This window comes from Loxodonta africana, chromosome 21, assembly GCF_030014295.1.
Source record: "Loxodonta africana isolate mLoxAfr1 chromosome 21, mLoxAfr1.hap2, whole genome shotgun sequence".
In the NCBI taxonomy this organism is placed as follows: Eukaryota; Metazoa; Chordata; class Mammalia; order Proboscidea; family Elephantidae; genus Loxodonta; species Loxodonta africana.
In genome coordinates, this window is record NC_087362.1 from 41133567 (window position 1) to 41205655 (window position 72089).

The 72089-nt window shown below is 39.1% G+C and overlaps 1 long non-coding RNA gene across 1 annotated transcript; it reads left to right on the top strand.

The window, feature by feature from the left end:
* The first annotated feature begins 20726 nt into the window (after window positions 1–20726).
* On the top strand, window positions 20727–38987 carry LOC111752565 (uncharacterized). The gene is made up of 4 exons (XR_002787449.2): window positions 20727–20848; window positions 22015–22149; window positions 22696–22767; window positions 38923–38987. It is a non-coding gene; the product is annotated as an uncharacterized LOC111752565 (long non-coding RNA).
* The last annotated feature ends 33102 nt before the right edge of the window (window positions 38988–72089 follow it).

The following is a 72089-nucleotide window of genomic DNA, read 5'->3' on the forward strand; positions in this document are numbered from 1 at the left end:
TGCATCCCCCTGTTTATTCCAGCATCATTCACAAGAGCAAAAAGATGGACACAACCTAAGTGCCCATCGACAAACGAATGGATAAACAAATTATGGTACATGCTTTAATGGAATACTATGCAACAGTAAAGAACAGCGATGAATCCGCAAAACATCTAGCAACAAGGATAAATCCGGAGGGCATAGTGCTAAATGAAATAAGCTAATCACAAAAGGACAAATATTGTATGGGACCACTATTATAGGGTAGCTGTGAGTCAGAATCAACTTGACGGCAGTGAGGTTTTTTATTATAAATACTCAAGAAAAGGTTTACACACAGAAAATAACCATCTTTGATGGTTACAAGTGAGGGGGGTGATGGGAAGGGACAATTGCTAACTAGATAGTAGACAAGTGTTAATGTTGGTGAAGGTAAAGACAACATACAATATAGGGTAAGTCAGCATAAGGCAGTTATAGAAGCTTCCTAGACACATCCATACACCTTGAGGGACCAAATTACTGGGGCTGAGTTCTGGGGACCATGGTCTCATGGGACACTTAGGTCAATTGACATAGCATAGTTCATAAAGAAAATATTCTACATATTATTTTGGTGAGTAGCATCTGGGGTCTACATTTAACTTACATCTATTGGTCCCATTTTGTCCAGAGCAAAGGCGAATGAAAAAAACCGAAGACACAGGGAAAATATTAGTCCAAAGGACTAATGGACCGCATGAACCACAGTCTCCACCAGCCTGAGCCCAGAAGAACTAGATGGTACTCAGTTACCACCACCAACCGCTGTGACAGGGATCACAATAGAGGGTCCTGGGCAGAGTGGGAGAAAAATGCAGAACGAAGCTCAGATTCACACAAAAAGACCAGACTTACTGGTCTGTCAGAAGCTGGAGGAACCCCTGAGACTATGGCCCCCGAACAGTCTGTTAAGTCAGAACTGAAGTCACTCCTGAAGTCGACCTTTCAGCCAAAGATTAGATTGGGCTGTAAAACAAACAATAACACGTGTGAGGAACATGCTTCTTAGTTCAGTCAAGTTTGTAAGACTGAATGTGCAACATCTGCCCAAAAGCAAAGATGAGAAGGCAGAAAGGGACAGAAAACCTGGACAAATGAACATGCGGAACCCAGGGTGTAAAGCCAAAGAGGAAGAGTACTGACACATTGCGGGGATCGCAACCAATGTCACAAAATAATTTGTGTATAAATTTTTGAACGTGAAACTAATTTGCACTGTAAACTTTAATCTTAAACAAAATAAAATAAAAAGGACAAAACTAATAAGTTGTTTAGTAATATGTATCTGATTTTACATGTGTATACTCTTTGACATGGCAATTCCACTTCTAGAAATTAATCTTTCAGAAATAATTACACAAGTGGACAAAGATATAGCATAGGGGTGGCAGATACAGCCTTAGCTAAAATCTTGAAGAATTGGAGACCACTAAATGTCTGGCAAAAGGCAATTGGTTAAATGAATTATGATACAGATGGGCTATGTACTCAAGAAGAGAGATTTGATATGTCAAATAACCACCCAGCTCAGGGAACATGTGTTGAAAGATTATAAACCCTAAAATCTAATGCTTTTAGCTCCAGCTGCCTATGGGCAGTACCATAAACACTTATCCTACACTGATATGAGGTTAGGATCTAATAAACATGGCAATGAAATATAGGATTTCATATTTATATTCTGAAAAAGTTTTTTTTGATAATTTTTGAAAAAAGACAAAAAAATATACAAACTATTTGACTGCAGAACTTGAAAAATGAATACCAAAATAAACCAATAGAGAGTAGGAGGAAAAATTAATTCAGATGAAAGCCGAGGCATATGAAAATTTAAAATAGAAACAGAAGCAGAAATATTTTCTAGGATGCTTGAAATCGTAGCATGTGCTTCCAGTTCCACTTAGCATCCCCTCTCCTTATCTCCCTTGGTAAGAGAACTTCCATTATTTTCAGGTTGGAAGTCTATTCGGGCTGCATTCCCAGCCGAGGCCTCTAGTTATGGCTGTATGACTTGACCAGTTGGCCATGGATTCTACTGAGACTCATGGCGACCCCATGTGTGTCAGAGTACAGCTGTTCTCCATAGGTTTTTCAATGGCTAATTTTTTGGAAGTAGATTTCCAGGCCTTTCTTCTGAGTTGCCTTCAAGTGGACTCAAACCACCAGCAGTCAGTCTCCTGGTTAGCAGCCAAGCAGTAACTTTTATTGCCACCCAGGGATTCCTGCTGTGTGACTAGATTCTGGCAAATAATAAATAAGCAGAAGTATGATATTGGACTTTTAAAGGGACTAACAAAGGGAGCCGAATTATTGGTGAAGTGATACCTCTTCTTTTTCCACCTGCTGCTGATCAGGGACATAGATGTCCTGGCTGGTACTCCAGCAGTCATCTGGACTATAAGAGGAACACAAGGATGGGAGCCAGGCACTGAGACTTAGGAACCAAGTCTGGGTCCCTGATAATGCCAGGTGGGACACAGCAGCCTTGGACTGCACACCTCTGGACCTATTTCACCTGAGAGAAAAATAAACATTTATCTTGTTTAAGACACTGCTACTTTTTTTTTGATAATATACTACATGGTCTGTGTTATATGATACAAGATACGAAATTAGTTGTTTGGAAAGAATAACAAGATAAAAAAGGAAATACCTTGCAATCTTATCTGAGAGAGAAAGCGTCCAAATCTACAAATTTAATGATAAGGTGATACAATTTTAAAATACAGAGATTAGAGATTTATATTACAGCATCTTATGCAAATCTATGAGAATAAATTTCAAAAATCTAGGAAAAATGGGCGACTTGTTACCAAAACATGAAATATCCCATTTGACCCAAAATGACATAGAAAATCTGAACAGACCAATATCCCTAGCAGAATTTGGTGGCAGGCTCAGATGGTTTTACTGCTGAGTTTAATCTAAATTCATAAATCATATAATTCCTATGTTATTTCAATAATTCCAGATCACAGAAAAAGATGAATGGCCTGTATAAAATATGATAAAGCTAGCACAAAGGAGGAAATTTGACCCATTCCACTTAGAAATACTGAAGCAAATACTTCAAATAACAGAAGCCTAAATGTAGCTATCCAGTTATAAAATAATATGGTATAAACATACAGGATTAATTCCAATCATGCAAGGACTTTACAACAGGAACTTTATCACCATATTTCATTATATCAAAATATTAAAGAATATCAAGAGATGCTGAAAAGCGGTTTAATAAAATGTAGAGCTGTTGTGAACAGCTACAAAAAGAAGAGGGTTCAAAGGAAGCTAAACCAAAACTAAACCAAACCCGTTGCTGTCAAGTCAATTCCTACTCATAATGACCCTAAAGGACAGAGTAGAACTGTCCCATAGGTTTTCCAAGGCTGTGATGTTTACTGCCACGTCTTTCACCTGCAGAGCAGCTGTTGAGTTCCAACTGCTCACCTTTCGGTTAGCAGCCAAGCACTTTAACCACTGGGACACTAGCGTTCCTCAAAGGAAGCTGCTTAAATAAATACATGCTATACGCCAAAGGAAGTCTTCATCAAAGGAAGCAAACAGTATTTTAAGTGGTAAAATATTAAGACCATTTCCATTAAAAATTGGAATCACTCTATCATTACTGAATTTTTTTTTTTTTTAGCATCAGCTAATGCAATATATGAATGCTCCTTAGAAGCAAGGATGGTGAGACTTTGTCTCACGCACTTTGGACATGTTCTCAGGAGGGATCAGTCCCTGGAGAAGGACATCATGCTTGATAAAGTAGAGGGTCAGCAAAAAAGGGGAAGACCTTTTTTCTTGACGAGATGGATTGACACAGTGTCTGCAACAATGGGCTCAAGCATAGCAACGGCTGTGAGGATGGCGCAGGACCAGGCAGTGTTTCCTTCTGTCGTACATGGGGTTGCTATGAGTCGGAACCGACCTAGCAGCACCTAACAACATCACTTGCAACATGAACAAAAAATGAAGTATTTTTAATAAATACTGAGGAAAAGAGACATGTTGATGACATGATTGTAAAAATAGAAAACCCACACAATTCTACCATAAAGTATGAAAATGAAGTACATAATTTGATAAGGTAGTGGACACAGGATACACAACTGCTCTTGTCAGTGTTTACAGTACTAAATTAAAAAATGTAAATGGGAAAATTAATACTATTCAGAATAACAACAGAGGCATGAAATTCCTGGGAACTGATATAACAAGAAAGGTCTAGGATATATACAAAGAAAACCACAAAGTGTTAACAGAAGGACATAAAAGAATGCTTGACCAAAAGGCAAGACCAATCAAGATTCTGGATGGAAAAACTTAATCAAGCAAAAAGAGCAATTCATGTCAAATTGTGAACATAAAATGCCATTCTCTGAATCCTAAGAGTGTTTTTTTTTTCTTTTTAAGCAGGGAATGCCCAAGGTAAATTAAAAAGCTAGGTGAGAAATGATAGTGTTATCTCCATTTTTATGATTATAATATGAATTTATTTTCTTAAAGTATAAAGGAGGGAGAAAAGGGACGATTTCAGTTCACAAAGGGGGATTGATACGTTTTTATAACAAATGAGTCTGTGACCGCCCCTCCTGACTAGATGGCTCTGTCAGATGAAAAAAACAGAATTAGACTAGTTGTCATTGAGTCAGTTCTGACTCATGGTGACCTCGTGTGTGTCAGAGTAGAAGTGTGCTCCGTGGGGTTTTCAATGGCTGATTTTGTGTGAAGGAGATCACCAGGCCTTTCTTCCAAGATGCCTCTGGATAGGCTTGAACTGCCAACCTTTTGGTTAGTAGCAGAGTGCATAACTATTTTTGCCAGTTAAGGGTATCTGAGTGAGTGATAATGCCTTTCTCTGGCAGTTTTAATTACAATTTACCCAGTACGCATTGCCCTCTAGTCGAATCCAACTTATAGCGACCCTATAAAAAAAAAACCCCAAAACCAAACCCACTGCCGTCGAGTCGATTCTGACTCATAGCGACCCTATAGGACAGAGTGTAACTGCTCCATAGGGTTTTCAAGGCTGTAATCTTTACGGAAGCAGACTACCACATCTTTTCTCCCAAAGTGTGACTGGTGGGTTCGAACTGTAGACCTTTCTGTTAGCAGCTGAACGCTTAACCACTGCACCACCAGGGCTTCTTAATTTACAACCTAGTCTGCATTAAATGCTCCCATAAACAGGCCCATTGTTAATTAAATGCCAGATTGAAAGTAGGGACTGGTTGTATGTTGTTATACTAAAACCGTATCTATGGTATTTGTAAATTTTTTAAAAAATGGTTTGATATACAGAACCCAACAACTCATTTTACCTCACATGTGGTTTTGTGTTTGCCAGGGAATGGGTTCTCCACTTTATTTGGAATCTCTTGGATTTATTTGATTTCCCGGTAGTCAATTTGTACGATTTTATTTATTTATTTATGTTGTTGAGATTATACACAGTAAAACATAAACCAATAAAACTGCTTCTACATGTACAATTCAGTAACATTGATGACATTCTTTGAGTTGTGCAACCATTTTCACCTTCCTTGTCTGAGTTATTCCTCCCTCAGTAACATAAACCCACTGACCCCTAAAGTTCCTATCTAATCTTTTGAGTTGCTGTTGTCACTTTTATTCCATATAGATGTTAAAAGAGCATAATGCTCAAGGCAGACATTTTTTACTAGGTGAGCTGTTGTTTGGCTTTAAGAAGACTTCAGGGCATGTTTTTGATTTAAGGTTTAAAGATAACTCAGGGCAATTGTTTCAGGGGTTCATCTAGCCCCCATGGCTCTAGAAAGCCTAGAGTCCATGAGAATTTGAAATCATGTTTTGTGTTTTTCCCCTTTTGATCAGTATTCTTCTATGGAAGCTTTGATCAAAATGTTCATTAATGTAGCTGGAGGCCATCCAGTTCTTCTGGTCTCATGGCCAAGGGGGCAGTTTGTTCATGAAGGCAATTAGCCACACATTACATATCCTCCTCCAATTCCTGACTTTACTTCCTCTCTTGCTCCAGGTGAATAGAGACAAATTGTCATGCCTTGGATGGCCACTCGCAAGCTGCCACTATGCTACCAACTAGGAGGTAGAAGAGAGGCACTAAACACTTTATTATGTCAGTTAACTAGGATGTCCCATGAAACCATGACCCAAAATCTCCAAAAGAAGGAACTAAATCCTGTGAGGTTTTTGATTGTACAGAAGCAGCCGAAGCAGCTACTTGTTTTTTTCTTTTTGTAAATATGTCTATCACACAACTTTTGATAATTCAACTTTTTGCAGATGTGTAACTTATTGACATCAATTACAATATTGGCTGTGCAGCCATACCCTCAATCAATGTGATTTTTCATCACTGTTGTCTTAGGCTGGGTTCTCTAGAGAAGCAAAACCAGTAAAATGTATATATAAATATGTATATATATAAAAAAGAGATTTATATCAAGGAAATGGTTCATGAGGCTGTAGAGGCTGGAATGTCCCAAGTCCATGGCTCAGGATAGAAGTTTCTCCTGATTCATGTAGCAGCAGGGGCTGGCAAACCCAAGATGGGTGGGTCAAAGGGTAGGGCTTTTGTTCACAGGCTGTGAAGATAGACAAATCCCAAGATTGGCAGCCAAGACCACAGGCAAGCTGCTACCTCAAGTCCCAAGAACCAGAGGTCAGACAAATAGGAGCCAGCTGCAGGATCCAGCTCAAGTAAAAAGCCCCTGAGCCCTGCCAGAATGTCTGCTTATGTTCAATACAGGCCACACACTCAAGGAAACTCCCTTTCAACTGATTGGCTACTCATAACAAATCCCATCATGGGGTTGATTACATATCAGATCTAAACAGGGAAGTGATCACAACATACAACCGCTGAAACACTTCGAACCATGGCCCAGCCAAGTTGACACACAATCTTAACCGTCATAACCATTAATTCCCCCCTTTTCTCCTCCTTCCTGCCTCTGGTAACCACTAGTAAACTTTGGTCTTTATGCATTTGCCATTTGATGTCTTTTTATATAAGTGATGTCATGCAATATTTGTCCATTTGTGATTGACTTATTTCGCTCAGCGTAATGTCAGCATGTATCAAGACTTCGTTTCTTCTGGCTGAGTAGTATTCCATTGTGTGAATGTACCACATTTTGTTTATCCATTCATCTGTTGCTGGGCATTTAAGTTGTTTGTACCTTTTGGCAATTGTGAATAGTGCTGCAATAAACATCGATGGATATGTCTGTGTTTGAGTCTCTGCTTTCCAGTCTTTTTGGGTATATGCCTAGGAGTGGAATTGCTGGGTCACATGGTAGTTCCAATTTTAGTTTTTTGAGGAACTGCAACAGTATTTTCCACAACGGCTATACTATTTTGCATTCCTACCAGCAATGGATAAGAGTTCAATTTCTCCACATCCTCGCCAGCATTTGTTATTTTCTGTTTTTTAAATCTTAGTTATTTTAGTGGCAGTGAAACAGTATCTCACTGTGTTTTTGGTTTGTATCTCTCTGATGGAAACCCTGGTGGCATAGTGGTTAAGTGCTACCGCTGCTAACCAAAAGGTCAGCAGTTCGAATTCACCAGGTGCTCCTTGGAAACTCTATGGGGCAGTTCTACTCTGTCCTATAAGGTCGCTATGAGTCGGAATTGACTTGACAGCGACGGGTTTGGTTTTGTTTTTTTTATCTCTCTGATGGCTAATGACACTGAGCATTTTTTCATGTGTTTGGTAGCCATTTGAATGTCCTCTCTGGTGAAATGTCTATTCAAGTCCTTTGCCCATTTTATGATTGGGTAATTTGTCTTTTTGTTGTTGTCAAAGTTTTATATGTATTTTGGTTATTAGATTCTTGTTGGGTATATGATTTCCAAAGATACTCTCCCAGTCAGTAGCTTGTCTTTTCACTTTTTTGGTAAAGTCTATTCATGAACACAAGTTTCTAATTTTTATGAGGTCCCATTTATTTATTTTGTCTTTTGCTGTTTGTGCTTTTGTTATTATATTAGATAACCCATTGGTGAAAGCTAGACCTGACAGCATTGCCTTGCCTTTTCTACTAAGAATTTTATGATTTTAGTTGTACTTTTTTTTTTTAGGTCCTTCATCCATTTGAATTTGTTTTTGTGCATGGTATGAAGCATGAATCCTGTTTCATTTTTCTGCATGTGGAAATCCAGTTCTCCCAGTACTACTTATTGAAGAGACTCTTCTTTTCCCTTTGAATGGACTTCACACCTTTGTCAAAAATCAGTTGACCATAGGTATGTGGGTTTATTTCTGGACTCTCAGTTCTGTTCCATTAGTCTCTGTGTCGGTTGTTATACCAGTACCAGGCTGTTTTGATTACTGTAGCTGTATAGTGTATTTTAAAATCAGGAAGTGTGAGTCCTCCTATTTTGTTCTTCTCTTTTGATATTGTTTTAGCTATTCAGGACCTCTTGTTATTCTATATACAGTTGTGTTTTGGTTTTTCTATTTCTGTAAAGATGGCTGTTGGCAGAGATTTTTTTTTTTTTTTTTTTCAGCTTGTGATTGTGCTGAATGGTTCTTAGGAAGGACTAGGGGAAGCAGGCGTCAGCTCTGAATTTTTTGCTGTCTGAAGGGTAACCTTTGTTCGTGAGGTGTAAGCTGCAGAGCAAGGCTGGATATCTTTTGAGAGAAATCTGTGGTCACTCAGTGAAGGGGGTCATTACGCTGTCCCACAGCTGCAGCATGAGCTTTGGAGGAATATGCCTTACTATTAGCTTTGCAGTTGGCATTATCTGTGTCTGTTATCACACTCTGTTTAATGACAGGACTGATATTTACTATCTCAGAGACAAAGTGTAAAACATCCCTGATTTTTTTTTAGAAAATCAGAGCTGTAATCAACAGTGTTTTTAGTCCCAATTTGTGCCTATAGTGCTGAATAAACCCAGTGAATACCCACAGACTAGCTTGAGTTTGACTACCTCGTATCCATGTCACAGCAGCCCTGATTGGGACTGCGCTCTGAATTGGGATGGCCTATTTTGCTGAACTGCAAACTGAATCTAACTACCTTTTTTTTTTTTTATTGAACCAAAAAGAATTTGCCAAAAATATTACCCAAGGAAAAACAACCTAATAGGCCAGTTAAAATGAAAATTTAATCAATCTGCTTTTTAAAACTAGAACATCGAAACACTCTCTACTTAAGTAAGTTATGTACATTTAAGTGCATTTAGCACAGACTTTGCAGAGAAGCTGTTTGGCTGGAAATGCCTGGAAGAGATTTACAGAAAAGTACGAACATATATTGGAAGTTTATTACACGGAGACAGAGTGCTTCTCTCCCTCCACTGTGCTCCTTTTCAAAAACATTATGGACAAATATTTTCAGATGTGCCAGGTACTGGGGAAACAAAGAATGGCACTGCCCATTCCCTCAGTTTACAGAAATATAAACCAAGGTTCAGAAAAGTTAAGGAACGTGACCAAGAAATACACCTGGTAATTGACTAAGATGGGATTTGAATTCATCCCTGCCTGATCCCGATCCCTCCAAGAAAAGCTTTGTTAGAAGCTGTAGGCAACTATTACAATCTTTTCCCTTCACACAATCCTCTTTAAAATCTTTTGTCTCCTCTGCTTCTCTCCCCAAATGCCCTTTTGTCTTGCCCACCTCCACCTGGAAGCCCAACATAGATTTGTATGAAGGGATATTCTGTTTGTTCTAAGAAAGAGGCTGTCCTGAGCTTCCTCCAGGTTCTAAGGGGGAAATTAGGCTTCAGTAGAGACCCAGAAGTTGACAGAGCTGATATATGATTTTCAATAGAGTAGCCTATATATTTTCTTGGCTCTGGGATTCTTTTCTTCTGTTTATAAAATAAGGTTTAGTGAAACTTGGCTCCCAGTGAGAGCTTCTGCCCTCGAGATTGATAAACTCAGTGGAGGCAGCATGAACATTTCAAAGAGCTGCACCTTTGAGCATCTCTGTAGTTTCCAATTATAAGGTTACTGGAGATGTGGCTGTCAATGTAGGAAAAAAAAGTCTTTGAATGTCCACTCAAGAATTTAGGTGGCTGGCCTGGGAGACCTGTGGGGATTAGGCAGCCATTATTAGAAGAAACACCACCTCTTATTTTACTCTAGTAAGAGGTTTAAGCAGACAGATGGAGAGAGAATGAGATTCAGAGTGCTGCTTTTGAAGGCCTCCAGCCAAGAGAGGATGATCTTGCGTTTACATCCTGGACGAAGCACTAACACAGTGATCAACAGGAAGGTACTTCAGCTGTTTGGTAATTAATTTTGGTTTTGGTTCTAAGGTAAAACTAATGAGGGAATGAAATGCAAGGGAGTGACAAAACATTTGATTGATAATTCTCTCTGGGGTTTTCCATCTTCCTTCCAGTGAGTGGCTGTTCATGGAGAGAGTACTTAATGAACTACAGCAACAGATACCTGCTCTGCTATATGGTTCTTCAGTTGATAGAGTTGCAACAAACCTGAAAAAGTAATTCGAGTCTATTTAGAACCAACCTAGAATTGAAGCCACTTGTTATTTCTTTGAAGGAGCCCTGATGGTGCAACGGTTAAGCATTTGACTGCTAACCTAAAGATTAGCAGTTCAAACCTACCCGGCAGCTCCTCAGGAGAAAAGATCTGGTGATCTGCCCCTGTAAAGATTACAGTCTATGAAACCCTACGGAGCAATTCTACTCTGTCATACAGGGTCACTATGAATTGGAATCAACTCGATGGCAAACAACAACAATGCAACTGCTTTGGGGGACAGGTGACTTTCTCTGGATGAGGAGGATGACGTTATATGGGTGGTTAAGGAAGATTATCTTTTATTTTTGTAAATAGAAAGAACCAGCTAATATATGGGGCACTTGATTCTTATGCAGAGAATCGCAACAGTGGGCATTCTTGTGTCTCCCAGGGCTTTTAGTATTCCTACTTTGAAACTAATATACACAACTAAAGCTGTTATGAGACATTATTTACTAGGAAAAAAAATACTCTTATCAAAATATCTTCAAGTTCTGTAAAACAAAGATGACTGATTACTTTTTGTAATGCCTGAGGGGAAAATTATATATATATACACATATATATTTTAAGTAAGGAGTTCCTGGGTGGTGCAAATGGTTAATTGTTGGACTACTAACTGAAAGGTGGGCAGTTCAAACCCACCCAGAGGCACCTCAGAAGACAGGCCTGCTTCTGAAAAGTCACAGCCTTGAAAGCCCTGTGGAGCACAGTTCTACTGTGCACACTTGGGGTTGCTATGAGTTGGAATTGACGCAGCAACTAAAAGCAAGAAAAAGGTTTTGTTTGTTTTAGTAAGGTTTGTTTACTGTACTGCTTATAATTGGAATATTACCATACAGTGAAACTTGTGAGAGCCATAACTCAATCGCACTACTGTATGTTGTTTTTCTGGGCCTCGAAAGTTTTTCATCTTTGACAGGTACAGTCTTTTCTATCGCTTGTTTTAGTGGAAAATGTTTTCATTTTCCTTCTCTGGCAGGTTTCTGCCTTATACAGGTTCCAGCTTTCGCAGGTTTTACTGTATTTGGGATATCTAGGATGTTAGATCTCAGTTCCTCAAAACAATCCCTTACTTAAAATGTGAGGCAACATGTATATGCCATATTTTCAAAATGAAAATGAATACTTCTTGGTTTGCTTTTAACAAAGATTAAAAAAAAAAGAGAGAAAAACTAAACCAGTTGCTGTGGACTCGGTTCTGACTCATGGTGACCCATGTGTTGTGGGGTAAAGCTGTGCTCCATAGGATTTTCACGTTTTGGAAGCAGATCGCCAGGCCTTTCTTCCGCACTCTGAGTGGGTTAAAACTGCCAACCTTTTGGTTAGTAGTTGTACTAGGCAGGGACCCCTACACATTAGCAGAATCTCAGTGAATGTATGAGGGATGAACAAGAGAACTTTGGGTGCTAACATACAATGAGGAAGTAGATAATTCACCTCCAAGATTTCAAGAGAAATTCTGTATACGCAAGCATTTAGCAAACTGAAATATGCAATATATTTATGATGATACCCATAGTACTCATTAGTCTAAACAGGCATTGTTTTTCCAGACTCGAGTGTGCTATAGAAGAATCCGATCTGACTGTGCACTTATCTGTGTGGAAACCTCATATTGTCAGAATGTCCGCAAGGGTTTGTAACTCTGGCCCTTGTTGACCCAGATGGGGAGACTTTGTGATCAAGAGTACATAAGGGGTTGGCCTCAGAGGCAGGTAAAAGCCAGGAATTTCATTTCACATTTTGGGTCAGTGAACAATAAGATGTCCTCAGAAATTAGGGACAAAAATCTGAACATGAAAACGGGGTGAAAATTAACAAATAAAGCTGAACAGCAATCTGCGGAATGGTTTACCCTCAACCAGGTTAGAAATGGGCTGTACCTGGGACTAGTTGGGATTTGTGCCAAGGCTTAGTGGAATGTGGTCCCCAGCTCAGCAACATCAGCATCACCTGAACCTTGTTACAAATGCAAATTCTCGGCCACACTCCAGACTTACTGTCTCAGAAATTCCATAGAGGGGTCCAGCAGTCTCTGGCTAAACATGCCCTTCAGGCACTTCTGATGCACTCTGAAGTCTGAGAGCCTTTAGCCTATCTCACTTAAAGCCTGCTTTCCCTCGTTCCCTTTCTCCTTCTACGCTGCTACCTTAGTCACAGGAGCTGGTCCCGCAGAGGAGCAGCCTCTAACTCCTAGGTCCCAGAGAGTCTTCCAAAGGGTGTCATGCTTGAGACAGGTTCTTAAAACACAAGTATTAGGAGCAGGAGTTATCCCTGTGAAAAGAAACTCACCAAGCCACCCTTCTGATGAAGTGTAAGTTCTGGGCCAACCTTCTTGTGGGAGGATGAAAATGCTGTCCAGGTTCCCTTGGTAGTCAATTTTCTTGTTGTAAATAAAACCTAGAGGAAACTATTTTTACTCAGTCTTTGGTGAATTTGGGTAAACTGAGTCAGTCATGTCAAGCAGTGGATGTTATGTCGCTTCAAAGTGGATGTTACGGGGTCGTGCATACCCTGGGAATGAACAAAAGGATCCTCTGGGTCTGGGAAGAAAATATTAGGATTTACATACTTTTTAAAATGTAAGAATGAAGAAAAGAAATTAAGCTTTAACTATTAGTCACTACAATTTTATCAAATCTAAAATGCCATTATGTTTAAGATGTACCATTTTTTGATACTCCACCAAAAAATAAAACAGTGTTGCTAATTAAACCATGACACAAAGCCTTCTTTTGTAGTCTGAAACTTAGTGAAAGAAGTCTTTTGGAGTTATTTAAACCGAGTATAGTAGGTAGTTTTATCATGTATAGCTCTTGTGCACACATTAAAAGGAGACGTAAAGTTTAGGCAATAATATGTCAGAGCACTGCCTGGCCAACAGGGATCAATCAAAAGACATAGCCTGATTTCAGAGTCGTTAAAATGTGAAAAATGTGTGAAATACAGAGTGACGCTCTATCTTTTGCTAAAAGGGCTGCACATGGTCCTAAGAAATTCTAAAGGATGAAGATGGTGCTATAACATATTGATTGTGCCCCAAAATGTCTGTGGGATTCCCATTCTTGTTTCACCTGTGGTGTTGACAATACAGTTGGATGAAGTGGGTGGGGTGACCTGGAGTTGGCCATGCCCTTGGCCCATCTGTCCTGACCACAGGGCAGTTTGATGATAATGGGGATGTGGGATCAAGGCGCCCCCAAGACATGGCTACTTCCTTTCCCAGCTCTGTCCTTGGATTTTACATGAGGGTCTAAATTTATTATCCTGAGGCTCAATACAATTATTGTTGTTGTCAGGTGCTGTAAAGTCAGTTCTGACTCATAGTGACCCCAGGTACAACAGACGAAAATATTGCCCGGTCCTCCACCACCCTCACAATTCCTACTGTGTTTGAGTCCATTGGTGCAGCCCGAGTCAATCCATCTCATCGAGCGTCTTCTTTTTCGCTGACCCTCTACCTTACCAAACATGCTGTCCTTCTCCAGGGATTGGTCCCTGCATGCCCAAAGTATGTGAAATGAAGTCTCTCCATCCTTGCTTCTAAGGAGCATTGTGGCTGTACTTCTTCCAAGACATATTTGTTCCTTCCTCTGCAGGCCAGGATATATTCAATATTCTTCAGCTAGTCTATAATTCAAAGGCATCAATTCTTCTTCGGTCCTATTCATTGCCCAGCTTTCACATGCATATGAGGCAATTGAAAATACCTTGGCTTGAGTCGGGCATGCCTCAGTCCTCAGGCTGACATCTTTGCTTTTCAACGCTGTAAAGAGATCTTTTACAGTGGATTAGCCCAATGGAATAAGTTGTTTGATTTCTTTTAAATCTTTTTTTTTTTTTAATTGTGCTTTAGGTGAAAATTTACAGCTCAGGTTAGTTTCTCATTCAAAAATTTGTACACCTATTGTTTTGTGACATTGGTTGCAATCTCCACAATGTGACAGCATGCTTCCTCTTTCTACCCCCAGTTCCCTGTGTCTATTCGTCCAGTTCCTGTCCCTTCCTGCCTTCTCATCTTGCTTTTGGGCAGTAATTGCCCATTTGGTCTTATGTATTTGGTTTAACTAAGAATTACATTCCTCACGTGTGCTATTGTTTGTTTTATAGGTCTGTCTAGTCTTTGTCTGAAAAGTGGGCTTCGGGAGTGGTTTCAGTTCTGAGTTAGCAGAGTGTCCAGGGGCTGTAGTCTCAGGGGTTCCTCCAGTCTCTGTCAGACCTGTAAGTCTGGTCTTTTTTTGTGAATTTGAATTTTGTTATACATTTTTTCCCACTTGGTCCAGGACTCTCAATTGTGATCCCGCTCAGAGTGGTCGTTGGTGGTAGCCAGGCACCATTTAGTTCTTCCGGGCTAAGGCTGGTGGAGGGTCTGGTTCATGTGGTCCTTTTGTCCTTTGGGCTAGTATTTTCCTTGTGTCTTTGGTTTTCTTCTTTCTCCTTTGCTCTGGATGAGATGGGACCAATAGATTTATCATAGATGGCCATTTGCAAGCTTTTAAGGCTTCAACATCATGATAAACAGAGAAAAGATTGAAGTTGTCAAGGATTTCATTTTACTTGGATCCACAATCAACAGCCATGGAAGCAGCAGTCAAGAAATCAAAAGACTCATTGCGTTGGGTAAATCTGCTGCAAAGGACCTCTTTAAAGTGTTGAAGAGCAAAGATGTCACCCTGAAGACTAAGGTGCTCCTGACCCAAGCCATGGTATTTTCAATCACATCATATGCTTGTGAAAGCTGGACAATGAATAAGGAAGACCAGAGAAGAATTGATGCCTTTGAATTGTGGTGTTGGCAAAGAATATTGAATATACCATGGACTGCCAAAAGAATGAACAAATCTATCATAGAAGTACAGCCAGAATGCTCCTTAGAGGCGAGGATGGCTAGAATGCGTCTTACATACTTTGGACATGTTGTGAGGAGGGATCAGTCCCTGGAGAAGGACATCATGCTTGGCGGAGTACAGGGTCAGCAGAAAAGAGGAAGACCCTCAATGAGATGGATTGACACAGTGGCTGCAACAATGAACTCAAGCATAACAATTGTAAGGATGGCTCAAGACAGGGCAGTGTTTCGTTCTGTTGTGCATAGGGTCGCTATGAGTCGGAAGCGACTCAATGGCACCTAACGACAACAACAAGGCTTTGGATGCTGCTCACCAAAGTAAAGTGTACAGCATTTTCTTTATGAATTATGTTATGCCAGTTGACCTATACGTTCCCCAAGACTATGGTCCTTAGCCCTCAGCCCCAGCAACTCAGTCCCTCAAGGAGTTTGGATGTTTCCTGGAAACTTCTATGACTTTGCCTTAGTCAAGTTGTACTGAATTCCCTATACTGTGTGCTGTCTTTCCCTTCACCAATGTTGACACTTGTCTACTGTCTAGTTAGTGATCTCCCCCTTCCCCCCTCCTCACCATAGTAACCATCAAAGAATATTTTTTTCTTTGTAAATCTTTTCTTGAATTCTTAGAACAGCAGTCTCATACAATATTTGTCCTTTTGTGACTGACTTATTTCACTCAGCATAATGCCATTCAAATTCATTCATGTTATGTTTCCAAATTCATCATTGTTCTTTAGCATTGCATAGTATTCTATTGTGTGTATGTATCATAATTATCTATTCATCTGTTGATGGGCACTTAGATTGTTTCCATCTTTCTGCTTTTGTGAATCGTGCTGCAATGAGTATGAGTGTGCATATGGCTATTCGTGTAACAGCTGTTATTTCTCTAGGATATAGTCCTAGGAATGGGATTGCTTCATATGCTATTTCTATTTCTAGCTTTTTAAGGAGGCACATATCGTTTTCCATAGTGGTGGTTATGGATTGAGTTATATTCCCCAAAAAATGATTCCGAGTATTGTGTACACTATTTTGTCATCTGATGTTATTATTGTGTTGTAAATTCTAACCTCTATGATGTTAATGAGGCAGGATTAGAGGCACTTATATTAATAAGGCAGGACTCAATCTACAGGATTAGGTTATATCCTGAGTCAATCTCTTTTGAGATAGAAAAGAGAGAATCAAGCAGAGAGAAGAGGGACCTCATACCACCAAGAAAGCAGTGCCAGGAGCAGAGTGTGTCCTTTGGACCGAAGGTCCCTATGCTGAGAAGTTCCTAGACCAGGGGAAGATTGATGACAAAGACCTTCCTCCAAAACCAGCAGAGATAGAAAGCCTTCCCCTGGAGCTGGTGCCCTTAATTTGGACTTCTAGCCTGCTAGACTGTAAGAGAATACATTTCTGTTTGTTAAAGCCGTCCACTTGTGATATTTCTGTCATAGCAGCACTAGATTGCTAAGACAGTGGTTGTACCATTTTACATTCCCACCAGCAGTGCTTAAGAGTTCCAGTGTCCCCTCAACTTCTCCAACATTTGTTAATTTTTGTTTTTTTGATTAGTGCCAATAATGTCGGAGTGATATGGTATCTTGTTGTAGTTTTGATTCGCATTTCTCTAATGGCTAATGATCGCAAGCATTTCCTCATATGTGTGTTAGCTGTCTGAATATCTTCTTTGGTGAAGTGTCTGTTCATATCCTTTGCCCATTTTTTAATTGGATTACTTGTCTTTTTGTTGTTGAGGTATTGAAATATTTTGTAGATTTTAGACATTAGACCTTTGTCAGATATGTCATAGCCAAAAAATTTTTTTCCAGTCTGTAGGTTCTCTTTTTACTCTTTTGAGAAGTCTTTTGATGAGCATAAGTGTTTAATTTTTAGGAGCTCCTAGTTATCTAGTTTCTCATCTGGTGTTTGTGCATTGTTAGTTATGGTTTGTATTGTATTTATGCCATGTACTAGGGCCCCTAGTGTTGTCCCTATTTTTTCTTCTGTGATCTTTATTGGTTTCATATTTAGATCTTTGATCCATTTAGAGTTGGTTTTCATATATGGTGTGAGGTATGGATCTTGTTTCTTTTTTTTTATGATGGACATCCAGGTATGCCAGCACCGTTTGTTAAAGAGACTGTCTTTTCTCCACTTAATGGTGTCATGGATTGAATTGTATCCCCCCAAAATATCTGCCAAGTCAACTAGGCCATGATTCCCAGTATCGTATAATTGTCTACCATTTTGTCATCTGCTGTGATTTTCGTAGGTGTTGTAAATCCTATCACTATGATGTTAATGAGGGATTAGTGGAATTATATTGATGAGATCTACAGAATTTAGATAGTGTCTTAAGCCAATCTCTTTTGAGATATAAAAGGGAGAAGTGAGCAGACAGACGGGAATCTCACACACCAAGAAAGCAGTACCGGGAGCAGAGCAAGCCCTCTGGACCTGGGGTTCCTCCGTGGAGATGCTCCTGTTCCAGGGGAAGGTTGATGAGAAGGACCTTCCTCTAGAGTTGACAGAGAGAGAAAGCCTTCCCCGGGAGCTGACGCCCTGAATTTGGACTTGTAGCCACTAGACTTTGAGAAAATAAATTTATCTTTGTTAAAGCCATCCACTTGTGGTATTTCTGTTATAGCAGCACTAGATGACTAAGATAAATGGACTTTGGTCCCTTGTCAATTAAAAGCTCCTCATGGATGGATGAATTTATGTCTGGGTTCTCAATTCTGTCCCACTGGTCTCTGCGTCTGTTGTACCAGACCAGGCTGTTTTGACTACCTTGTTTGTACAATAGGTTCTAAGATCAGGTAATATGAGGCCTCCCACTTTGTTTTTCTTCAATAATGCTTTACTTTTCTGAGGCCCCTTCCCTTTCTGTATAAAGTTTGATTCGTTTCTCCATCTTGTTAAAGAATGCTGTAGGGAATACGGATTGGGATTGCATTGTATCTATAGATTGCTTTGGATAGTATTCACATTTTTGCAGTGTTGAGTCATTCTATCCATGATCATGGTATTTTTTCCACTTAGGTAGGTCTTTTTTGGTGTCTTTTATTTATTTATTTTAAAACTTTTCATTGTAGTTTAGATGAAGGTTTACAGAACAAACTAGCTTCTCATTAAAAAGTTAGTACATTTATTGTTTTATGACATTGGTTAATGACCCCATGACATATCAACACTCCCTCCTTGACCTTGGGTTCCCTATTACCAGCTTTCCTGTCCCTCCTGCCTTCTAGTCCTTGCCCCTGGACTGGTGTGTCCCTTTAGTCTCGTTTTGCTTTATGGGGCTGTCTAATCTCTGGCTGCAGGGTGAACCTTTGGAATGACTTCATTACTGAGCTAAAAGGGTGTCGGGGGCCCTATTCTTGGGCTTTCTCCAATCTCTGTCAGGCCAGTAAGTCTAGGTTTTTTTTTTTTTTGTGAGTTAGAATTTTGTTCTACATTTTTTTCCAGCTCTGTCCAGAACCCTCTATTGTAATCCCTGTCAGAGTAGTCAGTGGTGGTAGCTGAGCACTATCTAGTTGTACTGGACTCAGTCTGGCGGAGGCCATGGTAGTTGTGGTCTGTTAGTCCTTTGGACTAATCTTTCCCTTGTATCTTTAGTTTTCTTCATTCTTCCTTGCCCCTGAAGTGGTGAGACCAGTGAAATATCTTAGATGGCCGCTCACAGGCTTTTAAGATCCCAGACGCTACTCACTAAAGTAGAATGTAGAACATTGCCTTTATAAACCGTGTTATGCCAATTGAGCTAGATGTTCCCTGAGACCATGGTCCCCACAGCCCTCAGCCCAGCAATTCGATACCTCAGGGAATTTGGATGTGTCTATGGAGCTTCCATGACCTTGCCTTGTACAAACTGTGCTGATGTCCCCAGTACTGTCTTACCCTTTACCATCTTTTGGTTTCTTGGAGTAGTGTTTTGTAGTTTTCTTTACATAGGTCTTTTACATCCCTGGTTAGATTTATTTCTAGGTATTTTATCTTCTTGAGACTATTGTAAATGGTATTGATTCACTAATTTCCCTTTTTGAAATTCTCTTTGTTGGTGTAGTGCAATCCAGCTGATGTTTATATGTTAATCTTGTATTCTACTTTTCTGAAATCCATGTAAAATGAAATCCTAGACAACTTCAGTATTTTCTCCATTCATCATGATGTGGTTTATTGGTCCAGTTGTGAGGATTTTTGTTTTCTTTATGGTGAAGTAATCCATATTGAAGGCTGTGGTCTTTGATCTTCACCAGTAAGTGCTTCAAGTCCTCTTCACTTTCAGCAAGTAATAGTGTGTCATCTGCATATCACAGGTTGTTAATGAGTCTTCCACCAATCCTATGCCATGTTCTTCTTCATATAGTCCAGCTTCTCAGATTATTTGCTCAGCATACAGATTAAGTATGGTGAAAGGATGCAACCCTGAAGTACACCTTTCCTGATTTTAAACCATGCATTATCCCCTTGCTTTGTTCAAATGGCTACCTCCTGGTTTATGTTTAGTAATGTAACTGAATTGTACACACGATGAACGTTGAAAAGGCAAACAAAGATAAATAAATAAATAAATATATATTTACAAAAAACATTTTCTGTTCTGGGAGTTTATAACTGATCACAGCAGAGCCTCACACTGGAGAATGTGTGACAAGCAGAACAGGGATCTGCTGTTATCTTCATTTGGGATGCTTGTTTTAAGTACATCATAATCACAATATTAGCTAGGGCTGTAGGAAAAGGAAAAAAAAAAAAAAGTGAAATATTCTCTCCATAAAATAACAAAGCTGTTTTTAAGAAAAAAAAAAAAAAAGTAGAGGAAGTAAAATCATCTTCGTTGGGAAATATTTCTTATCTTTATAGTTTGTGCCCATTTGGACACAATGAAAAAATATCCTGTGTTCAGTTTCCCATTATGATGAAAACCTAGTATTTTTAGTATTTTTAGAATAGGCAATGAAAATGAAAGGATAGAAATAAAGCATTTCTTACAGTTTCCTAAATCTGCAACCCCAGACTACATAAATAGAAACCTAAGAAATAATAAATATATTTTAATTAACTAAGCTAAAATATAAAATAATCGTATCATCAACAATTCACTCGTGCATGAAGCTTATCTTTAAAAAATAATAAATATATTTTTATACAGGAATTATTGTGTTATTTGTAGATTTTGATAAGTGTTGTAGTAGCTAATTATTCTAAAATTCCTAATGTGTCAAGAAGTCAGAAAAAGAATGTGCAGTTACCTTAGTTAAGAGGAACACTCATGCATGTAGATCAGTTGATTCTGATTGTTTTTAAAATTTCCTATTGGCTCCCAAATCTAGGCGATCTCTGATTTTACTTCTTGTGGTTGTCCCAGAAGAGTTTTCCACTGACACTGCTAGAACAAGGCTCTCTTCTCTCATTAGTGTCTTCAGGACTCCAAGAAAGCTGAGTCTGAGCAGCCCTTGCATATCAAGGTAAGTTACTCAGAACTGTGGTGGGTGCATCATGAGAGAAGATGGGAAGATGCAGGAGACCCTGCAACCCTCCTCCCTCAGGCTGGTCCCCGGCCCCAGTGGTAGAATAACCCTGAGTTATGCTGGCTGAAGATTTCCAGAAAATGGTGACCCTTGCTCAGGCCCAACTACTGGTGGCAAAGCCCCCAGATCACCCTTGCTGATTCTCTCATGAACATATTTACAGGGCTGATAGCAGTAGAGGTGGTAAATTCATCTTACAAATTATTAAAAAAAAAAAACGCATAGCTGTTGATTCTGACTCATGGCGACCCCAGGAGTGACAGACTAGAACTGCTCCATAGGGTTTTCAATGGCTGTAATCTTTACAGAAGCAGATTGCCAGGCCTTTCTTCTGCAGAGCCCCTGAATGGGTTTGAACTGCCAACCTTTAGGTTAGTAGTCAAGCACAAACCATTTGTGTTACCCAGAGATCTAAAACTTGCAAAACAAGGAGGCAGTCATTTCCCGCACCACAATAAATATCCAAAATCAACCTCCCCATAACAAAAAAGTCATAACAGGTAATTGATTTTATTAGTATTGTGCTGTTATTAGAGATTGTCAAAAACATAAATATGCAGAGAAACACCAAAAATTAGTGTAAGAGAATATATATATCGTGAGTAGATACAATTCGAATTGGGCAGCGTCAGCCAGAAGGCATTGGGAGGGCACTTTGAAGACTGGGAGGTGAAAACAGATTATATAGGCAGGGTCTGGGCAAAGTAGTCTCCTGAAGCTCATTGTGATTCTCCAAAAAAGGCCACTGCTTAAGGCAAAATGATCTCCACTAAGCCCTTTACTAGGAAATTGTTTGACTTGAAGGTAACTTTAGGAAAAGAGTTCCTTAAAGGGTCAAGGTTCAAAAGGACAGCTAAGGATAGGTGGCCTGAGTAGGTCACCCCAACTCCATAGACCCAGAAATCTGGATTCCAGGAGACTTAAAACAGTTTCTCAAGATACTATGTGGCCAAGTGATTTTGAGGGATTTTGAAATGCATGTGGGTATGACACTGACAGAAACATGCAACACATTGCAGAGATGATCCAAAAATGCATGTACACTGTAAATACTCGAATATACAACTGTGTATTTACAATGCTTCCTTTCTTCTCCTGACCAGCATGGGCTTGTCAAGTGCGCATCAGCCACTGCAGGCTTGAGCGAGATGTGTTTGGTGCAGCAAAAACCAGCAGTGCTTTCAGTGATCCGTTTACAGCCTGGGAAAGAGCAGAGAACCAACAAAAGTGTTTGTTAAGTAAATAAATGAGTTCAGAGTCTAATTTGACCGTGTTTATCCCAGATACTCCATTTTTTTTTAATTGTGCTTTAAGTGAAAGTTTACAATTCAAGTCAGTTTCTCATACAAAAACTTAGACACACATTGTTATGTGACCCCAGTTACTGCCCCTACAGTATGACAGCACACTGTTCCTTTCCACCCTGTGTTTCCCGTGTCCATTCAACCAGCTCCGGTCCTCCTCTGCCTTCTCATCTCGCCTACAGACAGGAGCTGCCCACTTAGTCTCATACTAGACCCCACATTTTTATCTGACATTTTGAAGAAAGCAGACTTCCATAATGGAAAGAACGTGCGCTTGGTCCCGTACACTTGCATTTCCCTTGGTTACCCTTGAATCTCTCAACCAACCTTTATGCATTTGTAAATTGGGGGAAAAGATACCCACCTTTTATCTGGGGAGGGAATGAGATAAGGAAAGTTTCCAGCCTAAGAGCCTGGCACTTAGCAGATGTTCAGTACATGCTAGTTTTTCTTTGCTCCTCTCTTTTCCTCTCTTCACAGATAAACCAAGATATCAGAAGTGCAGGCGTTATGTTGGAAGGTCATGTAGCAAAAGGCAGTGCAGAGTGGCGGGTAAGAGTGTGAGTTGTAATGAATGCCAGCTGTCTGGGATGAAATCCCAGTTCCTCAGCCTACCAGCTGTGCAACCTCAGGCATGTTTATCTAATGGCTCATTTTTTGCAGAAATGTGATGCAAAATACCGTCTACATTTTTTTAAAAAAAACTTTTTTGATGGAAACAGTATGAAACAGAAATTTCCATGTTTTTAAGGCACACACCTGTCGTGGTACTACAAACAGAAGGTATGTGTGTATGTGAAGTTACATGTTTTATGCATACCAGCGATCAAAACAAATAAAATAATTCAATCAACCATGCTAGAGGAAAGACAATTCTCTTTGTCTTAGAGAAAATAAAACTATAAAATTGTTTTCATATGAGAAAGCCATCAAAAAGTAAGCAGGTTAAAAAAAAAGATATTTTATGGAGGTGTGTTAGGCAGTTAATTAGTAAAAATATTATGTTTACAAATTTTGTGATTAATAGTATTTTTCAGCTTTCTATAGGTAATTTTTGTGTTTTTTTCTCATTCTAAATATTATATATATTTATGCATGATTTTGTAATTGTCATTTTATATTCTTTTTCTTAAATTGGGCACCAGAATTGGTTCCTGAAAGTGCCTCTTACCAGATCCTTGTGAAGTGAGTTGATGAGGCAATCCAGGCTGCAGGAGACAGTCAAGGCAGGATTCCACCTACAGAATCATGTCACTTTTTTATAATTATCCCTCAAAACCTTAAGTGATTAAAAATCAAACATAAGGAAAGTAATATGCACAACTCCTTTTTGAACGTATGTTATTATTATTTTCATATTTTGAAACATTTTTGTGCCAGGCATTGTGAGCACTTCGCATTCATCACCTCACTTAGTAATTACAGCCCCGTGGGTACAAGCTGCTATTGTTTCTATTTAGTGAGTGCGGGAACTGAGGTTTGGGAAGGTAAAAATCCTTGCCCACCTTTACCACACTAGAAACCACATTATCAGGCTTTTGAAAGCATGAAATGAACATAAATTATGAGAAGTCGGGAGGGTAGCAGGAATGGACTTTGAAAGCACATGTATGCAGGTACGATGGTGAGTTACTGCATGCTATTTTCTACTTCTGCTCTGGGACCACGAATGAAGCAATTTGGGAGCCTCTGCTGAGACTTTCTAAGCCTAAAATTTTCTAGTTGCTGAATAGAGACTAGGACACTTTTGTTACCTTTCATTTATCGCACATAAACCCTTTGCTGTCAAGTTGGTCCGGACTCATAGCGACCCTACAGGACAGAGTAGAATTGTCCCCTAGGGTTTACAAGGCTGTGAAGCCGACTGCCACATCTCTCTCCCACGGAGCAGCTGACAGGTTCGAACCGCCCACCTTTTGGTTAGCAGCCAAGCGCTTAACCACCATGCCACCAATTAGAGGAAGAGGCCAAGGCTTTTTAAATGTTTGTGATTTTAATATGAAAAAATGCTTTCTAAAACTAGTATGTTTAAAATGATCTTCTAGGATTAAGATTATCTTTCTGCATCATTTTTTTTTAAGTTTTATATATACAAGCTGTACTCTGTGACATTTCCTGTCTGATTAAAAGAGTTTACAAATTAAGTAAACAAGTGAATTGACCGTATTGAGTGTAATATTACAATTTTGTGACCCAGATTGAGGTCAACATATGTAAATGAAGCAAAAGAAAGGGAAAAATCTCGTTGCCGTCCAGTGAATTCTGACCCACAGTGACCCCATAGGACAGAGTAGAACTGTCCCATAGGGTTTCCAAGGAGCAGCTGGTGGATTCCAACTCCTGACCTTTTGGTTAGCAGTGGAGCTCTTAACCACTGCGCCGCCAGGGCAGGGGCTCATATTTCTTTGGACTGTGAAAAATGATATCATGAGTCAAGTACTTCATTTTTTGAATCAATTTTTAGATTACTTTATTGTTCATGATTTAAAAAAAATAAACAGAAACACGTCTTATGACTTATAGTGAGTAGATGGAGCCCTGGTGGCTCAGTGATTAAGCGTTCTGGCTGCAAATCAAAAGGTTGGCTGTTCGAACCCACCAGTTGTTCCACAGGAGAAAGATGTGGCAGTCTGCATCTGTAAAGATTTGCAGCCTTGGAAATCCTATGGGCCAGTTCTGCTCTGTCCTATAGGGTCGCTATGAGTGGGAATTGACTCAACAGCAATGGGTTTTGTTTTTTTGGTTATAGTCAATAGCAACTTTTGTGTAGGCAGTGGGTGTGTTAAATGGTTTATATTTAAAAAAATAAAAGCAAATATGTGCAAAGGGAATGAATTTGATGATATAGTTTGGAAAAGAGTTCAAGAATATGATATACAGAATGATTTTTAATCCAAACCTTTCTAATAATAATATTTCATAAATGACACCTAGTTGTCTTAAAGTTTTCACAATTCCTTTTTCCATAACTTTTTATTATGGGAAATTTCAAAAATCACAAAAAAGCATGAAAATAGTATTAAAACATCCCCACACATTGAGTGAAATAAGTGTATCACAAAATGACAAATACTTGTATGACCTTACTAATATGAAAAGACAAGAATAAGTAAATATATAGACTATTAGCTATTAATGGTTACTTTTTTTAGGAAGTAGTGGGTTTATGTTTATGGGGATTGGAAAATTGGCATTGATTGAGGGCTATCCTTGTGTAACCTGATAAGCATAACTGATATCACTAAGTTTTATGCCAGACAAAGGGCACAATGGCAAATATTGTGGTAGTTGTAATTCTATGATAACAATAACTACAAAAAATTCCCCACACACTATCATCCACATTCAACAAATATGAACATTTTACCTATCTTTTATTTTTTCTACCCTCCCCCCATATTTTTTGCCAGAGTATTTTAAAGCAAATCCCAGATACCATGTCATTACACCCATCAAATGTAGATTTGATAACATGGATGGCTGATGTAACACGTAGTCCCTAGATGCCAAGGTTTACAGTCTGGTTGAGGAGCTATCACTCACATACTATAGATCACTCCCATTTGTCTGTCACTTTGTCATAATGTGGGTACTTGTGTGTTTCTGTGATGCTGGAAGCTATGCCACAGGTATTCAGATACTAGCAGGGTCACCGATGGAGGACAGGTTTCAGCTGAGCTTCCGGACTAAGACAGACTAGGAAGAAGGACCCGGAAGTCTACTTCTGAAAAGCATTAGCCAGTGAAAACCTTAGGAATAGCAGCGGAACATTGTCTGATACAGTGCTGGAAGATGAGCCCCCCAGGTTGGAAGGCACTCAAAAGATGTCTGGGGAAGAGCTGCCTCCTCAAAGTAGAGTCAACCTTAATGACGTGGATGGAGTAAAGCTCTCGGGACCTTCATTTGCTGATGTGGCATGACTCAAAATGAGGAGAAACAGCTGCAAACATCCATTAATAATCAGAACCTGGACTGTACAAAGTATGAATCTAGGAAAGTTGGAAATCGTCAAAAATGAAATGGAATGCATAAACATAGATAACCTAGGCATTAGTGAGCTGAAATGGACTGGTACTGACCACTTTGAATCGGACAATCATATGGTCTCCTATGCCGGGAATGACAACTTGAATAGGAATGGTGTTGTATTCATTGTCAAAAAGAACATTTCAAGATCTATCCTGAAGTACAACGCTGTCAGTGATAGGAAAATATCCATATGCCTACAAGGAAGACCAGGTAATATGACTATTATTCAAACTTACGCACAAACCACTAAAGCCAAAGATGAAGAAATTGAAGATTTTTATCAGCTTCTGCAGTCTGAAATTGATAGAACATGCCATCGGGATGCATTGATAATTACTGGTGATTGGAATGCGGAAGTTGGAAACAAGGAGGACTGGTAGTTGGAAAATAAGGCCTTGGTGAAGAAACAATGCCGGAGATCAAATGATAGAATTTTCCAAGACCAGCAACTTCTTCATTGCAAATACCTTTTTTCACCAACATAAATGGCGACTGTACACGTGGACCTCACCAGATAGAACACACAGGAATCAAATTGACTACATCTGTGGAAAGAGATGATGGAAAAGCTCAATATCATCAGTCAGAACCAGCCCAGGGGCCAACTGTGGAACAGACCATCAGCTGCTCATATGCAAGTTCAAGCAGATGAATGAAGGTGGGGGGTGCAGAAAAAGGGGGAGAGTGAGCCTTGCCAGTCCTCGAAGAATCAGAGAGATTTAAAGAGGAGGAAAAAGGATGTACCAGCAATTTGAAGAAATTCTGCTAACAAGAAAGAAGGAGTCAGGGATGATGGCTAGGTAAGCAACTAACGTAGTCCATGGCAGACAGGAAATCATCCTTTCAGAGATTTTGTTGAGAGTAGAAAATATTCGCTATTTATCTTTCAACTTCATGTTTCTTCAGCACTCAGTAGAACGCCTGGCAGATGGTACCTACATTTTTAGTTATAGTTTGAACATGTAAACAAATGAATAAAATGCTTGGTCTTTGAAACTTGTGATTTGGGCTGAAAATTACTCAACCCACTGATAGGAATAGAAAATCAGGAGGCAGAGGGTGAATACCCTGAAATCTTGTGTCAGAGAAAATTTTCAGTTATAACTGAAGAGACTCTAAAGTACCGTATTAACTAATTTTCTAGCTTATGTAAGTAGAAAAGCTCTGGAAGCATCAAAGATTTCGCATCCCTCAGCAGTACTTGAGCCTCAGAGTAGACACAAATGGGCCCTTTACCATCTTCCCACTTAATCACCAAACACTGAGCAAGTGCGTGTTTCAGACCTCTTTCCTGGAAATGCTGCTATGTCAAGACCAAAGCATCAGGAGTACCAGAATTTAATCAGCAAGTTATTTGCAGCGTGCTTACTGATGCTGTGCCCTAGAATAAAGCTTCGTTGTAATGGTTTCCTGATACACCGGAGAGTAGGTGACCAGATGTGTAGTTCTCCTATTTGTGTGAGAATTTGAGGCTTGGTCTGTTACAATCGATTTTACATGACACATCCAGATAATGTGCAATGTAGTTTCTTCTGTTATATAAAACTTGAGATCTAAAGGGACAAGCATTTAAAATAAAAATTTTGGGGAACTGTCGTTGTTATTGTATGCTCTCAATTCGATTCTGACTGATAGTGACCCTGTAGGACACAGTCAAACTGCTCCATAGGGTTTCCTAGACTGTAATCTTTATGGAGGAGTCCTGGTGGCAAAAGGTTAAGCACTCAGCTGCTAACTGAAAGGTTGGCAGTTCGAACCCATCAGCCGCTCCTTGAAAGAAAAGACCTGGCAATCTGCTTCTGTAAAGATTAAAAAAAAAAAACAAAAACAGCCTAGTAAACCCTATGGAGCGGTTCCACTCTCTCCTACAGGCTCGCTATAAGTCAGAATTGACTTCATGGTGCAGAACAATAACAGTCTTTACAGGAACAAATCACCAAGTCTTTTCTCCCACAGAGCTACTGGATGAGTTCAAACCACCAACCTTTTGGTTAGCAGCCAAGCCGTTAACCATTGCACCACCAGGGCTCGCTCTTGGGAACTGTAGTGGAATATATTTTTGCTATCAATATACAATTTAGGCATTAAATATTAAATATCAGTATGAAACTCTCATAATTGTACGATCAACGAGACAACTGCTGCTAACGTCTTGGTGAATTTCCTTACTGGATCTATTTTGGTGTAATTTAAAAGTATAAAATTAGTGTATATTCACTGTAAGAAATAAAAGTGGTACAAAGGTAGAAATCAATTGCTTCCCCAAACTCCAAGGCCTACTCTCCAAAATTAACCAGTGGCAGTGGTGTCACTAGGGGGGTGTGGGGGATACGGACTGCACAGGGTGACACTGTCAGAGGGTGCTGACACCGAAATGACTGTCCATAAAATTTTTGTGGAGTATTTCAGCAGAAATTTATTACTTTTCATAAAAATATCCCTGGAGTTAGTTATAACAAAAATTTTTTGTAAGTCAAGCTTACATGCATGCATCAATATACCTACAAACTCTATGCTAATTTACTTTTCGAACCTTCTCATGTGCTCTGGTCAGAGCTGTCATTATTACCCAATTACAGTGATGCTTCGAATCACGTGGTTTTGTCTGCATGTGCTACAAGCATGTGCTGTTTTCATTGCTGTTGGTGTTTTTTATAGTTGCTGATTTTGTCAAATTTTCTGGTGTTTCAGCTACAGTACTGTGGTAATTAGCATGGGGGTGACACTAGGAGTTACTGCACTGAGGGACACCAACCCTAGTGATGCCATAGCTTAATGGTTTAGACAGCCTATTTTTCCAGGCATTTTACTGTGCTGATTTTTAAAGCTCAGAAACCACTCACCAGCACCCATCGTGTTATTTCATGGTTGAAAAGAATCATTGAATTTGAGTCAGTGGAAAAAGACTGTTTCAAAGGTCCTGATAGAAAATGCCTTCAACTTGGATATGCAAATCTTTTATATCCAGCTCAGCCTAAGACCAACTTCCGCCAGTCACTTAAGTTTTTTGTGCCATTTATCCATTTACAAAGTGGTAATAATACCTTCTGAATTCATAATTCAATTATTTCATAAATATTTATTGCACAACTACAATGTGCTTGGCATAGTACTAGGTACTTAGAGGGCTATGAAATAAACTTACTAGGCCAAGTTCTTACATTCAAGGCAAAAGAAAAAGTGAAAATTTGGTGACCTGGATTGTTCCAGTTATCTATTTTTACATAACAGATGTCCCCAAATTAATGCCTTAAAACAAGTGACAAGCATCAGCTCACAAATGAGCAATTTGGGCAGGGCTCAGCAGGGAAGGCTTGTCTCTGCTCCATGCAGCATCAGCTGGGTCAGCTTGATGGCGGACTGAGGATACACTTACAAGATGTCTTACATGGCTGGCATGTTGGTCCTGGCTGTTTACTGAGAGCTCAGCTGAAGATGAGGCTCTCAGGCCTTCATTCCTCTCTGCATGGGTCTCCCCACAAACTTCCTTGGACTTCTTTGGAGCATGGTGACTAGCTTCCAAGAGTGAGCATCCCAAGAGATAAGAAATGAAGCTGACAGTTGCTTAATTTTTTGGAATGGAAACTGGACAATATATTCTATCGGTCAAAGGGAAACAAAAATAGCTTTAAGTAGAAGGAACATAAATCTTTGGATCCACCTCTCAATGGGAGGATGTTAAAGAAATCTGAGGTCCTATTTTATTAGTGGGCATGTGTGTGTGTTATTTAACAGCATCCTCATCCTTCCTCTGGTACGATCACTCCTCTTTCTATGGGGAGCTTCTTTAACCTTTCTACCCATTCTACATAATGCTGGTGTAGTTTCCAATCACGGCTTTCTGTTCATTGATCACCAGGTGGATATATGACCTCAGTCTGGCCAATAATAATACAATATACTTATGGCCACAATGTTTGGTCCTGCAGGTGAGCTCATGCCCCAATAGGCCAATCATATTCCTTCACTATTATTATTAAAACCAGAACCAAATATAGTACATTCCTTCCTGGTTCTTCTGGTGTTGCTCATGGAGATCATAAAAGCCTGTGGCCATGTCTTTACTCCTTGTCATATAAAAAGAGCTTGTCTGTGATAGGTTTAGAACCGGTATGTCATGTATATACTTGGGCATGTTAGATAATTTCTCAGGGTGTGAATTTCTCCCTTGGTAACAACATCTACCTTGCAGTGTTGTTATGAGGTCAGAATGGAACATGGTAGGCACTCACTAGAAGGAAAATATGATTATCATAGAATGATTGATTTATACAGGTATTTGTTGTTGTTAGGTGCTGTGGAGTTGATTCCAACTCACAGCAACCCTATGTACAAAAAAATGAAACACTACCTGGTCCTCTGCCGTCCTTAAAATCATTGTTACATTTGAGCCCATTGTTGTAAACACTGTGTCAGTCTGTCTCATCAAGGGTCTTCCTCTTCTTCACTGACCTTCTACTTTACCAAGCATGATGTCCTTCTCCGGGGACTAGTGCCTCCTCATAACATGTCCAAAGGACATGAGATGAAGCCTCGCCATCTTCACCTCCAAGGAGCACTCTGGTTGTATTCCTTCCAAGACAGACTTGTTTGTTCTTCTGACAGTCCATAGAGTATTCAATATTCTTTGCCAACACCACAATTCAAATGCATCATTCTTCTTTAGTCTTCCTTATTGCTTCCTTATGCTTTTGCATGCATAAGAGATGATTGAAAATATCATGGCTTGGGTCAGGCACACCTTAGTCCTCAAGGTGACATCTTTGCTTTTCAACATTGTAAAGAGATCTTTATTATTATTATTTTAAATTTTTATTGTACTTCAGATGAAAGTTTACAGAACAAACTAGTATCTCACCAGTTAGTACACACATTGTTGTATGACATTGGTTAAGAACCCCATGACATGTCAACATTCTCCCTTCTCAACCCTGGGTTCCCCATTACCAGCTTTCCTGTTACGTTTCTGCCTTTCAGTCCCTGCGCCAGGGCTGGTACACCCTTTTAGTCTTGTTTTATTCTATGGGCCTGTTCAATCTTTGGTTGAAGTGTGAACCTCAGGAGTGACCTCATTACTGAGCTGGAATGGTGTCTGGGAACCATACTCTCAGGGTTTCTCCAGTCTCTGTCAGGCCAACAAGTCTGGTCTTTCTTTTTGTGTTAGAATTTTGTTCTACATTTTTCTCTAGCTCTGTCCAGGACCCTCTATTGTGATCCCAGTCAGAGCAGTCAGTGGTGGTAGCTGGGCACTACCTGGTTGTACTGGACTCAGTTTGGTGGAGGCTGTGGTAGATGTGGTCCATTAGTCCTTTGGACTAATCTTTCCCTTGTATCTTTAGTTTTCTTCGTTCTTCCTTGCTCCTGAAGAGGTGACACCAGTAGAGTATCCTAGATGGATGCCCACAGGCTTTTAAGACCCCAGACGCTACTCACCAAAGTAGAATGTAGAACATTTTCTTTATAAACTGTGTTATGCCAATTGAGCTAGATGTTCCCTGAGACCATGGTCCCTACAGCCCTCAGCTCGGCAATTTGGTCCTTCAGGGAATTTTGATGTGTCTACGGAGCTACTGTGACAGGTTGTGCTGGTTTCCCCAGTACTGTGTACTGTCTTACCCTTCACCAAAGTTACCACATACCTATTAAGTGTTTTTCCATCCCCACTCCTCCCCTCCCTCATAACCATCAAAGATTGTTTCTTTTTGTATGTAAACTTTTTCATGAGTTTTTGCAGTAGTGGTCTCATACAGTATTTGTCCTTTTGTGATTGACTTATTTCACTCAGCATAATGCCCTCCATATTCATCCATGTTATGAGGTACTTCACAGATTCACTGTTGTTCTTTATCGTTGTGTAATATCCATTGTGTGTATGTACCACAGTTTATCAATAAATCTGTTGATGGGCATCTAGGTTGTTTCCATATTTTTGCTATTGTGAACAATGTTGCAGTGAACATGGATGTGCATAAGTCTGTTCGTGTGATGACTCTTATTTCTCTAGGATATATTCCTAGGAGTGCGATTGCTGGATCATATGACATTTCTATTTCTAGCTTTCTAAGAAAGTGCCATATCGTTTTCCAAAATGGTTGTACCATTTTGCATTCCCACCAGCAGTGCATAAGAGCTCCAATCTCCCCGCAGCCTCTCCAACATTTGTTATTTCCTGTTTTATTGATTCGTGCCAGTAATGTCGGGGTGAGATAGTATCTCAAAGAGATCTTTTGCAGCAGATTTACCCAATGCAATATATTGTTGGATTTCCTGACTACTGTTTCCGTGGGAGTCAATTGTGAATCTGAGGAAAATGACATCCTTGATAATGTCAGTCTTTTCTCTGTTTATCATGATGTTGCTTATTGGTCCAGTTGTGAGTATTTTTGTTTTCTTTACGTTGAGGTGTAATCCATACTTAAGGCTATAGTCTTTGATCTTCATCAGTAAGTGCTTTAGGTCCTCTTCACTTTCAGCAAGCAAGGTTGTGTCATCTGTATATCTCAGGTTGTTAATGAGTCTTCCACCAATCCTGATGCCACATTCTTCTTCATATAGTCCAGCTTCTCAGATTATTTACTGAGCATACAGATTGAACAAGTATGGTGAAAGAATGCAACCCTGATGCACACCTTTCTTGATTTTAAACCATGCAGTATCCCCTTGCTCTGTTTGAATGACTACCTCCTGGTCTATGTACAGATTTCGCATGAGCACAATTAAATGTTATGGAATTCCCATTCTTCACAATGGTATCCATAACTTGTTATGATCCCCACAGCTGAATGCCTTTGCATAGTCAGTAAAACACAGGTAAATATCTTTCTGATATCCTCTGCTTTCACCTATGATCCATCTGACATCAGCAATGATATCCCTGGTTCCATGTCCTCTTCTGAATGTGGCTTGAATTTCTGGCAGTTTCCTGTTGATGTACTGCTGCAATCACTTTTGAATGATCTTCAGAAAATTTTACTTGCATGCAATATTAATGATATTGTTTGATTATTTCTACATTCTGTTGGGTCACCTTTGTTTGGAATGGAAAAAAATACGGATCTGTTCCAATCAGTTGGCCAGGTAGCTGTCTTCTAAATTTCTTGGCATAGATGAGTGAGCATCTCCTGTGTTGCATCCATTTGTTGAAACATCTCAATTCCTGGGGCCTTGTTTTTTGCCAGTGCCTTCAGTGTTGCTTGGACTTCTTTCTTCAGTACCTTCAATTCTTGATCATATGCTATCTTCTGAAACAGTTGAATGTCAACCAATTCTTTTTGGTGCAGTGACTCTGTGTATTCCTTCCATCTTCTTTTGATGCTTCCTGCGTCATTCAAAATTTTGCCCATAGAATCCTACGAAATTGCAACTGGAGGCTTGAATTTTTTCCTCAGTTCTTTCAGCTTGAGAAATGCTGAGCATGTTCTTCTCTTTTGATTTCCTAACTCCAGGCCTTTGAACATTTCATTATAATGTTTTACTTTGTCTTCTTGAACTGCTTTTTGAAATCTTCCATTCAGCTCTTTTACTTCATCATTTCTTCCATTTGCTTTAGCTACTTGATGTTTGAGATCAAGTTTTGGAGTATCTTCTGACATCCATTTTGGTCTTTTCTTTCTTTCCTGCCTTTTTAATGACCTTTTGCTTTCTTCAAGTGTGATATGCTTGCTTTCATCCCACAACTCATCTGGTCTTCTGTCGTTAGTGTTCTATGCATCAAATTTATTCTTGATATGGTCTCCAAATTCAGGTGGGGTATACTCGAGGTTGTATCTTGGCTCCCGTGGATTTGTTTTAATTTTCTTCAGCTTCAAATTGAACTTGCATATGAACAACTGATGGCCTGTTCTGAAGTTGGCCCCTGGCCACATTTTGACTGAGGATATTGAGCTTTTCCATTGTCTCTTTCCACAGATGTAGTTGATTTGATTCCTGTGTTTTCCATCTGGTGAGTCCATATGTATAGTCACTGTTAATGTTGAAAAAGTTATTTGCAATGAAGAAGTCGTTGGTCTTGCAAAATTCTTTCATACCATCTCTGGCGTCATTTTGTCACTAAGACCATATTTTCCAACTACCAATCCTTCTATATAAATGGGTGAAAATCTTGAACTTTCATAAAACAGAAGTTTTCAAAGGGGATATTATATACCCTTTATCTTTTGGAAAGCGTGAAAGCTTGATCAAAGGAAGAGGTATTAATGCTCTGTGTTAGCAAATGTGGGCACACATAGAAAATGTACTGTGGGTTACATCCAGACATCCACATTATGAGAAGTCTTAAATAACCATACTTATTAGAGTAATTAAACATTACTTATTAGAATAATTAAATATTACTTATGTAATTGTAATATTTAATTTTCCATCTGTGTTTTCTTTATCTAAAGTATGATAAAGCAAATGAACTTTATGTACACATGTGACAATAATGATAATATTTACTTTCTGCAGATAGAGTAGTTCATCTAGAAGATATGCACTGTAATGGAAATGAAAACCCCAAAACCAAACCAAATACCGTTGAGTCAGTTCTAACTCATAGCGATCCTACAGGACGGAGTAGAACTGCCCCATAGGATTTCCAAGGCTGTAAATCTTTACAGAAGCAGACTGCCACATCTTCCTCCCACAGACTGGCTGTTGGGTTCAAACCACCAGCCTTTTGGTTAGCAGCCGAGTGCTTTAACCACTGTGCCACCAGGGCTCCTTATGGGGATGAAGGGAGAGTATAATGTCAACATAAAAGAATAAGATTGGGTTCAGAAATGATGCCTTCACAAAAAACTTGAAATATAAACATTTAAAAAAAAAATGGGAATATATCTACAACTGTAGATATGACCACAATTAAATGATTCTAACCTGTTTTTCTGGTTTCTACATTTTATAAATAACCAATGATTGAACACATCTCTCATCTGTGATAAACTCTATTTTCAGTTTCAAAACCATATGTGGCTTAATTGTGTATTCAGATCGTCCCCCAAAATGCCTTGGTATTCTTTCGACTATACTTTATTTATATGTGCCAAATGAATTTGTCCGTAGAATAAATATTGTTGCTTCTCAATGACCATAGTAAACACAGTTCAGCATAAAGCATGGGGTTAGACCATGGTTGAAACAATTGTTTTCATTGGGTTATTCACTTACTGTAAAGCATAGACACATATCCCAATGTTAGTAAATGAAATATGCCTGCAGGAGGAAGCAAAGAAGCTTAGAGAGAGGGAAAACATATGGTATGTACTCCCTGGAAAATTTATGTAGCAGTGAAAAGTATCATGGTCCATTGAATGTGCTCATTATGCTTTGTATCAGTGAATCCCCATGCAGAAAAGCTGGGTCTCTAGATGTAGAAGATGCAGAGGAGTCTCAGATGGATGGATGGATGGAAACCCCTGCAGGGATCTATCCATCTGGCCTCTGTGCTGTGCTCTGGTCTCTAACCCACAGGACAGTCTGTTCTGTGACACATAGGTCTGCAATGGCATGATGTATCTTTGCACAGAATCTGTGATCCATGACAGTCTTACTATTCTGGCTTGTAGTTTTTAGCCTTCATCTTCACCTTTTTCTGTTGCTGTTCTCAATGTTCCCATGAGGGATGGACTTACTGTCCATAGCATTTTATATATGAGGACACATAAATTATAAAGGCCTTTTTCTTTCTTTCTTTCTTTTTTTTTTGTCATTAAGTCTGAGGGAATAGGGAAAAATCAATGGAAAACTAGAACTCAGGATAGCTAGAGAAATCACTCTGCATGTGTCCAAGTTTCCTGGTGCTTCTGGCTTGCATCACAGGGTTCAAGAGCTCCTGTAGATGAACTTGCTAAATCCAGAAGGGGGGTGGGGGAATCTGAGAATGAAACCAAGACAGGGGAGGTAGATCCAAGAGGCGGGTCAGCCCTTACCCGAAGCCAGTCATTTTTCTGAACTTTGCAGTTTTGTGGGCCTATAGTTACCCTTTTCAGCTTATGCCAGCTTTTTTTTTTTAAATCACTTTCAACCTCTAAGATGCTTGACTTCTAATAGGCATAGTAAAGTCTATTGAAGACTAAGATATGGCTGGTTTGAGAGTGTTTAGAAGACGAATGGTGTTCACCATCACTAGGATCAAGCCAGACTAAACTCATTTAATTTTTTTTGACTAGGTCAATAGATTGGTACATCAGGTGAATGTTACCCACCAGTGTTTCCCAGAGTGGGATGTTACTTGGTGTTATGGTTTAAAAAAAAAAAAAAAAAAAGGATCCCTGATGGCACAACATTGAAGCATTAGACTGCTGTATTAGGCTGTGTTCTCTAGAGAAACAAAACCAGTAAAGTGTGTATGTATGTATGTATGTATCTATCTGTATGCATATGTATATAACCCTTTGCCATCGAGTCAATTCCGACTCATAGCAACTCTATATAGGACAGGGTAAAACTGCCCATATGTATGTGTGTATATATATATATAGAGAGAGAGAGAGAGAGAGATTTATCTCAAGGGAATGGCTCATGTAGTTGTAGAGGCTGGCAAGTCCCAAGTCCATGAATCAGGAGTCAGGCTGGAGGCTTTTCCGGACTCATGTAGCTGCAGGGGCTGAAGAGCCCAAGATCCACAAGTCAGACAAGAGGCTGCTGGCTCACAGGTTGCGAAGGCTGACGAATCCAAGATTGGTAGGTAAAACAACAGACTGCTGGCTCAAGCCCGAGAACCAGAGATCGGATGTCGAGGAGCTGAAGGCAGAATCCAGAGCAGAGCAAATGCTGGTGAGCTTTGCTAGAAAGTCCACATACATTGGATGGAGGCCACACTCCAAGGAAACTCCCTTTCAACTGATTGGCTACTCAGCAGATCTCATCATGGGAGTGATTACATTATATCAGGTTTTATCACAGAGGTGATTATATTGTTACCCAACTGCCAATCTACATCATAGCTGCCAAACCACTGGGAATCATGGCCCAGCCAAATAGACACACAACCAAAAACAAAAAACCAAACCTGTTGCTGTCAAGGCAATTTTGACTCATAGCGACCCTGTAGGACAGAGTAGAACTGCCCTGTGTTGTTTCCAAGGAGTCACTGGTGGATTCAAACTGCTGACTTATTAGTTAGCACTCAAACTCTTAACCGCTGTGCCACTGGGGCTCCTCCGTAAAGATTCCAGCCTAAAAAACCTATGAGGCAGTTCTACTCCATCACAGCACCTCACAACAATAACAACAACAACATGATAAAAAAAAAAAAAAAAATATGGGGCTTTATGGCCAAATGTGTTTTGTGGATTCTGAACTCAATAAAAATAAGAAGTTTTGTTTTTATTTTCTCAGAGGCTTTGATACACTAGGTATATGTTATGGAGTGAATTGTGTCCCACACACATATGTGCTGTAAATCCTAACCTCTATGCCTGTGGTTTGGAAACCCTGGTTAAGTGCTACGGCTGCTAACCAAAGGGTCGGCAGTTCAAATTCACCAGGCGCTCCTTGGAAACTCTATGGGACAGTTCTATTCTGTCCTATAGGGTCGCTATGAGTTGGAATCGACTTGATGGCACTGGGTTATACCTGTGGTTGGAGTCCTGGTGGCACAGTTTTTAGAAGCTCAGGCTGCTAACCAAAAAGGTCAGCAGTTCTAATACACCAGCTGCTCCTTGTGAACCCTATGGGGCAGTTCTACTCTGTCCCGTAAAAAAAAAAAAAAAAAAAAAAAATTTTTTTTTTTTTAGGGTTGCTATAAATCCAGAGGGACTCAGTGGCAAGGGGTAAGCCTGTGGTTATAATCCTGTTTGAGAATGGACTGTCTTTGTTATGTTAATTAGGCAGGATTAGTATAGGGTGTATCTTGAGTGTCTTGAATCAGTCTCTTGAGATACAAAAGAGATTAAATTAAACAAGAGATGTGAAGCCACATGAAGATTGTCCAGAAGCAGAAGCTTTGAAGAGATGAGGACATTCCTCCATTGCCAACAAAAAGAGAAAGACTTCCGCTAGAGCTGGCACTCTGAATTGGGACTTCTAGCCTCCTAAACTGTGAGAAAATAAATTTCTGGTTGTTAAGGCTGCCCATTTGTAGTATTTCTGTAATAGTAGCCCTAGACATCTAAGACAGTACGTAATCACAGACGGGACATACTCAGCCCTAGACATCTAAGACAGTACGTAATCACAAATGGGACATACTCAGCACTAGACATCTAAGACAGTACGTAAATCACAAACGGGACATACTCAGAGCTTCTAAGGTCGAATGACTGGAGGAGCATGCTTTGGGAAGTGCTGTAGTAAACACAGAACTTGGATTCAACAAAACCGAGTTTCTGTTAAGGTGATAGGAAAATTTGGAAACTGATAATGGGAATTGTTGAACATGATAAACATAAGGAATGTTAGTGAATTATACCTGTGAAGAATGTTAAAATGGCAAATGATTTTTTACATATGTATTTCCCAAAATAAGAAAAAAGAAAAAAAAATTGACAAAATTCCACAAACTAATTTTGCATATGAGATAAAAAAATGTGGGCAGGATGGCAATGCTATTAGGTGGCTTCATAACTAGCTGAGAGCTAGTTAACATGAACCTGGGTAGAGTGTCAGCAGTGGAGTGAGTGGTGTGAGCTCTCTCCTTGGTCTATTCTTCAATATCTCAGTGAGAACTTAAGTGACCATTTTAATATTTTTTAGGTGAGAGTGACCTTAACAAGCTTGGATCATCTCCTGGGTTGCGTTGATAAGAACATAGTAATGGGTATGTATGGAATGACATCTTTACTTAGATTGTTAAACTAATTGTGCTCTACAAAAAGTGAGAAACACTTACCATAGATATATATAGATGCTCCCTGGGTGGTGAAAACCACTTGCGCAAGGCTATCCACTGAAAAGTTGGTAGTTTGAACCCACCCAGCAACATCATGAAAGAAAAGCCTGGTAATCTGTCTGCCTCCATAAAGATTACAGCAAAGAAAACCTTATGGAGTCAGTTTTACTTTGTAACACGTATGGTCTCCATGAGTCAGAACTGACTCGTTGGCAGTGGGTTTGGGCTTTTGGTTAAGACTGATAAATACCCTGCTTCCATTAGTAAATTCTTTTTTTTTTTTTTTAAGCAGCTCTAAGTTATTGAGTATAAAATTGTGGCTGAAGAATTCTAACTGCATCAGTCTGTGTGCTTCCGCCCCCACCCCCCCTCCTTTTTAACTACACTGTAAGACAGATTGGATGCTGGGGAAAGTGGAGTCAGCTTGGTATTAAACAAATGGGCACAGACAGTCTTCCCTACTTACCTTCACGTTTCCTCTCAGTGCTAAAGCTGAGCCAGCAGAGTCCCCAAGACAATGTATCTTAACAGCATTTAAAGTCACTTTTAAAGAAGAGGAAATCCTGGCGGCGTAGTGGTTAAGAGCTACGTCTGCTAACTAAAAGGTCAGCAGTTCGAATCCACCAGGCACTTCTTGGAAACTCTATGGGGCAGTTCTACTCTGTCCTATGGGGTTGCTATGAGTCGGGATCTGACTTGACAGCAGTGGGTTTTGGTTTTGGTTTTTTTAAAAAAGAAACAAACAACCTCTATCTGAGTTGCAAATTGTTCTTGCTTAAGCTCTAGCTCCCACACAGTGGGTTTTCAGAACATTTTCTATAGCTCATGCACTGCTCAAGGAGATAGAAGCTACAAGGAGGGAACGTATTAAACACCTGCTGCAGTGGAACTGCACATCATTCCCACACCTGCCGAAACAGCCGGACTACTGCTTGGGGAGAAAGATACACAGAGAGCACGTTTTCATGACTTACCTCTTTTGATGGGAGTCTAAAGAAAATTTAGTATATTGGAAAATAAAAACCACAAAGGTTTTAAGCAAAAGTGTAGTATCTATAGATGGAATATAGCTTGATAGATGTTAATAATGGTTATCTTTGGATGGTAGAATTCTGATTCCTTTAATACTCTTTGTACTTTCTTGGGCTTCTCATGTTTTCTACAATAGATATTAATGTATTTTATAATCAGAAAAATATTTAGAAGAATTTGTGCTCTTATCCAAGCATCTCATATTTAAAAGAATCCTAGGAAATTAATTTTCCATCTGAAAACAACATACATACCTACCGAAGGAATAAAAAACAAGAATGTCAATATAACTTTTGTATTTAGAGTACTGGGAAATTTTAGACATGAGAATTTTTAGTCCTTTGATACAAGGTACTGAAGAGTGAAGTCATGTAAAGAAATCCTGTACCCAAACTTTTACAAAAATGGAGCTAATGAAATGATTGTAATAGGAGCCCAGAGAAAAATATCTGCTCATCACAACTAGGCCACAATATCTGTGGAAATCTTAGGTGTCAACGATGCCAACATGGACCGTTTCTCAAAAAGCTAGGTTTTATGAACACAGACTCACAGTGTGGGGGGAAAGAGAAAACAGATAAGAGAATATGTGCTTACTTTAAACTCCTACTTCTCCATTCCCCTATAATGGGGTCTGTTTTTAAGCTCCATCACTCCTTCTTCCCCTCCTGATCGACATCTGGGCAAGCTGATAAGAGAGCCTGGATGCTCCCTTCGTTGGTGCCCATGGGAAGTTCGAATCAAGCAAACTCTTGGTCCATGCACAGGAGATTTCACTCTAGCCATGCCCCGATGAACATAAAACCTCAAGACAGATTCTTTTGTCAGCTCTCTCACCCATTCTTGGATCAGCTCAGGAGCCCACCTAGTTCTCATCATTATGTGACTAATAAACCTATTCATAGCCTCTTGCTGCATGTGTGCTGCCATAGTCCCAACACCCAAACCAGATTTGGTGTGTAGGGGGGCATCTTCTCCAAGCATGAGTCTCCCATCCTGATTAATATAATTTTCTTATGCGCATGATACTCACATGGTTTTTATTGCATAAAACAAAACCAAACCCATTGTCGTCAAGTCAATTCCGACTGATAATGACCCTAGAGGACAGAGTAGAACTGCTCAATAGGGTTTCCAAGGCTGTAATCTTTATGGAAACAGACTGTCACAGCTTTCTCCCATGGAGTGGCTGGTGGGTTCAAGCTGTTGACCTTTCAGTTAGCAGCTGAGTGCTTAACCACTGTGCCACCAGGGTCCTTTTTATTGCATGCACAGAAGTAAATAGGTTAGATTCAGAAGCACCCAGAATGCAGGTACCTTCATTCAGACAGAAAGCTTGGTTTAGCTTTTTATCTCAAATATGAGAGAGGTGGGGGAGAATATAAGCATTTCAAAACAACCAAGGAAATTTATAAATATGAAATATGGTATATTGCATCATATGCACTTGACTCTCACACAATGTGTTGTGAATGTCTACAATGAGCATTTACAAATAGCACAGAATATACATCTATTTTGGGGTATTTCTTTTGCCACAAAAAGTCATTTGACCAGTAGGATATATTTTTCATTAAGTTGCTTTAAATAAGCAGACAGCACTGTCCCAGAGCTTATGCCCTGGTGCCTGCCCATTTCCATGAGAAGGCCAAGTGAACAAGACTTCACTCTAATCAAGTCACTCTAACTATGTCTAGTTCAGTCATGCCAACCAGTTTAAACCCTGTGCCTGGTGAAAGGAGTAGGCTTGGGAAGCTGATAATGAATCTAAGATGTGTATTTGAATTGTGGTATCATTGAAGTCCAAGTCTTCCTTTTTGGGGGTTTTCAAGGTCATGGTGACCCAGCCCTTAAAGGACTCAATATAGTTATGGATTCTGCCTTTCAGACCAGATAAAAATTGTGTCAGTGACTCAAAGAATGAGAAGCCTCTTACTAAGCATCTAATCTCAATTCAAGCACTTTGAAAATAGCTATGATGAAAATCACACCGGGAGAAGGACATCAGAGGTCTGTTAGCAAAACAAAGCATAATGAAACCCTTTGCTATTACAAGGACCAGAATTACAGTCTACTGAAGAGATTTTATAGAGTGCCATTTCTTTCTTCCTTTCTCTCTCTCTCTCTTTTTAGTATCTAACACATTGATGTAACAACACAAAGTGTCAAAAATAGAAAATGTGTCCTATTATCCAATTATTTTCAATATACATCATTATTGTTCAAGCCTTGTACCTATGATTATATATATTTTAAGTAGGTATAAATCTTTTATGTTTTATTTTATTTTAATCCATCACATACTTTTCCTCTTTGAAGAATAGTTTTCAAAAAGATAATTTTGAAATAACTGCATAACAGCGCATGTTATTAGTGAATCATCTGTTATGAAACTATTTGCCTTTGGTGGAGCATTTACTTAAAAGCTTTTCATTTTTCCCATTTTAATTAACACATAACAAGAATTTCATCAGGTGTAGAGTCTATACATTGAATCTTCTCAGAAGCACTGTGAGCATCTCATAATTAGGTCTTTATATGGCCCTTTCATAAACAGGAGTAGGAAACAGCTAACAGATTTCATAGACAGTGGTTTTAATACGGTTGAAATTCTTTTAGACAAAATGATAAAGCAGAATTTAGCTGTAAGTGTGATGTTTCTATTTCCAACCAACACATTAAAGCTTTTATGTGGTCTTTAGTGCTTGAGTATAGTGATATTAAACAATACAACAAAGTAGGTCATTACTCGCAAATACAGAACTCATTTTCAAGATAAAGACATATTTGGAAAAGAAATGTCTTTCATGTCCATTGTTCACAAATATTATACTTGAAGGGGAAATAAACCCAATATACTGGTTTTAATTGACCCTAAATATTATCATCAAAAAACCAAAATGTCAATTTATTAAAGCAAAATTAATATTTAAAACAAAGACAGGGTTGGTCTCTTTCCTGAGGCAGTTGACATTTTAATAGAGGAGATGGAAAAACATTTTAATGGCAGTGACAGACAAATAAACAAGCAATTAAAATGTAGTGAGCTGTTAAACCAATTCTAACGGGACCAGCCCTTTTTTTGTGCGTATGATCAAGAATGGTTTTTAAAATCATTGTGATCTTTTGGTGAAGACTGTTAGGAAAAAAGTATAAAAGACTTTGAAATAAGCAAAAATGATAAATGGATGCCCTTTTTAGGGCACCCTTCCAGCTTATCTGTGCCTTTCATTGGCTTTGAGCTATGGCACAACTCTGTAAGTTGTAGAAAACTGATAGTAAGGCCGATAATTACTGTCCATAAAAGTGTACATAATTTTTATCTTGTAGAATACAATTCATTGTTGTCCTGTGACTGTTGACTAGCTTCGTATCTATTTGTAAATTCTTTGAACAAAGGGTAGCTTTTTTCTTTTATTAATTATTGTTCTTTCTTTAATTAATGATTTACATAAACTCTCACCAGTTTTCATTCTATATTTTCATGACAGTCATAATTTTGGCTTTTTAAAAAAAATTATCTTTTAACCCTGGGAACAATAACCACTTAGTAATTCCTTTAAACAACCTTAAATAAAGGCCACATTTGGCATTTCACAAGATTTCTAACAAGACTGACTTTCAGTGACATAATTTTTACAGTATTTCAGCCCAATTCAAGTCCACACAGATTTATTGAGCCCTTTCTCCATGCTCGAGGATCAACGATCAGTGAGATTCACTTGGGTCCTAAATAGCCCACCTGGGTACAATTATAACCCCGAGTTCAGCTATGTTATGTGTTATGTCATACATGGTAATAGAAGCCCATGCAAACTGCCTTGGAAGACTGAAGAGGGAGGAATTAATTCTGATGAAACAGAAATGTGCTTTGCTTCACCTAGAAGGCAGTATTTAAGTTGAATCTTGTAGGACAGTAAGGTTTGTACAGAGGGAAAATCAGAGAGATGGATAAATATTCTAGATAGGCAATGGGCTATGGAAGGACATTTTGGCTGGAGGATGATCTTTGCAGGAGGGTGTGAGCATAGGTAGGCGTGGGTGGGGTGGGAACATCCCTGGGAGTAAATGGAGAGATGTGAAATTTGGGAATGGGATGAACTTATGAGAGCCTTGGGTAACAAGCTATGGAATCAGACTGAATTTGAGATCTGTTAGGATCCGTCATGATTTTAACATGGAGGCTGATGCCATCAGATCGAAATAGAAGGGAGAACTGGGGTATCTTTAAATATCCCAGTTGCTAAACTGCTAAAAGAGATTTGTGCTATGACCAGTAGATCTGTGTTATTTCCACACTATATAACCTAGAAGGGTACACTAGACAAAACACTGAGTTATCATTTTAGCTCATTTTAAAGTCTTTCATATTTTTTCCTGTCTTCCTCACTATGGTCTTAATAATCTTTGAAAAAAGCTGACCTTATTAGATTTGGCCTAATGACTTACTCTCATAATTCTCTTTCTGTCAAAGTGCTGGAAAGGTTTGGGACATTTTTGAGAATCCAGCTAAAGAGAAATTAACGTGGAGATACATTTGGTTTGGGTTAATATCAAATATTATATGGATTGCAGCCACTTCTGTATATAGTCAAACTATTGCATGCCATCCCAGTATAGGAATGGCTTCCAGAAAGCCACTGAACTCGTCTACCTGGCATTACTATGTCAAAGCACAGGACCAGAAAATCTGTGGTGATAGAGCCATGTCCTCTGGCTCTGACTGTTAAGTTATGGAACAGACAAGGTATGAAATATACAGAGCCAGAAGTTAGTCTCTGGAAAACTGTTACTAAAGTTGTATCAGGCAAGTAATAAAAGTAGTATGATTTTTTTTATGGACATTTTCTGATCCTTTAAGTCCTTGTGATTTCTTATTCTAGTATAATTTTATATTTAAAAGGTATTTTTTTTCCTTAAAGGTTGTTGTTCTTGTTAGGTACCATCAAGTTGTTTTTCAACTCATAGCGACCCCGTGTGACAGAGTAGAATTGCCCCACTGAGGTTTCTAGGCCGTAATCTTTACAGAAGCAGATCACCAGGTCTTTCTCCTGCAGGCCACTGGGTGGGCTTGAACCATCAACTTTTTTTTCTCAAATGAGGTTCCCCAAAATGTACACATTTCAGGTCCCATAAAGTCTAGATCCACCCTTGGGTCTGTGCTAGTATGCTTACTATATAAATGTGCTATATCAAAAAGGCTTGGAGACGCTTTCCCTATTACCTGCTGTCTTCTGACTGCCACCCCCACTATGGCACTAAAAATTTTGCCAGATTTACCAATGACATCCTAGTTACAATATCTGATGGACAATTTTCTCATTTAATTTGAAAACAATTCCAAAACAATCCATAAACATTTTTTAAAAATCCAAGAAATGATTAAAGTAAAAGGTGTCAATTTTCCTTCATCTCACCTCACTCCCAGTTCTTTTCTCCCCTCTAGATGCAATTACAATTAATAGTTTGGAGGGTCCTTTCACACCTCTATTTCTGTGCATTTATGTGTGTATTTATACATACACGTTTATGTGTATATGTATGTGTTTGTGTTTCTGTATAGACAACTGTTTTTTTTTTTCTTCTTTTTTTATGTTATGGGAATCGCACCATACACATTATTTTGTGACTTGCTTTTTTATTAAAGAATATCTATTAGTGGCTTTTTTTATGTATGGATGAATGGATGCACCTCCATCTTTCCAGTATTATTAATATTGCATAGGATGGGCATACCGTGAATTTATTAACCATTCTCTTACTGAGAGACACTGAGGTGTTTTCTGATCATTTGCTAGTGCTGACAAGGCTGTAGGTGAGCATCCTTGGATATAGACTTCTGTGTAAAATTATGTGCATTTCTGTGGATAAACTCATAGAAGCAGAATTGCTCTTAAGGCTAGAGAAGAAGGGATGTGCCCATAAAATAGACAGGAAGAAAACTAAAAGTGTATTAAAAATAGATGGTAAGAACAAAGAGAAATGAGAAGTTGAGAAGACAAGAATTAACTTGGGGCTTGTCAAAATGGAGAGGAAATTTACAGTGTTTCCGTAGGTCTGGAAGAGAAAGAGAGAATTTGGGAATGTGATGGGGTTTGTTCTGGATATTTGAATTCCCACTTGCCTCACAGACTCAAAGACTGTCTTCAAACAAATACCTCTTTGGGATAGTGTGTACCAGGGCTTGGGAGGTTTTGCACAGTAATTGAGGTCTTGAGGACACTGGACTTGGCAGAGTGTAATTTTCCTGGGAGGGAGGACTTACAACAGAAACCCTTCCTGAGACCATAGAACACTGGCTAAGGTTGATATCTCCAGAGCCTGAGAATGCAAAACAACAATGCCTGGCAGAAGGGAGCAATTGTCAGGCACTTCTTGTAGCCCTCTAGAAATCATTGCAAAGGAGTGAATGAGTAAGAGCCTACAACATGTGTTAACTGAATCTTTGAGACTTAGGGCAAAGAGAAGCAGCTGTGTCTTGGTTTGTGCCACGAAAGCAGCAGTTCTCAAGCCTTGACTGCACTTTAGAATGACCTGGACAGCTTTTAAAAATAGTAATTCCCAGGCTGCTCCTGTTCTCCTTACCCATTCAATCGTAACTTCTGAATGTAGGACTCAGCATCGGTTTTTTTTTTTTTTTTTTTGAAGCTCCTCAAGTGATCCCAAGGTGTCTTAATGGCTAATGGAATCAGAAATTACCATGACTAACAATGGACACTTATCAGTCACAAGGAAATATAGAATATGGATTATACCAATAATTCTCCCATCTGGAACGTCCCTTCATGCTCCTTAGCACCTGGAAAGGTTTCCAAATTATAGCCCTCTGACCGTTGCAATTTATTTATTCTCTGATTTTAGAGAATTTTACTTACTATTAGCAAATGTGTGTAATTGTGGGTATTAAATCTATGGTATAGATTGGCTGATAAAAACTCTATTGTAAATGAGAATGACTAGCTCCTGTTAGCAAGTATTTTTCAATTGTGCTTTTCCTTGGGTTAATGTTTTTGGACTTGACATTTCTTTGCAGTGCCATACAGATGAAAGCCTTAGTGTTTCACACAGGGCGTCCTTGTCTGTCCGTATAATTTCTCATCTGAGGCGGGGAACTGCCTTGTATTCACCTGCAATTATTTCTTGTAATTAGAGCTGCCCCCACATGTAATGCTGTCCACATACTATTAAAAGGCAAGGATCATTTAAGTCTTACCTGGTGACCTGATCTATCACCCAAATGTTTCAATGTGTATTGAAGAATGCTACATAGGGTCAGCCCCTGGGGGAGTGTATGTTGTTCTGTTGTGTCATGAAACATTTCTGTACAAATTTTCCCTTAGTTTAAGAAATACGGACACAGCAGCAATCTGGTTATGGCAAAAATATCTGAATTTTTTTCTGATGTATTTTTTCCTTTAAAGCAAATTTTACCCAATTTTGTTTTTTTTATTCTTTGTACTTAATTATTATTTTGTGCTTACTATTATTTTTTTTATTAAGTACATAATTTAAATACTTAAATTTTTGTATTATTGTTGATGAGCCAGCAACGTGTGTTAACTGGTTCAGTGAGATTTAAGGGCAAAGAAAAGCAGCTGCATTTTGCTTTGTTGCCTCTAAAGCTGTGTAGTTTTCAGCGCTGATTAGCATTTCTTCCATTTGGTAATATTATTTTAAGTGAAATTGATTGTTAGAGATTATCTGCCTATTTATGCATTTCATTTCCCTTTCCACACCAAAGGTTTCTAAATATCCTAAAAAATTTTATATCTGTTTTTCTAATATTGTAATTTTTAAAAGCTTTTTAAACTTTTTCTAAATTAAAAAAAAAAAAAAAAATTGATGACCATGAATCCTAAGAAGTCCTTTCGCTCTTGTTCTCTTTGTTTGGGTTTTGATTTCGACTTTCAACTTTAGAACAGGAAGTGATAGTTCCCAAAAGTCAAAAGTTCATTTGCTTTGAAACATAGGATTCCTAAACCATCTATTGCCCACGTAATTTTTCTCAACGTTTGGAAACAGCCTGCACAGAAAACTTACCTGAAACCCACATAGATTGGTCTGTACCTTTTGATCTTTTTTTCTCTGTAGCCCTGAAGGTAGAAAGGGAAGGTTTCTCCCAAATGTCTGATTTTTTTAAAAAGAGGGAAGACCTAAGCAGGCTGAGAGGGAGATGGCGATAAGAAGCCAACTCACACAGAGCGATTGTGAGGCACCTCTTGTAAAAAAAAAAAAAAAAAAATTAGAAATCATTGCAAAGGAGCGAGTGAGTGAATAAGAGTCGGCAACATGTGTTAACTGGCTCAGTGAGATTTAAGGGCAAAGAGGAGCAGCTGCATTTTGCTTTGTGCCTCTAAAGCAGCAGTTTTCAGCGTTCAGCATTGTATACATTTGGTGACAAACCCTTAGGTTGACCAGAAGTTTGCAGAAGAAAAACATTCATTTTAAACTCTAGAGTAATTGCTGATATCATGACAGGATTAGGCTATTGGTGGTTGTTCAATTATTATCAGCTGCTCAATAGGAAGTGGGTTTCAGCTTGCAGCTTTATATGCTAACCAAGAATTTTGAAATGTGAAAGGCCATTTCTTCTTATATAATGAATGTTCCCCATAAAACCACATCACCACTGCTCAGCTCCAGGTTCTATATACATGTTCTTTAACCTTTAAAATAGCACTTCAAGCTAGAGTTGATGAGGACCCTAAGTCTCCATACAGACTGGTTTCCACTCTGGGTTACAATGCGATTAAGTAGTTGAGATGGGAACCCAAACATTGTCTTTCTGACTCATGTCCTTGTGCTTCTCAGCACATTTCACTGTGCTTTTAGGCACAGGTAGTTCTGAGGCCCAGCCAGGTTTCAAGATAACTCTTGAAGTGGAAAGGTAAATGGACTTTGGGTTCAAGTCTGGCTTGGCCACTTCCCAGTGGTATGTTGTTGGATGCATTGCTTAATTTTTTCAACGTCAGCTTCCTCATCTGCGCAGTTAGGGGGAAAATAGCTATTTTTAAGGACTAATTGAAGTAAATCGGTGTTGTTCAAACTTTAATTTACAGCTATGCCAAGTAAGAAGTACAGTTTGCATTGTGATCCAATATACATGCAGTGTGGGTGTGTGTTTAAATATAAATAAAGGAAATGAAAGCGTCATAAAACGATAGTAATATTTACCTTATTTGAAGCATTCTGATATTTTCAACTCTTTTCTTTGTCCTAAATATGCTGGTGAACACTTACCAAATTGAGTTGATGACTCTCTAATGTTCTGTGTTACAATTTGAAGAAATATATGCAATGCACCCAGAATGTGTTCATGTCATTTCTCTCGTCCTTTCTCTAATGCTGAAATTTCTGGTATCATGAGCATGTTAATTTAAGGTCCCAAACATTTCCTGTGCCCTTGAAATACAGGGACATAATCAAACACCTGCATACATAAGGTTAAATGGTTAATCCAAGACAGACCCAATGCTTAAATGTTGATCCAAGCTACTTCTTCATGGTGCAAAGACAGGGACTCTCCTCTAGCCTTTATTTCTCTCTCCAGCCTCTGCTTTTCCCAGTCCTCCATCTGCTTTCTGTATTTCAGTCTTAACAGCTCCTTGCTTTTTTTTTTTTTTTTTGCCAGTACATCTTTTACCACCTTGACTTTTGGAACATCTGACCCCATTACAGCCAGTTGGGCTAAATCCCAGTCATCCTTCAATGCTCAGCTAGAAAAAATGAACACTTGATGATAGTTATTTGAAGTAATAGATAGATGAGTGGATGAATGGATGCTAGCAAATGTCATAAACTTTATATCTTTATATCTTTGTCCAGTCCTGGAAGTGCAAGCCAACCATAGATTGGAGACAGTGAGATGCTAGAGTTGGTGCATTTGTGAGATGCAGTAGTGAAATTTTCAGGAATTTTGCAAGCTGGTTGATAAACTACCGATAGCTTGAAATCAGCCATGGTAGGAATATTTATACTACAGAAATTTGCCTGAGAGCGCTTTGTTACCATTAACCAGCATACCGTTAGCTAGAGATTTTTCAGTGGGATGAATACTAGGCCGTCCCAGGTTGAGTTCTTCAGATAACAGCCTGAGGCAGAGTTTGGTGAGGAGAATGCTTAATAAAGGGCGACCTTGAACAACATGTCTTGAAGAGGGGAGGGAAATTAGGAGTAGGCAGAGGGAATCAAGCTGCAATGCATGCCCAACAGGGAACTCTGAGACTAGAATGGCCATTCAGAATTGTCCTGAGTTGGGCCAAGAGAGTCAGGACTTTAAGCTTTTGCATTCTTCAGCCTTTACCTGTAGGCCACCCCAGGAAGGGGCATGGCCTAGCGCAAGGCACCTCTGCAGCTAAAACTACCCCCAAAGGGCTAATAGCACCTCTAGCAACTGGGGCTTGAGTTTTCCCTTGCAGGGTCGTCTAGGAATCATCTAGGTCATCTAGGAATCGAAGTATCCATCCCAAGAGTGAAAGCAATAATCAGTTCCTGCAGAGCCCCTGGTCTGGTGAGCTGGAAAATGAAATTATAGCTTTTAATATATTCCATGGATCAGTGCTATGATGTTGTAATAGACAGGCTGTTAAGGATGCAGGATGTATGAATATGTCCATGTAGGGGAAAGCATGGGAGGAGGAAGAGGGTCAAGCAAAGCTATGCTATTCAGCAGGCAAAGTTGCCATAACAAATTCATGAAGTCATTTGCTGACTCTGAGGGACAAGGAAAAGTTATAATAGGAACAGAGCAACAGCTTAGTACTGTGTCCAATACCTAGTTGGTATTCATTCTGTTGTTAATAGTTGCCAGGTCAACTCCCTCTCATGGTGACCTTATGTATAACAGAACAAAATTTAGCCTAGTCCTGTACCATCTTCATGATCATTGGTACATTTGAGTCTGTTGTTGTGGCTATGTGTCAATCCATTGCATTGACGGTTTCCTTCATTTTTGGTGACTCTACCAAACAACTTTAAACAGAACAAGGTACAAGCCAAAGAATTCCTTTAAATGAATGTGTGTTTTGCTGGATGGTTGGGCCAACTTTGCCTGATTTTTCTTTTCTTCCATATTTCCTAACAAGCAACAGCATCTTCTGCAATATACCAAACTGTGATCAGCAAAAGTAATAAATGTCCAAACTCAACAAACCTCCCCGTCCTTACCTTGGTGACATCGATCTGAGCATACCTGCCATGGAGAATTTGCAGCCCAATGGCGATGTCTGTCTATATAAAGACCTAAGTTGCTTTTCTGCTGACACATGTCCCACTTTCCCTCTTCCCTTGGCTAGGAGGAGGGGTAGATGAGAAAACTGACCATGGAGCAGTTGCTGATTTATACTTCTTTTCTGGACCAGGGAATTTATATTGATTAGTTGGATGAATGGGCCTGTCCCTTTGTTTCAAATGATTAGAGTGAGTGTCTGCCCTTGGAATATATCACAACTCCACTGTGACATAACGAATAAGATCCACTGTGTTTTTCGTAAATCTCAATGCCTTTACCATGCTTATGAAATATACCTGCCAATGATGCTTAACCCAGTGATGCTGAAATAGGTCTTTAGGGAGCTCTGAAGAATGTGTGTGCTAGAGGGACATCAAATGTGTTGTCAGATTTTTTTTTTTTTGAGTTCTTTCATATTGCTTAATATATTTATATTGAATTTGTCATCAAAGTTGTGGTTGGCATATTTGTTATTCAACTGGATTCAGTTTTCCCGTTATTATTCTTTGTGGGACTTTATAATTGATCAATGCTTATTGAACCTTCTTAACCTGGTTCTCTTTCAAATATTGAAGACAGTTCTAATGTCTTCCATTAATGTTCTCTTCTCCAAATATACTGTTCCTAGTTTCTTTAACCATTCATTAATTAATTCAATAATTAATATTTTCAGATGCCCAACTCCACCTGTTGACATCCTTCTAGGCAGTTAAGATCCAGAAGACACGTGCCCTGAGCTCTCCCTGCTCCACCAGCAGGAATTCATCTCTTCCTCAGTTGGGTTTTTTTTTTTCAGTTGGGTTCCAGTAGAAGTGTGCACTTCCCTTGTAGCTTTGGTCACAGACTTCCTTGGTGAGTTGTGGATTGTCTTAGCTACCCTTCCAGCAGTGTTCTGAGCTCCGTTGTTTTCTAAGTAAACTGGAGACACAGCTAATCAATTTGACATTCTCTTCTCAGAAAATTCATACGTAGGCTGGGTGAGAGAACAGGGCGTAGAATGAGCAAAGAATATTTGAGGAATACATTTCGGAAAGGGACTATCTCTTTTTTTTTGCAAAACCCTCTGGATGTCAGTGTCTCTCATACAGAGCCGTCTCAGAGTGAAAAAATAATTAACTCCAGATATGACAACTTCCAGTAGCAATTCAACTTCAAGTAATACTTTTTTTTTTCCCCATGGTACTATTTACTCTCAAGACATGGGATTAAAGTTATATTCTTGGCAACTCTTCTAGATGTGTAAAGAATATCCCTAAATCTCCACAAATGTTCCCAAGTCACATACATAAATAATTAATGTTGATGTTTCGTCATTGTCCCTACCTAATGTATCTTGATAAAATTCATGATCTCTGTCAATTCTGAGAGTGCCCTGCCTCTCCTCTACTCAATGAGTGGACACAGGATCATTCCACCCGAAGTTCAGAACACCATTTATGAAGATTTGCTCCTCTACCCTAGCCTTACTTTTATATACTTGTAATACCCTTGACTTCTGATTCAGTGAAAGATCCATGCTATGAAGCATTTATTTTTATTTTAAAATATGTGGCATATTCCTTTAAAAGGATCAGGAAGCTGTAAACCCATAGATCTCTTCATGTGCCATATGATGCGTTGCTCACAAATTGCAATTGCCAGGCTCCTTCTTCTCTGGTTTTCTTGGCATCTTCTCTCTCTAATGTCCCGCTGGCTCACACTACTTTCTCTTAGCTGAAACATCATATTCAGTCAATAGCTGGCAATTGTGATTAGTATGAAGCAGAAACTAGTGCCAAGGATCCACTGGGTAAAAAAAAAAATGAGAGAGAGAGAGAGACAGACAGGACTGAGAGCAGATGAAACAATGAGAAAGGTACAGACAAATGTGACTTGCTGCGCACTAAAACTCAAAGATAGGAGGACAGATGAGGTGAGAAGATGTGGAGATGTCTCTCTTGCCCTCATTGTGTCTCTGCAGAACATCTGAAACAGGGAGTTCTGCCCAGAGCAAGTCTCACTGACAGTGCTGGGGTCCCCAGTGGTCTTCCTACATGTCTAGATTCTCAAAGGCTTTTTCTACCCCAGTTGCAACAATTGACTCTCAGACTCTCTTTGCATACTTATCCATCCCCCAAATCTATCTGGGTCATTGAAACCCAGGAGATCTTGTAAGAAGAAATACAAATTGAAAGTAAAAGGCTTTAATTCTCCCTGTTGAAAATAAGGCAAGAGGCTCTCCTCCTCCCTGTTCTTTCTGAATTCACTTTAGGTCAATTGTAATTATAAATTCTTTCTCTGTCTCTTTAAAAGTATGCAAATCTAAGGTGTTAACTCAAGGATGTGGTAGCCATCTCTTTAAAATGTAACTTCAGGCAAACTTCCCCTACTTACCAGTTTCCTGGAAGGAAATTAGCATAACTTCAGGTGGCCAGGACCCCAAATTGCAAATCTACCTCCAGCCATAAAGATACGAGGAAAATAGCAATTTTATCTTGAAAACTTATATGTAATGGGTTGTATCCTCTCAGCTACATAAAGGATAAGTTTTATAAAGGGTGAGATTTCTTCCTGTCTTTGCAGAATTCTAGATAAATGCTTTATTCAATAATACTTTTCCTTCTATTTTTGGAAAGGTTTTCTGGGTTGGGAGTAGATTTTGTTTTTAATCGTATTTTCCCCCAAATCTTTACAACCTACCCTAGGAGATGACAGTAATATTGTTCAATTCTTGTTTCAAATCTCCGCCTAGATCTAACCAGCCAGTTGCTGGAGATTACAAACTCACCTTGTTGTTGTTCTTGGTAGCTGCCTTTTTTTTTTTTTTTGGAGTAGATTCCGACTCATAGCCACTCTCTGCTGTTTGGCTTCCTTGCTTGATTGATCGATTGCGCCACATATGATATGAAATGGTGGAATGAATCCAAACATACCCATATGTTTAGGGGTGGCCTACAAGGTGTTGGGCACTGTCCTAGAATATCTGGGGAGTGTGAGCCATGGTCCTCAGGCATCACTGTGCTTATAACCTAGACAGAGTTAGAAAAGCTATAGCAATATATTAGAGTAGCAGCAACAAGAAGATTGTAGGCAAGAAGAGATAAGTTGAAGAATTATGAGCCGTTTTTACCAGTCTGATTTAACCCTGATTTATGAAAAAATGGTTATCTGTAGGAGTAAGCTTTACAATCTGGCTGATGAATGACTGGGCTTTGGGAAGCTACAATTAATTGCACGCTTTCTCAGTATAGGCAGCCCTGGATTTATTAATGGATTGTTTTAATGTATAACACATTTTCCCATGGAAATACATGCTAAAAATGGTCGTTTAGGCCTCCAGAGGCTAATTTCATTCAAAATAGAACTGCAATAGAGTGATATAATATTACTTTTTTTTATTCTGTATTCAAGGACTAAGGGTTCTGTACTCCAGGTCAACCAGTCGCAGTCTTAGTTTCTAGGAGCACATCTCTCTTCCACTATGTCCCCAGCCTTGGGGCTTACTTTTCTTCCTCCACAAGCCTGATAGGAAATTAGGCAACAATTATGGGTGGTGGTTGCCCAGCACAGTTAATGTAACTGATATTACTAAATTGTATACCTGAAAAATGTTGAGTTGGTAAATGTTATGTTGTATATATGTTACAGATTGAATTCTGTCCCCCAAAATGTGTGTTAACTTGGCTAGGCCATAATTTCCAGTATTGTGTGGTTGTCCTCCATTTTGTGATCTGATATAATCATCCTATGTGTTGTAAATCCTAACCTCTATGATGTTAATAAGGCAGCATTACAGGCAGTTATGTCAATGAGGCAGGACATAATCTATAGGATTAGGCTGTGTCTTTACTCAATCTCTTTTGAGATATAAAAGAGAAAAGTGAGCAGAGAGGAGAGGGACCTCCTACCACCGAGAAAGAATAGCTAGCAGCAGAGTGCACCCTTTGGGCCTGGGTTCCCTGTGCTTAGAAGCTCCTAGACCAGGGGAGGATTGATGACAAGGACCTTCCCCTAAAGCCAACAGAGACAGAAAGCCTTCCCCTGGAGCTGGCATCCTGAATTTGGACTTCTAGCCTCCTAGAATGTGAGAGAATACATTTCTTTTTGATAGAGCCATCCAAGTGTAGTATTTCTACAACAGCACTAGAAAACTAAGATTATGTATGTATATATACGGAAACCCTGGTGGTGTAGTGGTTAAGTGCTATAGCTGCGAACCAAAGGGTTGGCAGTTCGAATCCGCCAGGCGCTCCTTGGAAACTCTATGGGGCAGCTCTACTCTGTCCTATAGGGTCGTTACTCGTCGAAATCGACTCGATGGCACTGGGGGCGGGGGTATGTGTACATATATATATATATATATATACACACACACACATCCCCCCACTGGTGATTTCTTTTTTTTAATTGTTGAAAATGTCCACCAATTGAACAAATTCTACCATGTACAGTACAGTGACACTGATTACATTCTTCAAATGGTACAGTCATTCTCACCCTCCTTTTTAGATTTGCTCCTCCCCTAGTGACATAAACTCACTTCCCCTGAGCTTCCTATCTCAACTTTTGAATTGTTATCAATCACTGGTTATCTCTCTTTTTTTTTTTTTAATAATTTTTTTTGTGCTTTAAGTGAAAGTTTACAAATCAAGTCAGTCTCTCACACAAAAACCCATATACACCTCACTACACACTCCCAGTTACTCTCCCCCTAATGAGACAGCCCGCTCTCTCCCTCCATGCTCTCTTTTTGCGTCTGTTTCTCCAGCTTGTAACACCCTCCACCCTCTCATCTCCCCTCCAGGCAGGCGATGCCAACATAGTCTCAAGTCAGTCTCAACACAGTCACCTGATCCAAGAAGCTTATTCCTCACCAGCATCCCTCTCCAACCCATTGTCCAGTCCAATCCATGTCTGAAGAGTTAGCTTCGAGAGTGGTTCCTGTCCTGGGCCAACAGAAGGTCTGGGGGCCATGACCACTGGGGTCCTTCCAGTCTCAGTCATACCATTAAGTGTGGTCTTATGAGAATTTGGGGTCTGCATCCCACTGCTCTCCTGCTCCCTCAGGGGTTCTCTGTTGTGTTCCCTCTCAGGGCAGTCATCGGTTGTAGCCGGGCACCATCTAGTTCTTCTGGTCTCAGGATGATGTAGTCACTGGTTCATGTGGCCCTTTCTGTCTCCTGGGCTCGTAATTGCCTTGTGTCCTTCCTTGGTGTTCTTCATTCTCCTTTGATCCAGGTGGGTTGAGACCAATTGATGCATCTTAGATGGCTGCTTGCTAGCGTTTAAGACCCCAGACGCCACTCTTCAAAGTGGGATGCGGAATGTTTTCTTAATAGATTTTATTATGCCATTGACTTAGATGTCCCCTGAAACCATGGTCACCAGACCCCCGCCCCTGCTATGCTGGCCTTCGAAGCATTCAGTTTATTGAGGAAACTTCTTTGCTTTTGGTTTAGTCCAATTGTGCTGACCTGCCCTGTATTGTGTGCTGTCTTTCCCTTCACCTAAAGTAGTTCTTATCTACTATCTAATTAGTGAATGCCCCTCTCTCACTCTCACTCCCTCCCCCCTCTCAAAACCACAAAAGAATGTTTTCTTCTCAGTTTAAACTATTTCTCAAGTTCTTATAATAGCGGTCTTATACAATATTTGTCCTTTTGCAACTGACTAATTTCACTCAGCATAATGCCTTCCAGGTTCCTCCATGTTATGAAATGTTTCACAGATTCCTCACTGTTCTTTATTGGTGCGTAGTATTCCATTGTGTGAATATACCATAATTTATTTATCCATTCTTCCGTGATGGGCATCTTGGTTGCTTCCATCTTTTTGCTATTGTAAACAGTGCTGCAATAAACATGGGTGTGCATATATCTGTTCGTGTAAAGGTTCTTATTTCTCTAGGATATATTCCAAGGAGTGGGATTGCTGGATCATATGGTAGTTCTATTTCTAACTTTTTAAGGAAGCACCAAATCGATTTCCAAAGTGGTTGTACCATTTGACATTCCCATCAGCAGTGTAGAAGTGTTCCATTCTCTCCACAGCCTCTCCAACATTGATTATTTTGTGTTTTTTTGGATTAATGCCAGCCTTGTTCTCATTGTAGTTTTGATCTGCGTTTCTCTACTGGGTAATGATCATGAACATTTCCTCATATATCTGTTAGCTATCTGAATGTCTTCTTTAGTGAAGCATCTATTCATACCTTTTGCCCATTTTTTAATTGGGTTATTTGTCTTTTTGCAGTTGAGTTTTTGCAGTATCATGTAGATTTTAGAGATCAGGCGCTGATCAGAAATGTCATAGCTAAAAACTTTTTCCCAGTCTGTAGGTAGTCTTTTTACTCTTTTGGTGAAGTCTTTGCATGAGCATAGGTGTTTGATTTTTTATAATGTTTTGTGTACTGTTTATGCCATGTATTAGGGCTCCTAACGTTGTCCCTAGTTTTTCTTCCATGATCTTTATCATTTTAGATTTTATATTTAGGCCTTTGATCCATTGTGAGTTAGTTTTTGTGCATGGAGTGAGGTATGGGTCTTGTTTCATTTTTTTTGCAGATGGATATCCAGTTATGCCAGCACCATTTGTTAAAAAGACTGTCTTTTCCCTATTTAACCATTTTGGGGCCTTTGTCAAATATCAACTGCTCATATGTGGATGGATTTATGTCTGGATTCTCATCTGTTCCATCTGTTCTTGTACCAGTTGTACCAGTACCAGGCTGTTTTGACTACTGTGGCAGTATAATAGGTTCTAAAATCAGGTAAAGTAGGCCCTCCCACTTTGTTCTTCTTTTTCAGTAATGCCTTATTTTTCCGGGGCCTCTTTCCCTTCCATATGAAGTTGGTGATTTGTTTCTCCATCTCATTAAAGAATGTCATTGGGATCTGGATCAGAATTGCATTAAATGTATAGGTCGCTTTGGTAGAATAGACATTTTTGTAATGTTAAGTCTTCCTGTCCATGAGCAAGGTATGTTCTTCCACTTATGTAAGTCTCTTTTGGTTTCTTGCAGAAGTGTACTGTAGTTTTCTTTGTATAAGTCTTTTACATCTCTGGTAAGATTTATTCCTAAGTATTTTATCTTCTTGGGGGCTACTGTAAATGGCATTGATTTGGTGATTTCCTCTTCGATGTTCTTTTTGTTGGTATAGAGGAATCCAACTGATTTTTGTATGTTTATGTTGTATCCCGATACTCTGCTGAACTCTTCTATTAGTTTCAGTAGTTTTCTGGAGGATTCCTTAGGGTTTTCTGTGTATAAGATCATGTCATCTGCAAATAGAGATACTTTGACTTCTTCCTTGCCAATCTGGATGCCCTTTATTTCTTTGTCTAGCCTAATTGCTCTGGCTAGGACTTCCAGCACAATGTTGAATAAAAGTGGTGAGAAAGGGCATCCTTGTCTGGTTCCTGATCTCAGTGGGAATGTTTTCAGGTTCTCTCCATTTAGGGTGATGCTGGCTGTTGGCTTTGTATAAATGCCCTTTATTATGTTGAGGAATTTTCCTTCTATTCCTATTTTGCTGAGAGTTTTTATCATGAATGAGTCTTGAACTTTGTCAAATGCCTTTTCTGCATCAATTGATAAAATCACGTGATTCTTATCTTTTATTTATGTGGTGGATTACATTAATTGTTTTTCTAATGTTGAACCATCCCTGCATACCTGGTATGAATCCCACTTGGTCATGGTGAATTATTTTTTTGATGTGTTGTTGAATTGTATTGGCTAGAATTTTGTTGAGGATTTTTGCATGTACATTCATGAGGGATATATGTGTATAATTTTCTTTTCTTGTGGTGTCTTTACCTCGTTTTGGTATCAGGGATATGGTGGCTTCATAGAACGAGTTTGGTAGCATTCCGTCCTTTTCTATGCTCTGAAATACCTTTAGTAGTAGTGGTGTTGGTGTTAACTCTTCTCTGAAAGTTTGGTAGAACTCTGCAGTGAAGCCGTCCAGACCAGGGCATTTTTTTGGTTGGGAGTTTTTTTTTATTACCTTTCAATCTCTTCTTTTGTTATGGGTCTATTTAGTTGTTCTATCTGCTTTTTTTTTTTTTACCTCTGTTTGTGTTAGTTTAGGTAGGTAGGGTGTTTCTAGGAATTCATCCATTTCTTCTAGGTTTTCAAATTTGAGTATAGTTTTTCATAGTAATCTGATATGATTCTTTTAGTTTCAGTTGGGTCTCATTTCTTATTTGGGTCGTTTGCTTTCTCTCCTTTCTTTTGTCAGTTTGGCCAGTGGTTTATCAACTTTGTTGATTTTTTCAAAAAACTGGCGTTTGGTCTTAATTCTTTCAATTGTTTTTCTGTTTTGTATTAGTTCAGTTCTAATTTTTATTATTTGTTTTCTTCTGGTGCCTGTGGGTTTCTTTTGTTGCTCTCTTTCTATTTGTTCAAGTTGTAGGGATAATTCTTTGATTTTGGCCCTTTCTTCTTTTTGGATGTGTGCATTTATTGATATAAATTGGCCTATGAGCACCGCTTTTGCTGTGTCCCAAAGGTCTGATAGGAAGTGTTTTCATTCTCATTGGATTCTCTGAATTTCTTTATTCCATCCTTATTGTCTTCTATAATCCAGTCTTTTTTGAGCAGGGTATTGTTCAGTTTCCAAGTGTTTGATTTCTTTTCCTTGGTTTTCCTGTTATCGATTTCCACTTTTATGGCCTTATAGTCAGAGAAGATGCTTTATAATATTTCAATGTTTTGGATTCTGCTAAGGCTTGCTTTATGACCTAATATGTGGTCTATTCTAGAGAATGTTCCATGTGCACTAGAAAAGAAAGTATAGTTGGTTGCTGTTGGATGTAGTGTTCTGTATATGTCTATGAGGTCAAGTTGGTTCATTGTGGCATTTAGATCTTCTGTGTCTTTATTGAGCTTCTTTCTGGCTGTCCTGTCCTTCACCGAAAGTGGTGTGTTGAAGTCTCCTACTGTTATTGTGAAGCTGGCTATCTCACTTTTCAGCGCTGATAGTTTGTTTTATGTATCTTGCAGCCCTGTCATTGGGTGCATAAGTATTTAATATGGCTATATCTTCTCAGTTTATTATCCCTTTAATCATTATATAGTGTCCTTCCTTATCCTTTCTGATGGATTTAACTTTAAAGTCTATTTTGTTAGACATTAATATTGCCACTCCTGCTCTTTGTTGATTGTTGTTTGCTTGATATATATTTTTTCCATCCTTTGAGTTTTAGTTTGTTTGTGTCTCTAAGTCTAAGGTGTGTCTCTTGTAGGCAGCATATAGACGGATCTTGTTTTTTAATCCATTCTGCCACTCTCTTTCTCTTTATTGGTGCATTTAGTTCATTTACATTCAGGGTAATTATGGATAGGTGTGAATTTAGTGCTATCATTTTGATGTCTTTTTTTGTGTGTTGACAGTTTCTTTTTCCCACTTGATTTTATGTGCTGAATAGATTTTCTTTATATATTTTCCTTTCCTCATATTTGTTGTTGTTGATTTTGTTTTGGCTGAGTCTGTATTTTTCCCTTGTATTTTATTTTGATGAGTAGGATAGTTTGTCTGCTTTGTGGTTACCTTATTATTTACCCCTAATTTTCTAAATTTAAAACTAACTTTTATGTCTCTGTATTGCCGTATCTTCCTCTCCATATGGAAGGTGTATGATTACATTTCTTAGTCCCTCTTTATTATTTTAATGTTGTCTTCTTTTATATAACAATATTGCTGTTAACCTGTTTTTGGCTTTTTTTTTTTTTAATAATCTTTGTTTTTTTGGATTTCCCTGCCTGGGTTGACTTCTAGTTGCTCTGCCCAGTGTTCTAGTCTTGGGTTGCTACCTGATATTATTGATTTTCTAACCAAGAACTCCCTTTAGTATTTCTTGTAGTTTTGGTTTGGTTTTTACAAATTCCCTCAACTTGTGTTTATCTGGAAATGTCTTAATTTCACCTTCATATTTAAGAGACAGTTTTGATGGATGTATTATTCTTGGCAGGCAATTTTTTTCCTTCAATTTTTTAAATGTGTCATCCCATTGCCTTCTTGCCTGCATGGTTTCTGCTGAGTTGTCCGAACTTATTGACTCCTTCATAGGTGACTTTTCATTTATCCCTGACCACTCTAAAAATTTTCTCTTTATCTTTGGTTTCAGCAAGTTTGATTATAATATGTCTTGGTGACTTTCTCCTGGGATCTACCTTGTATGGGGTTTGTTGAGTACCTGGGATACATATCCTCTCACCTTTCACGATGTCAGGGAAGTTTTCTGCCAACAAATCTTAAACAATTCTCTCTGTATTTTCTGTTATCCCTCCCTGTTCTGGAACTCCAATCACTCATAGGTTATTTCTCTTAATAGAGTCCCACATGATTCTTAGGGTTTCTACATTTTTTAAAATTCTTTTATCTGATTTTTCTTTGAATATATTGTTTCCAAGTGTTTTATCTTTAATCTCCTAATTCTGACTTCCATTTCCTCAATTCTGCTCTGCTGACTTTCTCCTGAATTGTCTAATTCTGAAATTTTATTGTTAATCTTCTGAATTTCCGATTGCAGTCTCTCTGTTGATTCTTGCAGCCTATTAAATTTTTCATTATGTTCTTGAATAACTTTCTTAATTTCCTTGAGTCCTTTATCTTTGTGTTCCTTGGCTTGTTCTGCATTTTGCCTGATCCTTCCTGATGTTTTGAAGAGTTCTGTATATTAATCTTTTGTATTCTACATCTGGTAATTCCAAGAATACATCTTCATCTGGAAGAGTCCTTGACAGTTTGTTTTGGGAGTTTGTTGAAGCAGTCATGATCTGCTTGTTTATGTGATTTGATATTGACTGTTTTCTCCAAGCCATCTATAAGTTATTATATTAATTTATTTTATGTTTGCTCACTGTGTCCTAGTTTCTTGCTTTGTTTGGTTTTAATGTACCCGAATAGGCTACTAGCGTGAGCTAACTTGGTTATTGGAGCCTTTGAAGCACTAATGTCCTGTCACCAGAAGGCTAGAGCTCTTTCCAGGTATATGAGCCTAGGAGTCCATTCACTATTCTTATATGGATTCAGCTCAGGTGTCCAAGTAGTTTGTCAACTAGTGTGTGGTGTAGGCTTTCACCTACAATATTAGAGGAGCAGTGGTGGTTGGTGTATGCGCAGGTTACTGGTAGCAGCAGGAGGTACACTCTGAGGAAGTCAGGGGACTGACAACCTTCCCTGGAGTGTCTTTGAGGAAGGCATGTCCCTGTTCTCTAGAGCACTCTGGTGGGTGGGCCCTGCAGCTGTACGATAGGCACCCGGTGCTTTTAACTGTAAGGACTAGTAGGCACGACTTATCCTTGGACCCCTGTCGCAGGTGGCTAGGTGGCATCTGTGGAGCCTCCAGTCCTCAGGCCTCTGCTGTGGGTGGGTGAGCACCCTGTTTAATAGGCAGAGTGGTATCGAATGTTGAAAACCTACCTCTCCACTGCACAGCTGAAACAATTACAGTCAGACTTCAAACAGATTCACCTTTGCAGTATAACAGCCAGATCCTATCAGCTGTAGTGGGGCTACCTGGATCCATGGAGGAGTGAAAGACGAAGTCTGTGGACCTCTTGTGCCTGGACTGGAGCTGCTTCTGCTCTGAGTTTTCAGATTAGGGGAGATGGCAGAGTATTTTTCCCCTATTTGTTAATTTGTTCCTTCTCCAATGCCAGAAGAATGGCTCAGGAAGTGCAGAAGGACCTATCTCAGGCCCAGGGAAATCAACTGTTAATGAAGCCAGCTGGGGCAGAGGGAGAAGGGATCAGATAGATAGGAGAGAGTTCTTTCAAAAGAAGGAGGTATTTGATCCACGCAGTAAATTAGACAAAATCACTTATCTTGTGCCTAGAATGCTGTTTTATCTCAGATTCTGGAGGCTTGTGTAGATTATGTGCACTGGCTCAGTCCCCGCCACGGTCACACCAGGGAATCAGGGGTTTGCCACTTCACTCGCCTTCTTTTGCTGAAGCAGCTGCATCCCTGAACACTACCGCCAGTCCTGCTGCAGTCACACCAGGGAATCGGGGCTTAGGTGCTGTCGCTAACTCAGGAACTCTTCGCTGTTTCCGCACCATCTCTCCCTCCCCATCACTTAGCCCGATTTCTTAACTTTGCCTTGTTGCTCAGGGTTCCTAGCTCGTCAGATATATAATCGATTCTCTTGTGTTTTCGGGTCTTTATTTTAAGAGGGACCACCAGAAGTGTCTGACTACTCTGCCATCTTGACCCTCCCTCCCTTGGCATTTAAATTCTTAAAACTTTGCATGCATCTAGTTTTTCGGATGGGCAAATGGAGGGATTGTTTGCTTTTTCTTTCTGGGAGCTTGTAGATTCTACTCTTTTTCCTCAGTGTTCTGAAATTTTGCAATGATATGCCTTGGTCTGGGTGTGCAGTCTCATATTGTACACTTTTAATCTGCTAACATGTGTCCTTCAGCTCTAGGAAATTTTCTTGTATGTTTAAATTATTATGTTCCTTATCTCTGGTCCTCCCCACCTCTACATACACTTTCTGACCCTCCCGTTTAAATGTTAGGGCTACTGTATGCCTCCTCTAATTTTCTAATTATTTTTCTGTTTTTCCCTATTGAATTATTTTAATTTCTACAAGATGTCCTCAACTGAATTTCTGAGTTTTTAAATGGAGTTTTCTATTTCTACTATATAGTATTTTAAATTTCCTTAGGTGTTATTTTGTTGCTATGTGTGAATTTGTTTTTATACAAATTTTATACAAATTTGTTTCTTGGCTATACTGTTTACTCTTGACTCTCTGAAGTAATGATAAACCAAAAAAACCAAATCCATTGCCAATGCGTCGGTTCCAACTCATAGCTACCCTATACTGCCCCATAGGGTTTCCAAGGAGTGGCTGGTGGATTTGAACTCCTGACCTTTTGGTTAGCAGCCAAGCTCTTAACCATTGTGCCATCCTCTCCCTATATAGTCTCATATTCCTCTCAGAGAATATAAAGTCTAAGTGTTTTTGTGGGTGTGCAGGGCAGGGAGAATCTGAACATCTGTCTGATTCTTAAACAGAGTTTCAACACGTCTTCCTACCTCTACCCCCACATTTTCATGCTCATGCCCTGGATATAATCCTGTTTTACTCCATTGCTGACTTAGGGTTCAGCTTTCTCAAGTCAGCCAAGTTAATTAATGCTTGTTCGTCAGTTTGCCAGTTCCCAGATATGGTTGTTCTTGTCACTTCTCCCTCTAGCTTTGTTCTTGTTGTTCAATGTCTAAAAATATATTTACTTTCATTTTAATGGGATTCTCAAAGGGAGCCAAAGTGTTACTGTGTGTTTAATCCATTGTCTTTATCCTACTTGTTTTTGTTTAATCCTATAAAAAAAAAAAAAATAATCTACATTATTTCTGTTAACCGAACCTGAACTCCGCCTCTGATTTTCTAATTATTTTTTTTCATTTTTTGCATATTTAATTGTCCTAATTTCTGTGAGATAGCCTCACCTGAATTTCTAAATTTTCTATTGCATTTTCCATTGATACTATTAATGTTAAATTTGCAGAATGTTTAATGGATGTACAGTATCTCACCTTTGAGATTTATTTAAACGTTGTCTGGTCTTACCCTCTATATCAGTTTCCTGGGACTGCTTAACAAGTTACCACAGTTTGATGACATAAAACAACGGAAATGTATTCTCTCACAGTTCTGAAGCCTAGAAGTTTGAAAGAAGGGTAGGTTTCTTCTGGAACCTCTGAGGGAGAACCCATTTCTTGCTTCTTTCCTAGCTTCTGATTGCTGCAGGTAATCTTTTTACATTCCTTGGCTTGTATCTACATAACTCCAGTCTTCTCTGTCTTCCCACAGCCTTCGCTCTCTGTTATGGTGTTTGTTCCTCCTTCTCTTCTCTTCTGAGGATTTGCTCTTGGATTTAGGGCCCACCCTGGTCCAGGATGATCTCATCTCCAGATCGTTAGCTTAATTACATCTGCAAATATCCTTTTTCCAGATAAGGTCACATTTACAGGTTCTGGGTAGACATATGTTTTGGGGGCCTATTCTTCAGTCTGCTACACCCTAAATTAAAAAAAAAAAATTTCCATGGATCTTAAAGAAATTTTCAAAATATCTATAGAAATCTGAATTTAATAATTGTCATCTTTTAACTTCTCAGAATTCACAATATATAGCAAAACAATTGAAAATTGTTAAGCTATATTTAATTGGAAATGGAGTGTTTTATCACTGAGAAATACTATGATTGTTAGTTATACAAAATGAAATTAAAATCAGTGGCCAGAGAAGATGGAAGTAAAATATCTATATTATAGGAATGTGGGATAATATACAGAAGTAGTTATTTGGGAATATTTGAAATTTGTTATTTTTAAGGTTTCTTATTTTATATTAGTATTTACAAATTACTTTTTAAATCTTAACAGTTATATCTGGATTACAAGTGTTGCTGCAGTTTTTCAATCTTGTTTCTTAGTAAGAGCCTAAATTCACTGATATTTTCAAGTGTTAAATTCTTAGATTAAGATAAACTGTTTTAAATGTGTAAATTAAACTAAACAGCCATCACAAAGTACACAAAGAAGCTTAAATCTGTTTTCTGATTTGTTCTTCCCACTATGGACACTACCAGTAACATTTGTTTGGAGAGAAGCATTGCAATGCCTTTTCCTAGTGATGAAAATCAAAGATGCAGGAGACAGTATTGAAAGCTGAGCAGGCTGCATTTTTAGATGGCTAGACTTGCTGAGTAAAATAGCTTATTGCTTTTTAAATTGCCTTATATTTCCTCCAAATTCTTAAACAGGCCCTAGAGAATGATTCACCCTACGTCTTTCAATACTTGTCCACTTCAAGAAATGCTGATTGAGTTTTTCAGCAAAAGTTGCAACAGTTGGGGAAGATGATCTAAGACTTTAGTCTCATTGTTAGTGAGAACTATCAGACAGCAGGCCTCTGGTTTGTTGAATGTGATGCCAGGAAACTATGAACTGGTGTAGGAAAACCAATTCAGAAGTGATCATTCTTTTCTTGTATCTTTGCGGTTCTGTTCATTTGGTTCCTTTTCTGGGAGCTTCTCCACATTTTTAGTGTTCTCTTTTATTTTATTTTGGGTAAATTTATCTTTTCTATCTGATGCAGTCGGATGCTATCAAATACAATCCAGTTGAGTTAAAGAAGCATTTGTGGTGTCAATCTCATCTTCCACTTCCCTTCACAGAGAAAATCAGGTGTTCAAACTTACTCTAATTTGTACTTGTCCTGTATCTTTCCTTCCTGTTAGTGTAGACAAACCATCCTCTCCTCATCTAGTGCCAATCTCTGTACCTGCGCCATGACTCCCATGCTTTTCCATTTGATGATTGCTGCTTTTTTTTTTTTTATTCCTGTCCTCGCTTGGATATTCAACCTCTCCTTCTCAATTGGATCCTTTCCCACCTACTTCTAAATGTTCCCAGACTTTTCATATGAAACAAAAATAAAAAAAGAAATGCTACTCCCTCAACTCCACCCCCTTGGTACAGCTCTGCTTTGTTTTAACCTACTCATCTTGGAAGTGTGGTCTGAAATTGAGATTTTCACTTACTCTCAACCCACTTAATACTCCTCTCAGTCTATTGCTCCACCGAAACACATTCGATGAGGCTCCCAACAGTGCCCATGTAGGGTAGTCCAACATGCATTTTAAGTTCCATCTTACTTGACCTCTCAGTCATATTTGATACTCGTGTCTACTTTCTCCCTGACACACTGTCTTGCTTTGACTTCCTCCTGCCATTTTGCCCTTCTCTCCCCATATCCTTTACACATTCATCCTTTTCTAGATAGCTCTGAATGTTCTTCATGGCTCCTAGTGGGCCCCCTTTCTTCTCACTTTGTACACTCTTCTTCAGTGATCTGATTCATGTGCATGGCTCTAAGTATGAGTGATTGCCGAAACCTAGGCCTTCAGATCCACATGCCCAACTATCCATCCATCTCACAGGAAGTAGTAACCTACCCACAACAAAACTCTTAACCTTCATAGAAACCTACCCCTTTTTAGTGCTCCGTCTCAGTAAAGGTTTATCTCTCCACTCAACTGCGCAGTCCCTAAACCCCTCTTCTCCTTTACCCTTAACCAATAACCTATCAATGCTCTGTGGATCAATTGAAAACACCTCAATACAAGTGATTTTGTGAAGATGTTTAATGTGAATTTAAGGAAGGGAAAAGGAGCCTTGGTGGAGCAATGGTTAAACATTTGGCTGCTAACTGAAAAACCTGGTGATCTGCTCCTGTTAGCCTAGAAAACCCAATTGGGCAGTTTCACTCTGTCACATGGGATCGCTATGAGTCGAAATCTACTCCATGGCGCTTAACACCAACAACAAATGCAGGGAGAGGCAAAGAAGATGGGAGGGGCCAATTCTTCTTTGACCTGCCCTGCCCTGAACTGGCCTTTCCATTGCCCATGTGAGCCCCCCTCATGTCGTGACTGCACAGGCCACTATCAGAAAATCTCATATCCCCAGACTACTGTTTTTACAGGCTTCATAAGATTTCAGCCCAAAGGATGGTAGATTACTGGATGAATATCTCATCTTCTAGAGTCACAAATTGCCTTGGATCTCTTTTTTTCAGTGTAAGCAACAGCATCCAACAGAGGGGCTTGTTATGGCCTGCTGTTGCGGGCAGTGTGGGATGGCTGTTTCTGGCTTGTTATCACCATCTGCTGATAACAGTGACTGATGAGGTGCTTAGTAAGAGTTCCCTTTGTGCACCAGGGGATTCCACACCCAACCGACAAAGCTTTCTCGTTAAACAATTCTTTTTTTTAATAAACTCTAAAAAAAAAAACTTAAAAAAAAAAAAAAGCACATAATACTTCCTCTTGGATAAGCAAATCTCCTTTTTACTTAATAAGACAAAATATATGAATAGTACTATGCTTGTGGGTAATAGAGGAAACCCTGGTGGTGTAGTAGTTAAGTGCTACAGCTGCTAACCATAAGGGTTAGCAGTTCAAATCCGCCAGGTGCTCCTTGGAAACTCTATGGGGCAGTTCTCTGTCCTACTGGGTTGCTATGAGTCGGAATCGACTCGATGGCACTGGGTTTGGTTTTTTTTGGGGGGGGGTGATAGAGATGAAAGAAAATGGTGGAAAAAGGAGAGAAATGCAAAGGAGCACTAACACACAATGAGTTAATGAGTGAGTTAAGAAGGCTTGATCTCAAAATGTTTGAAACTTAAGGGGCGAAAGGATATGTGTGTGTGTGTGTTTTTTGTTGTTGTTGTTAGGTGCTGTCGAGTCGATTTCCACTCATAGTGATTCTCTGTACAGCTGACTGAAACACTGCCCAGTCTTGCATCATCCTCACAATAGTTGTTATGCTTGAGCCCATTGTTGCAGCCACTGTGTCAGTCCATCTTGTTGTGGGTCTTCCTCTTTTTTTCCTGACTCTTTATTTACCAAGCATCATGTCCTTCTCCAGAGACTGGTCCCACCTGATAATATGGCCAAAGTATGTGAGATGAAGCCTAGCCGTCCTTACTTCTAAGGAGCATTCTGGCTGTATGTATTCCAAGACAGATTTGTTCTTTCTTCTGGCAGTCCACTGTATGTTCAGTATTCATTACCAACACCATAATTCACAGGGATCAATTCTTCTTTGGTCTTTCTTATTCATTGTCCAGCTTTCACATGCATATGAGGTGATTAAAAACACCATGGCTTGATCAGGTGCACCTTAGTCCTTAACAGGACATCTTTGGTTTTTAACACTTTAAACAGGTCTTTTGCAGCAAATTTGCCCAATGCAGTGAGTCATTTGATTTCTTGACTACTGCTCCCATGGGCATTGATTGTTGATTCAAGTAAAATGAAATCCTTAACAACTTCAATATTTTCTCCATTTATCTTGATATTGCTTTATTGGTCCTGTTCTGAGAATTTTTGTTTTCTTTATGTTGAGGTGTAATCCATTCTGAAGGCTGTGGTCTTTGATCTTCATCAGTAAGTGCCTCAAGTCCTCTTTACTTTCAGCAAGCAAGGTTTTGTCATCCACATAAGGCAGGTTGTTAATGAGCCTTCCTCCAATTCTGATGCCACCTTCTTCTCCATATAGCCCAGCTTCTTGGATTATTTACTCAGCATACAGATTGAATAAGCATGGTGAATGGATACAACCCCGACACACACCCTTGAGTTTAAACCACACAGTATCCCCTTGTTATGTTCGAATGACTGCCTCTTGGTCTAAGTACAGGTTCCTCATGAGCACAATTAAGTGTTCTGGAATTACCATTCTTCACAATGTTATCCATAATTTGTTACGATCCACACAGTCAAATGCCTTTGCATAGTCAATAAAACACAGGTAAACATCTTTACAGTAATCTGTGCTTTCGGCCATGATCTAGCTGACATCAGCAATGATATCCCTAGTCCCCTGTTCTCTTGTGGATCTGGCTTGAATTTCTGTCATTTCTTTGTAAATGTACTGCTACAACCGCTTTGGAATAACCTTTAGCAAAATTTTACTTGTGTGTGGTATTAATGATATTGTTCAATAATTTCTGCATTCTGTTGGATCACCTTTTTTTGGAAAGGGTACAAGTATGGATCGCTTCCAGTCAGTTGGCCAGGTAACAGTCTTCCAAATTTCTTGGCATAGATGAGTGAGTGCTTCCAGCACTGCATCCGCTTGTTGAAATTTCTCAATTGGTTATTCTGTCTATTCCTGGAGCCTTGTTTTTCGCCAATGCCTACAGTGCAGCTTGGACCTCTTCCTTCAGTTCCATTCGTTCTTCATCAAATCTATCTCCTGAAATGATTGAACATTGACCAGTTCTTTTTGGTACAGTGCTCTGGGTATTCTTTCTATCTTCTTTCGATGCTTCCTGTGTCACGTAATGTTTTCCCCATAGAATCCTTCAATATTGCAACTGCAGGCTTGATTTTTTTCTGTAGTTCTTTCAGCTTGAGAAATGCCAAATGTGTTCTTCCCTTTTGGTTTTATAATGTCAGGTCTTTGCACATTTCAGTGTAATATTTTACTTTGTCTTCTTGAGCTGCACTTTGAAATCTTCTGTTCAACTCTTTTACTTCATCGTTTCTTTCACTTTAGCTATTCTACGTTCAAGAGCAAGTTTCAGAGTGCCTTCTGACATCCATTTTGGTCTTTCTTTCTTGCCTTTTTAATGACTTCTTGCCTTTTTTTTTTTTTTTTGCTTTCTTCATGTATGATGCCCTTGATGTTATCCTGCAAATCTTCTGGACTTTGGTCGTTAGTGTTCAATGTGTCAAATCTATTCTTGAGTTGACCTCTAAATTCAGGTCTCCACCTTACCAAGCATGATGTCTTCAGGGACTGGTGCCTCCTGATAACATGTCCAAAGTAAGTGAGATGAAGCCCCACCATCCTTGCTTCCAAGGAGCATTCAGGCGGTACTTCTTCCAATTACAGACTTCTTTGTTCTTCTGGCAGTCCATAGTATATGCAATAATCTTCCCCAACACCATAATTCAAAGGCATGAATTTTTCTTTGATCTTCCTTATTCATTGTCCAGTTTTCACATGCATATTAGGTGATCGAAAATATTATGTCTTGGGTCAGGTTTACCTTAGTCCTAAAAGTAATATCTTTGATTCTCAACAATTTAAAGAGGTCTTTTGCAGCATATTTGCCCAATGCAATACGTTTGATTTCTTAAGTGCTGCTTCCATGGGCATTGATTGTGGATCTAAGTAAAAGGAAATTTTTGACAATATCAGTCTTTTCTGTGCTTATCATGATGTTGCTTATTGGTCCAGTTGTGAGGATTTTGTTTTCTTTATGCTGAGTTGTAATCCGTAGTGAAGGCTGTAGTCTTTGATCTTCATCGTTAAGTGTGTCAAGTTCTTTTCACTTCCGGCAAGCCAGGTTGTGTTATCTGCATATCGCAGGTTGTTAACGAGTCTTCCTCTGACACTGAGCCCATATTCTTATTCATATAGTCTGTCTTCTCCAATTATTTGCTGAGCATACAGATTGAATAAGTATGGTGAAAGGATAGAACCCTGAAGCACCCTGATTTTTAATCATGCAGTTTCACCTTGTTCTATTGGAACTTCTGTCTCTTGTCTATGTACAGGTTCCTCATGAGCACAATTAAGAGTTCTGAAATTCCCATTCTTTACAATGTTATCCATAATTTGTTATGATTCACACAGTCGAATGCCTTTGCATAGTCAATAAAACACAGGTTAACATCTTTCTGGTATTCTCTGCTTTCAACTAATACCTAGCTGAGATTAGCAAAGATATCCCTGATTCCTCATCCTCTTCTGAATTAGGCTTGTATTTCTGGCAGTTCCCTTTCAATGTACTGCTGCAACCATTTTTGAATGACCTTAAGCAAAATTTTATTTGTATGTGATATTAATGATATTACTTGATAATTTCTGCATTCTGTTGAATCACCTTTCTTTGGAATGGGCGTAAACATAGATCTCCTCCAGTCAGTTGGCCAGGTAGCCATCTCCCAAATTTCTTGGCATAGATGAGTGAGCATCTCCAGTATTGCATCTGTTTGTTGAAACATCTCAATTGGTATTCTTCAATTCCTGGAGCCGTGTTTTTTTTTTTTTTTTGCTTGATGTGATGCCACGACTCGTCTGGTCTTCAGTCATTAGTGTTCAATACATCAATTCTATTTTTGAGATGGTCTCCAAATTCTGGCAGGATATACTCAAGGTCTTATTTTGGCTCTCATGTACTTGTTTTAATTTTCTTCAACTTCAAATTGTTGATAGTCTGTTCAGCAGTCAGCACCTGGCCTTGTTC